General features: G+C 41.1%; 1 protein-coding gene across 1 annotated transcript; it reads left to right on the forward strand.

Moving 5' to 3' along the window:
- The first annotated feature begins 6758 nt into the window (after positions 1 to 6758).
- Positions 6759 to 48157, forward strand: LOC142095416 (protein-glutamine gamma-glutamyltransferase E-like). Its single transcript, XM_075178363.1, has 6 exons — positions 6759 to 6906; positions 7214 to 7329; positions 31749 to 32022; positions 40085 to 40245; positions 43873 to 44006; positions 46461 to 48157. Exons 1-6 carry the CDS (start codon positions 6759 to 6761, stop codon positions 46606 to 46608), a joined length of 981 nt encoding a protein of 326 aa, XP_075034464.1. The 3' UTR covers positions 46609 to 48157.
- The last annotated feature ends 10324 nt before the right edge of the window (positions 48158 to 58481 follow it).

Here is a 58481-nt window from a genome sequence, read left to right on the forward strand (position 1 = left end):
TAATATCACCGATAGCAATGGGACACAGTGGAAGAGTAAGCCCCTATAGTCACAGGCCATAATGCTGTAATTCTGCCACCTGTAGAACTTGTATAGTCTGTTAAGACTCAGTTACTCATGAATCAGATGATCAGCCCAGTTTCTTTTCAACAAAACAGTTGAACCCAAACCTAAAAATAATATAATCCAAAGACAAGGCTTACGCTCTAGCTTGCATAATACTAAACTGTTAGTAAAGTGGTCGTTTGCCAAAGTATAGGAGCAACTGAATTCTTATCAATATAAAGTAATATAGCAGGTGTAGTTAAACATTTCCATTTTTTATATTATTATTATTATTATTATTATTATTATTATTATTATTCTTGGTTGGCTATGTTTACACTTTATCACAGCAGCTGGCTGGTAAAAGAAGATTTTGCCTTCTTGCTTTATAAGTCACTTAATCAAGTGGATCAGATAGGTAGGTAATAATGTCCAACGTCCGCAACCATATAAACAAACTGTGTTGCACTGTTTCCATGGTAACTGTTGTTGCTATGAAATAGTTATTTTCTATTTTTCTAATGATCTTTATTAGTTTTCATAGTAAGATAAGATTATTAACAGCAATATATATTAGTATATATGTTATATAAAGCATATCTTGTATCTAACAGTTAATAGCCGGGCCGGGCCCCCCAAAGGTTTAGGGATTTTGATAGAGTGAAATTAATTTTAGATGCATTTTAAAACTCTATAGTGTAATATAAAACATATTAAATGGTGCAGGCTATCTGTCCTGTGTCTCCTACCTCTCCTGTGTCCAATTACCTTTCCTCTGTATCCCTCCACCTCTCCCTTTTGTGTACTTACATTTTTCCTCATTTCTCTATAATATTATAATTAAACTTTCCCTTATATCTTCCATGTTAACCTTTACCTTTCTCTTATCTATTTCCTTTCTCTGTTCCTATGTGCCCCTATCTTCATTACAGGTATCCCCCTCTCTCCCTCCCAACCTGCTCTCCCCTGTGCCTCACATTCTGCTTCTTTTACTCCTCCCTTACTCCTTGATCCTCTCTATCTATCCCTGTTCCTGCTGCTTTTATTCCTTCTCACTAGTGAATTCACACTTTTGCCCATCGATCATCACAATGCCCCCTCCTCCATCTACTGTGCCTCCTCCTTCATCCACTGTGCCCCTCCATATCACGGTGTGCCCTTCTTCATCACCCTGTGCCCCTCAATCACAATGTGCCCTCCTTCATCACCATGTTTCGCATGCTGTCTCCCTCCTTTTCTACTTACCTTTTTATGAATCTTTTTCTTCTGTCTTCTCTTATTCCTTTCTTATCTTTCTTCTCTCTTCTGTCTCCACTCTGCATCGCTCCTCACTGATCGTGTCGGGCGTGATGATGTCACGCCCCACACCGCCAGTGAGAATGGACCAGAGAGGAGCAGGAAGCTGCCGCCGGATGTAACTCCCATGGACAAGTGTCCACAAAGGCAGGCAGAGCGGAGCACCTTGCCGGATTGGCGCATCCCCACCTTGCTTTCCCCATTAACCGCCGGCCCTGGATGCTCATGAAGTAGGGCAGAGAAGTACCTGTATGTCATACCAGCACATACAGCCCTACTTCCAGCACTGCCTTGTCATATAAAAATACTCAAAATAACTTGGATAGAGTATAAAAAGCAGGAGGAAGGAGAACATAAGGAGAGAGAGGGAAAGCATGGAGTTAAGCTTATTGTAATTGTATAATTGTATACTGAGGGTACTTAAAGTAACAAAGTAGGGTAACGACCATAGCACCTGGTAAAAATCGTTATATGATACATAAGCCAGATCTTTTCAGTTATTTGCAACCTACCTGCCAAATGGCAACACTCACTACTGAGTTGCAAACTGCCTCCATGAAGCTCCCGACAAACAGTTCCTTTGCTGACATTGCTTCCAGATACAGTGTGGAACTCAGATGTGAGTGTTGCAAACAAGGACAGACTATTTGTACCTCTATGTGCTTCAGCGCTCGGCTGTCCAGTTCTGTGAGCTTGTGTGTCATCATCATCATCATCACCATTTATTTATATAGCGCCACTAATTCTGCAGCGCTGTACAGAGAACTCACTCACATCAATCCCTGCCCCATTGGGGCTTACAGTCTAAATTCCCTAACACACAGACACACAGTCAATTTGTTAGCAGCCAATTAACCTACCAGTATGTTTTTGGAATGTGGGAGGAAACCGGAGCACCCACAGGAAACCCACGCAAACACGGGGAGAAAATACAAACTCCTCACAGATAAGGCCATAGTCAGGAATTGAACTCATGACCCCTGTTCTGTAAGGCAGAAGTGCTAACCACTAAGCCACCGTGTGTCCAGCCACTGTGGGGTTGAGCTGTTGTTGCTCCTAAACATTTCCCCTTCACAATAAAAGCCCTTACAGATAACTGTACCAGCTGTAGCGGGGCAGATATTTGACAACCTGGCATGTTGGAAATGTGGCATCTTATGACAGTGCCATGTTGAAAGTCACAGAGTTCTTCAGTACAACCCATTCCACTACTAACTATAAGGGGTGTCCACATACTGTTTGCCATGTAGTATATTTCAGTAAGCTGTGGTATCCAAGATAATCATTTTTAGTTGATTTCCCCTTTTAGGACATAGTCTATTCTTTCACTTTTCTTTTTAGAAGTCTCCATATCAGTCTCACTTGGACTTGACATGTGTTATGTCTACTTCTAACAACACAAAACACATACTCTTGTTTATGTTTATGAATACTGTATAATCAAGAAACAGAAGTGCTGTTGTTGTTCAACAAAAGAAACTTACACCCAGATATCAAGATCTCACATTGGCATTTGTTTTTTTTGCATTGGTTTTCATATGTACTGTTAATTACAGGGTACATGATAAATATATTTGGTATGAAGAACAATTTACATAAACACTGATGACATATAATTTTGAAGACAACGTAATTTATAAACCGTGCTTTACAAGGTGAAAATTATTTTTACAAGTTGTTTGTCATCCTAGAGCACTTACATGTATGTTTCCCTGGTTTCTTGGTGCTTGACTTGTGTGACCTTATTGAGTAAGCCTAGTTCAAGAAAACATCTCTAAACTTGTAATGAAAATTGTTCCAAAAGGCAGGTGAGGAAAAGTTTTACCTACAGCAACCAATCAAATGATTTGTTTTCATGTTCTAAACTGTACAAAAAAAAAAAAAAAATGATAGAATTGGATCGGTTGCTCTAGGTTTGCAATTATATGTGAACAGTTTTCATAAATGTCCCTCATCTTCAAAGCAATGTAATTTATAGATCACAAAATTTAACTTACAATATCAAAACAGATGTCTGCAATGTCTACAAAACTAAACATGTTATTGTGTCGGTACAGTCAGATATAATAGCATACAATATAGGTGTTATTCTTTTTAACAGATTATTTCGAAAAAGTGGGACCAAAAATTTTATTTATTTTAGTTGTTTACACGTTCCTATGATACACAAATTGGGCCTGATTCATTAAGGAGAGCAAAGAAGAAAAAAAAAAGAGTAACTTTGCACCTGGGCAAAACCATGTTGCATTGGTGAGGGAGCTAAATTTAAAATGTGTGGGCAGATTTATAGCTGGGGTAGGGCATGTCCTAGACCAAGTTTAAATTTCAGGGTAATCTATTCCCTATCAAGTATTTGTGTGCTGCATAAAAAACAGGCAGTATTTAACTTATATACAAAATAATAAATTAATTTTGCACCCCTTGCATTGTAACATGGTTTTGTCCAGCAGAAAACTTACTCCTTTTTTTACTTACTTTCCTTAATGACTCAAGCCCATTATGCCTAAGTACCCTGTTTCTCCAGACACATTAATTCATACACAGAACACCAGTATGATGGGCTGCTGCTTGCACCCATCTGCGAGCACCTTTCCACAGATGGTCATGACCAGATAGCTGCTTTTTATAGGGGCCTCTACCTAGGCCCATCTCATTATAGCAAAGGGTGCATTTGGGTGCACAGCCGTGACACCACTCACTTATCTAATCCTGCTCTGTATGTCATCCATGCGCCTGAGCAACAGGTGTTAGTGCATTGTTCTGTACATCGTCTCTTACTGTGTACAATCCCAGCTCGTTCTGACATTGTTTGTCTGCCTGTGACCCTGACCTCTGCCTCCTTTATACTTTATAAACACATGCTGTCTGCCCCTGATCTACCTGAGTTTCTGACTTTGACACTGTTCTGCCAGCCCCTAATTTGACCTGTTTCTGACCATTCTATTGCTTAGTCAGCTGCTATCTAGCAAAGTGAGCCTGTGAGCAGCAGCCTGTTGGCTCTCTGCAGCAAAGTTCATTTACTTGCTGGGGTCCCTGGTGAATACCGGGGTCACCATTAGACGCCACCCCCACAGGTAAGCCAGGGAAAATGAATAAAGGCATAGTGGGTCCATATCTGAACCAGAGAACTTGGTCTTCATAAGGATGTGGAAGAGTTTGTGTCAGTCTATTCTGCAAATGCTCAATATAAAACATCAGTCACTTATTGGTCCTTTGCAGGCTCTTCTGTGCCCAATAACCCATGCACTCATATTTCAATGTATTTCTTTAATATCTTCTTTAAAAGCTTTACTACCATCTCAGTAGCAGCCACTGTCCTCCTGTCAAAGATCTCCTTGAGCAATATATTAATCAAAGTAATAACTCATCCTAAACACCTTCTTCTGAGAGTTTTTTGCTGCAGATTCTGCTGCCATTTATCACCAGCTGTAAGAGAAGGTAAGTGTGTCCCTCCAGTAGTGCCCATACGTATTCAGAGCCTTGCATCCTGCTCAAGCACTTCTACGCGCATCTCTTTTTAGTCGCGCACCTGGACAAATGCTTCATTTAGACGCGTCACAACCTGCACACACATTGTGATGTGGGAGCGTGAGTTTTGAACCTGTGCTGCCTGATCACTGGAGAGTTATTGACTTTGACATTGTCCTGTCAGCCCCAACTTTGACCCACAGAAAAGTCCACTGTGATCGCTGATGATTGTTGGGGTAGCTTATATAACCGCAATATCCAAGCATACCATAACAAGGTTAACTCTGTCTGTGCTCAGAAATTAGCAGCAGATGCTGAGAAAAAAGCTTAATTTTCCATTTTACTGACCTGCGATATTCACTGTGAGCTGCTGAAGCTGGACAGCATTGTAAAAGTTATTAAACATGTCCATTATATCAAATTGATAATAATATAGGACTATTATTATGGACCACTTGTCCATTACACAGAAATCACCTGGGAGTCACAGCTGCCACTTCCAGGGTCCCATTTACAATTCATTCAATCAGGTTGTGAGGCTGGTAAGCTTAAATGGGAGAGTCTTTTCCTCAGAACTCCTAGGGGTACATTTACTCAACTGCGGGTTTGAAAAGGTGGAGATGTTGGCTATAGCAGCCAATCAGATTCTAGTTATCATTTATTTACTACATTCTACAAAATGACAACTAGAATCTGATTGGTTGCTATAGGCAACATCTCCACTTTTTCAAACCCACAGTTTAGTAAATATACCCCCTAGTGTTCGAACATGTCTGACATCCAAGGTCATTATATTGCATGCTAGCACATGCTATACTAAAAAAAAAGATTATATTTTTTCTTTTATAAAACAACAAAAATTAAATTTAGAAAATGAGAAAAATTAGACATAAACATATTACAAATACATTTTATTCTTGACCAAAACATACACCAAATATCCAATAAAGTACCTAGTTTTGTCTCTGTAAACACTAGAAGCTGCAAAATACAATGACTGGTTAACTAGCCCGGACAGGCTCCCAAACTTATACGGGCACCCAAACTTACCACAGGTTGTCCCTCACCTCTGTCAATAGTGTTTCCTCAAAGCCCATACATTCCCAGCCGCCCCTCCCTCACAACTAACAAATTAAGAGAAGAATAGGCCCTTACATCCCAAGTTACCCCAGGTAGATGATGTTTTTATTCACATATACTGTATGTGTAAATGAGTACATGCTGTGCACGGGGTCCTCCATGGTGGAGGTGGTGGACTGGGACTACTGCCATTATATGGACACTAATACCTACACAGGTACTTCTTACCATAATCAAAAATTAATTAAAAAAATACATTTTAAATGATTCAGACCTCCCTCAACTTTATTTTAGTCTCCTTGAAATGAACAAATTCAGACATTAATCTATTCCATATAACTATTCCATCTCAATAGGGGCCTCATGTAGAGTTGGACCTATATATGTTTTATTTTCACAATATATTCATTTCTCTACTAGGCATGTGTACCAAATAAGCATGCTGATATATGTCCATATACAGATTCCCTCGCATCTTACACTTACCACTTAGTACGCTTAGAGAGGCGGAACTGGGGAGGAAAGGGGCAGGAGAGCATATGCCAAGTACAATAATGCCGTGTTCTTGCAAATCGAGGTAGACCTAGACGCATACATTCCTGTGTCCTATGTCTTGCAGGTGTTCAGCCTAGTGCAAAGAACAGCACAGATCTTTGAAACGTAAAAAAGGAAATAAACATTGTGTCCCCTGACCTCAAAACTAAACCAAGAGCCTGGGCTAGTAATCACTAGTGCTGAGGGATGAGTACTGGGGGGCTGGAATGTGGGGGCATGTTGTGTCATGTGTGGGTCTGAGGGCATGAGGGTGCAAAGGCAATTTGGGATGTCTTTGCATTTTAGAAAAAAAATATTTTTGTAGATGGCTAGATATGCAGAGGGGAGAGGGAGGAAGCGCAGGAACTGGTCCGCGGCGCAAGCGCAGGGACTGGTCCACGGCGCAAGCGCAGGGACTGGACCGCGGCACAAGCGCAGGGACTGGTACATTGAGCAGGACAAGAGCAGAGAAGCACTCTCCAGGTATGTCAGAAATGCATTGACAAATATATGTTTTTTAAACGCTATATTAAAGATACTATAGGGGGGAGCCGGGCACATAGTACAGAGTGGTGTCTCTTTCAATATTAAATTAAATGTGTTGTTTTAATTCATTACAATTAAAAATAACATGCGTCCCTTGGAGGGCCCATCACTGATGAAAAGTAACTATTCCTATACAATGCACAACCCTATGGACTAAGGGTAAAATGTAAAATACATATTGTGATTTTGCAGCATGCCAGAACAAGCAATGTGACTCACAGATTTTTTTTGTTTTTATTTTCAGTTGCTTTGGTGATATTTCACAAGGCGTTTCCACCAAATACAATAGGAGCATTCAAGACAAGAAAAAGCAAAAATCTGATTCAGCGGGTGACAGACCTACGGCATGAAGGCAGGGAGGTGAGTGCTGGGCTTAACACATAACATTGATTGACACAATATTAAAGATGTCAAAGGACTTTAATGAAGTCAGGGAACTATATTTGAATGATAGATAAATTAAAAATTCAAGCTCTGCCCTTTGTATTGCTGCTCAATATATACAATATGCACACTAGCTATGTGACATTCCTTCAGAAGACACAAAAGAATAATTAAATATAACTAAAATGTGGTAGGGTTGTACTTCATAGATTTTCAAGTTCCATTGTGATGTGAACAGGTGTTTTCACAATAGGCATCAATGTGTCATGATGTGAAGAACGTGCAGTCACCGTTACTACACCTGTGCTGTTGGCCGAGTCAAGAGTCTATTCCCAGAAAGAAAACGCTATCTGAGTATCATTTTCCAATGGTTACACCTTGCACTGTCCAGGAAAAATGTGACACATTATTCTCATTATCATTACAAAGGAGGCTGCTTTCATCCGTTCGTAAAGCCTATTTTTTCCAGTCCTGATTAGCTGTAGGGCACTTTTCAATCACTTCTCCATTCAACTGCTTCTCCCCTAAAAACCTCATAACCATGAATTGTGGTTGACTCCTACGTTGAATTTTCCCTGGACAGTCTTGTTTTGTGATGTCTATCCACTTTTCAGAAAAAAACATGAGTTTCATCGATGTTTAAATCATGAAACATGATACAGTCTAAATAACAGTGAAATTATCTGCAAATCAAAACAGAGGTAAGGGATTAATATTAAAGCAGAGTCGACTGAATCCTAAGTAATTGGCCAAATTGAACAGGAGCTTAATATGACTGAGAAGCACAACTATTCTCAGTGTCCTGTTCCGTTGACAACTCTAGCTAAAGGAAGAAAGTAGACGAGAATGTCTCCTTTGGGGTTCCAGAACAAAGGCCCTGATGCTTGTGGTTTCATTAAATAGAAAGTTGTGCAACAATGTTCCTTAGGGTGGCCTATAGCCCAAAGCTCCACTTTTGTAAACTGTAAACATACTGTATGTAAGATCAATAATTACCTTTGCCACCCTAATAGTATATTCATATGTCAATGTGTCATTATTTTAGAACCCTAAAAGAAGTTTCCAAAATCATATTTAGACCCTGTAAATTATAACTAATGATGATGTTACTAAGTGATTCATTAAAAGGATAATTCCACCCAAAGCAGAAAATTCACTTTTGGGTTGGTTATCATTAAGTAAACACAGTCCACATAGCTTGGGGGTCAGGGCCACTTTCTGATTCACCACTGTAACCCATACCAAAAGTCTCCTTTAACTACTGAGACCTAGGGCTAGATTTACTAAGCTGCGGGTTTGAAAAAGTGGGGATGTTGCCTAGAGCAACCAATCAGATTCTAGCTTTCATTTATTTAGTACCTTCTACAAAATGACAGCTAGAATTTGGTTGGTTGCTATAGGCAACATCCCCACTTTTTCAAACCCGCAGCTTAGTAAATCTAGCCCCTAATCTCTTAGTACCTCAAGCAAATCACAGTGAACGAGGAATACTTAACATACTAACAGACTGTTTTATGCATGAAGCGGGGGGACGGTCACATTCAGGGGAGATAGAAAACCCAAGAGTAGGGATTAGTTGAGAGCCGTTTATTTGATTGCTATTCATCAGAAGTAGGAGTTAACATTTTAAAAAGGGGCAAATTTGAGGCATAATGAGCACTGCTCATTATTGTGGTGGGTTTGAAATTCAGTAAGAAAAAAGTGAAAAATATTGACTATTTCTATGCAATTAGTAAAACATGAAGAAGACTTAATATGTTTTAATAACAATTTATATGATCAAAATATTATTATAATTGATTTGTGAGGAATCACAGTGGGGGAGAAGGCTAAGCACCAATAAAGAGATGGGTTTATAGAATGCATTTAAAGATTTGAAAGCTGCAGGAGAGTGTGATTGAGCATGGTAGGGAATTCCATAAGTGGGTAGCGGCACATAAGAAGTCTTGTGGGTGGCAGTTAGAGGTGGTTACCAGAGATGAGGCAAAGAGCAGGTCAGAGGTAGATCTAAGAGGATCAGAGTGAGAATATTTTCAGATGCGATTTGAGATGTATTAACGGGTGGAGTTGTTGAGGGGCTTGAAGTTAAGGGTGAGTTATTTGAATTGGATTCTGGTGGAAGGATTTTCAAAATTCTGTGGACCAGTCAGAGAGGAAGATTATGGCATTTCATATGGATTGAAGCAGAGATATATGGGTGAGGTCAATGCCAGTTAGAAGGAGATTGCAGTAATCGAGGTTTGGAGATGAGAGAGTGAATAAGAGCTTCCTGGATAAGAAAAAGGAGTATTCTGGCAATATTTTTAAGCCGGAGTTGACAATACTGGCAGAGCAACTGGATGTGAGGAATACAGGAGAAGGCAGTGTCAAGTGTGACACCAAGGCAGCGGACATGTGACAGGATATTGTGGTGCTATTGATGGTGATGGAGATTTGAGTCATAATCAGGAAGGAGAGTTCATGGAGTTTATGAGAGTACTTTGAGTTTATAACCCAGAAAACTGCAGTCCCACAGCTTAAATGCTCTTTTGGCAAATGCACCACTTTATATGGAAGTACATGGTTTTGAGGGCAAAATTTGCACCTGTTGATGGGACAAGGTTGGCAAGTCACAGAAGCTCTTTGCAGATTATGGATTAGGTGGATGAATATGCCTTTATTTGCACCAAGACACACAAACTAAATTTTAATTTTGCAGGACAGGATTATTTCATAATATATATATTACTACAAGTATTATCTACAGTAAATTATTGACATCACATTAAACTTAAAGTGGGAATATGTCAGACAGAATTAATATGTCATAGCCAACTGGCTCTCCCCAAGATTGCTTATGAAGCCATAATAAACTCTCTTCTTAATAAAGCCCAGCGGGTGGGCGGTTGACCAATTATCGCATCCCAACATTGATCACTAGGCATCGCAGATTTAGTTTATTTTAACAACTTACAGACCTCTAATTAATAGCAATGATCAGTAACGTGCTTAGTATTGACTGTACTTATGGATAAGTAACATAGAATAGCCAGAAATAGCAGCAGCTCTGGCAAGAAATATGAACTTAGCTTTGTATACAGTCCAGCTTGGTGCACTAGGCACATGGAGGTAACACACATGGCTGCTTTCTGGTACATTTATGGCAAAAAAATGGTTCCATAAACTGCTTGGGGGGCTTATGTGGCCCCACCTGATGTGGCGTTGGGCCCATGTTGTAAAAAACTAGTGGTATAGTATGTAGCCAGACTGATACAAGAACTAGCCTTGCTGCAGGTTCATCTTATGAAAGGTGTGGTGGTAATAGGGATATGTCTAACTGCCCTTCTGATGGGCTGAGGACAGCAGGAAGATATCTTTCTGCTCTGTGTGCTTGGTGGGGAGTGGATGATAATAAATGCCCTATACTGGCATAGTAGCTGACAATACTATGGCTCCCAACTTCATGTTAGATGTCTGAATATGCCTCACATAGGGCAAATACAATGAGACAGCCCACAGCTAGGCCCTAAGGGCTCCCCGGCTCCTTGGCTATAGTGGGCATTGGGTATCTACTGTTAGCAGACATCCAGAGTATTCACCCTCTCCCATATCAAACTGAGACCTCTGTTCAGGATACATCTATAACAAATGAACTTAAAGACCAAAAGACATACTCCCCCTTGACAAAATATTTTTAGATCCCTGGATACTTACAAACCTGATTTGTAAGTATACAGTTTAAAAACGTAAAAATTATTTATTTTTACATGATATGCTTAAATAGCATTGATTTTTTATTTGAAAGAGATGTGGCATAGCGTTTTCTGTGCACGCACAACAGGGCAACGGATGTTGGACAGAACTAAAGGATTTAATTGACAAGAAAAGGAAGTTTGGGTCTATATAAAATTGTACCTACCCAATATGACATGATTACTGGACACAATTATAATTCAGTGTCCTGTGTCTGTGTAGAGTACAATAGAATGTTATTATGATGCTCTACAATGGGAATGTCATGTTGGGTAGATGTCATGTGCGTCTGTATAGTGTGTAATAGAATTTATTATGATCATGTCAGGTAGCTATGTCATGTTGGGTAACTGTAGTGTCCTATGTCTCTACAGATTGTAATACAATTTTATTATGATTATGTCCAGCGGTCAGGTCATGTTATGTAGGTGTTAGCGTGTTATGTCTGGTCTTATATTTTGCATTATGGTCATGTGCAATGGTTATCATGTTGAGTAAATATCATCAAAAGCAAAAAGACAACAGTGTTGTAATAGGAGCCGTCTGTAGTCCGATAGTTGAACACAGAACTTGCTGCACTGTGACGGCAATGCGGCTGATGACTGGTATTAGAAGTAGGGATGTGCAACGGCCACTTTTGGTGTCTCGTGTTTTGTGTTTTGGATTCGGATTTCCTTGAGGTTTTGGGTTTGGATTTGTTTCGCAAAACACCTGACGAAAGGTTTTGGTTCGGATTTAAAGGTTTTGGATTCGGATTAATTTTGAAAAAAACATAAAAAGTGTTAAAATCAAGTTTTTTGGTTTATTTTCACTCCTACGCTATTATTAACCTCAATAACATTCAATAACAATCATTTCCACTAATTCCCAGTCTATTCTAAACACCTCACACCTCATAATATTGTTTTTAGTCCAAAACAGGCTCTACTGAGGCAAGATGTCATCCTCATCCTCAACCTCTGATTCCTCTCCCCCTACAGTGTGTACTTCCTCCTCCTCACACATTATCAATTTGTCCCCGCTGGACTCCACAACCACAGGTCCCTCTGTACTATCTGGAGGGCAGTGCTGTACTTGATTGAGGAATTGATAATTCATTTTTATGAACATCATTTTTTCAACGTTGTGAGGAAGCAACCTCTTTCGCCGCTCACTGACCAGGTTCCCCGCTGCACTAAAAACTCTTTCCGAGTACACACTGGAGGGGGGACAACTCAGGTAGAATAGAGCCAGTTTGTACAGGGGCTTCCAAACTGCCTTTTTTTCCTGCAAGTAACAATATGGACTGTCTGACATGTCTATTTGGATGGTGTCAGCAAAATAATCCTCCACCATTTTTTCTATTGTGACAGCATCCAATGCAGCAACAGTAGACATGTCTGCAATGATTGGCAGGACCTTCAGTCCGGGCCAGATGTTATCAGCATCCCCGCCAGCGGGTCTTTTAGGAAAACTGAGCTTTTTCCTCGCAGCTTTATCCTCCAAATTTTTGTTTTCCATTATATGTAGCACAAGAGAACGTAGCCCTAAGCCACACACACTCGGCAAAGCCTTTAAAAATTATATGCGGCACAGGAGAGTACCACTGGACTTCTACTGCAGAATCAGTGAACTTTGTAATATTGCAGTACCACTGGTGGACTTATACTGCAGAATCAGTGAACTTTGTAATATTGCAGTACCAATGGACTTATACTGCAGGATTGTTTTTGGATATTTTTTTTTTAAATTTCTTTTTTTTATAATTATTTTTTTTTTATTTTTTTTATAACTTTTTTGTCAATTTTTTATAACTTGGGAATAATGGGGAAATAACAATGCCCTTAGAAGGACAGAGCACAGGACACAGCACCACTGGACTGAACAGGACACAGCACAGGACCCAGCAGCACCACTGAACTCAGAAGGACAGAGCACAGGACACAGCACCACTGGACTGAGCACAGCACAGCACAGAATATAGCAGGGCAGAGGACCACCTAACACAACCTCCCTCTACCCTAATCAATGCCTGAGTGAAGATGGAGGCGGCCAGCGGGGAATTTATAGAATCCGAGTATCACGAGATCCGACAACGGGATTATGACTCGGAGCCTCGCTTTCAGTTTTGCAATTGGAGGTAATACCCGGATCTGTCTCGGATCCGGCTCGGATCGGCAAGGTTCGGGTGGGCTCGGATTTCAGATATCCGAGCCCGGTCATCCCTAATTAGAAGACAGTCTCCAAATATCGGCTTAGAGATAGTGTCACGGGCACTAGGAGTCTTTACCCAGAGATCACCAGGTGATAGGCTTACCAGAGCAGTATAGGTGGTAATATGGTACTCTGGTAGCAGGGTGATCACGGAACAGGAAATAGCAGATGATGAGATGCACAGAAAAGTCTATGACTAGCAGCACTGGTAATATGGAGGTAATAATACACGAGGAACTGTATGGACAAGGACACGTGAAGGTAGTCAGTGGTCTGCGATAGCAAGTTGTACCACTGCTATAGTGAGGAGGAATGTCCAACAGAAACGAGGAGGTGATGAGAGTCAGCGGACTGCGGATAGCAAGTTGTACCGCTGTCTGAGTGAAGGAATGGAATCCAAGTGGAGGTATCCGGGGAGTCAGTGGTCTGCGTTAGCAAGTTGTACCACTGCTATGTGAGAGGATACTGGAACAGGTGAAACTGTAAACAGGAGTCAGTGGTCTGCCACTAGCAAGTTGTACCACTGAATATATATGTGAGGAGGTGCACGGGGAGAGACTGCAACACAATATATACACGGGCACCTTGACTTTGATCCACAGTAATATGCACAATATAAATGTATAAATGACTGAACAACACTGCCAATATAGAAAGTCTCTTGAAGTAATCCAGCATGAGATAACACAGTCAATGATGGCAGTAGAGTCAGCAGATAGTACACTCCAGAGGAGAACCAACACAGTCCAGCAAGGTATGCAATACACAGCACAGTCAATGGGAAGTATGCATACCGTGGTTCAGGAGAAGGCAGTCAGACAGGAGTGCAGAGATACCTGAAGGGCAGGAGGCCAGCAGGATACAAGTCCCTGGATGGGTGAAGCGGGGGTCTAGCAGGTGCAGCGCACAGGTAGGTAGACCAGCAGGGAGCACAGGAAGGCGTGGAGAGCGGATCAGCAGTAGATGGATGAGTAGCGCTGAGAAGTAACAGCAGCGGGTCTCTGCGGGAACACGGAGGTAACCAATAGCAACCAGCAGGTGCAGTAACGATGGGACCCCGGAGCAGAGTTGAACTGGAACAGTTGATCACGGAGAATAGCGGGTAGCAATAGTGGAGGCAGACTCAAGGAAACACGGTAGAGTTGACAAGGACTGAAGACTGAAGCGCACAGAGGCAGCGGATAGGAATCAGCTAGCAGTCACGATGATGAAACACAGACGAGTTGCAGGTTGAAGACTGTAGTGCACGGAGGCAGCGGATAGGAATCAGCCAAACAGTCACGGTGATGAAACACAGACGAGTTGCAGGTTCAAGCCTGTAGTGCACGGAGGCAGCGGATAGGAATCAGCTGGCAGTCACAATCATGAACAGGTGAGTGGATGTGGTTGAAGCCTGTAGTGCACGGAGGCAGCGGATAGGCATCAGCTAACAGTCCCAATGATAAATGGTAGAGTTGAAGTGATTAGAAGACTGTAGTGCACGGAGGCAGCGGATAGGAATCAGCTCACAGTCACGATGATACAGTAGATGGTAGAAGTGGTATGGGAACCACAGTAGTAGAAGTGGTTTGGAAACCACAGGAATCAGCTGGGCTGAATAAACAAGGAAACACAGGAACACCTTCAGAGACTCATGGGGAATGAGACTCCAAGATCAGGCAATGTGGTGATGACCACAGGTGCTTAATATAGGGAGGTTGCCTGATCTGCCAATTAAGTTAAAGGAACATACACTGGAGGTATAGAAAGGGCTGCGCATGCGCAGTCCCTCAGGATGGAGGACGGCCACGGTTCCTAAATGTCCGGGAAGAAGCACTCACAGTCCGGTGAGTGACAGATAGAGTGTGCCTGTAGTCACTATGTCCTAACGCGTTTCATCACCAAATGGTGATTTCATCAGAGGAAATCAACCACTATAAACTTTGGTGGAGCCAGTTCAGTTTCAAATAGAGACTTTATTTTATATACACCATATCACGATCGGAATAAGTGTTACTTTTTGAATAACAGAATTTACCTCATAATTGATCTGTCTGTTTCTATTAGAGATGGTCACTGACCCCCGTGTTTTGGTTTTGGATTCGGTTTTGGATCTGGATTACCGTCGTGTTTTGGTTTTGGTTTTGGTTTTGCAAAACCTCCATTGCGTGTTTTGGTTTTGGTTTTGGTTTTGTTTGGTTTTGTTTTGCTATTTTTTGGGAAAATCCATGTTTTTGGGCCTAAATTAACCCAATTTAGTGCTCCAACTGTTTTAGAGACAAGTAATCTAATTGTTGAGGTAATAAATCATCCCAAAAAACAGTTTAATTCTTCGTTGGTAGGCCTATTCTACACACAAAACAGATTGTCTTCCTCTCCATCTATGCATATTGGCAATGCAGCCATCGTCTTTGAATGTATATTACACCCTACACTTATAGTTAAATATGTAAAGAAATGGAAAAAGCCAGTTTGGTTTCTGTCTCTCAAGGCCCCCCTCCACTTGTATAAAATACCAAAAAATTCAGCCATTATAGACTGTACAATATTAATTGACATGGAGAAAGCCAGTTTGGTTTCTGTCTCTCAAGGCCCCCCTCCACTTGTATAAAATACCCAAAAATTCAGCCATTATAGACTGTACAATATTAATTGACATGGAGAAAGCCAGTTTGGTTTCTGTCTCTCTAGGCCCCCCTCCACTTGTATAAAATACCCAAAAATTCAGCCATTATAGACTGTACAATATTAATTGACATGGAGAAAGCCAGTTTGGTTTCTGTCTCTCTAGGCCCCCCTCCACTTGTATAAAATACTAAAAAATTCAGCCATTATAGACTGTACAATATTAATTGACATGGAGAAAGCCAGTTTGGTTTCTGTCTCTCTAGGCCCCCCTCCACTTGTATAAAATACTAAAAAATTCAGCCATTATAGACTGTACAATATTATGAAAAATGGACAAAGCCAGTTTAGGGTCACTCTGTCTATGACACCCTACCCTTAAGGATAAATTGCCCTAACAGCAGCCTTTCAAGATGGTATGTGATATGGAAATGCCACAAGTCCCTTTCCTCTTTGGGGGTAGATTGCACCCTACACTTACATAGAAAGTTTTAAAAAGATGTTATCGGCATCATCTTCAGCTTCATCCTCACCCTCATCAGTGTTATCGTCATCATCACAGACTATCAATTCATCGCCGCTTGAATCCGCCATTAGAGAACAGTCAGTGCTTGCATGTCTTGGATGGTGAAGGCCTTCCTCGTGGAAGATGTAGTTCATTTTTATAAACATCATTTTCTCCACATTTTTGGGAAGTAACCTTCTACGGCGATCACTGACTAAGTTCCCTGCTGTGCTGAACACTCGTTCAGAGTACACACTGGAGGGTGGGCAGCTTAGGTATTGCAAAGCAAGTTTGTACATGGGTTTCCAAATAGCTTGCTTTTCTTCCCAGTAAGGAAAGGGACTGTCTGACATTTCCATATCAACTACCTCTTGAAAGTAATCCTCCACCATCCTTTGCATGTTTATACTCATATTGGATGGACTTATGGGCAAAGTGACACTTTTTTTTGAAAAATCCTTCAAACCAGCCCAGATGTTAAATTGTTCTCGTCTGCCCCCTGTGTCTTCCCTGCTTCTTTTTTGGAAATTTAATTTTTTACGAGCAACAGCTTGAGAAAGTGAAGGAGGACACGTCGTCAAGCCGAGGCCCAGTTCAGCGGCCAACTTGCTGAGCAATAGCTCCTTGCAAAAGTTCACATCTCGCTCATTTACAAGTAAAGACTCAATGTAGGTTTTAAACCTTGGATCAAGCACAGTGGCCAAAACGTACTGATCCGAGTTCAAGATCTTAATAACTCGAGGATCATTGTGAAGCGAATTAAGTACTTGATCGACAAGGCCAACATACTTTGCTGAATTGCTTGCTTTCAGCTCCTCCTTCATTTTCTCAAGCTGCTTTTCCAATAGTCTAATTAAAGGAATGACTTGGCTCAAACTAGCAGAGTCTGCACTGACCTCACATGTCACAACTTCAAATGGTTTCAGCACCTTGCACAGCACTGAAAGGATTCCCCACTGTGCAAGAGTGAAATACATCCCCCCTCCTTTCCCAATGTCATGACTTGTGCAATATGCTTGGATGGCTTTGCGCTGTTCCTCCATCCTCTGAAGCATGTACAGGGTGGAATTCCACCGAGTTACCACCTCTTGCTTAAGTTGGTGGCAGGGCAAGTTAAACTGCTCTTGGAGCTGCTGTAATCTCCTACATGCTGTGGCTGAATGCCTGAAATGGCCTGAAATTTTACGGGCCACCGAAAGCATCTCCTGCACCTCACGGTTGTTTCGTAGGAAGCTCTGCACCACCAAGTTGATGGTGTGAGCAAAACAGGGAATATGTTGGAAATCACCCAGCTGTAATGCTCGCACTATATTGTTGGCGTTATCTGAAATGACATACCCTGGGGAGAGTCCGAGTGGTATAAGCCATGCATCAATCACATCTCTCAGTTTGCGTAACAAATTGTCAGCCGTATGCCTGTTAGTGAAGCCGGTGATACAAAGAGTGGCCTGCCTGTGACAAATGTTACGTAGTGGTGTACATGCTGCTGCTGTTCCTGCTGGTGAAGGTGAATGACCAACCCAGTGGGCTGTCACAGTCATATAGTCTTTGGTTTGGCCACTTCCACTTGTCCACATATCTGTGGTTAAGTGAACAGTGGGCAGAATGGCATTTTTCAGCGCAATCTCTACATTTTTACACACTTTTTGGTATAGTTGTGGAATAGCTTTACGGGAGAAATGGTGTCGCGATGGAATTCTGTAACGCGGACACAAAACCTCAATTAACTGTGAAAAACCAGCTGCGTTTATGGTGGAGATTGGACGCAGATCTAACACTAACATTGCAGCCATGGCGTCTGTGATTCGCTTGGCGACTGGGTGACTGCTGTCATATTTGCTTCCCCTCGCAAAGGATTGTTTCACAGTTAATTGCTGAAATGTAGGACTGCTCATTTTATTCACCTGCCTCTGGGATGACGATTCACCCCCAGCAGCAGCAACAGCAGCAGCAGGACTAACGCTTTCTTCAGAGGAATCAATAATAGTGCCGGAGTCATCCAGCCTTAAGTGGGATGCCGGGCTAACTCTGAGCGCTACTGAGGATATTGATGAGGATGGTGTGGTGGGTGTATTTTGTGGCCGTCGGTATGTCGGTGAGCGGAGGGTCTTAGCTGATGAGGGAGTGCTTGTATTCTTTTGGGAAGAACTTTCAGCTTTTCCCAACACTTTGCCATGAACTCTCGTTAAATGGCGTAACATAGACGAGGTTCCAAGATGGTTAAGGTCCCTCCCTCGACTGACTGTGGCTTCACATACACTACAAATGGCTATACAATTGTTGTCTGGATTTGGGTAGAAATAATTCCACACATAAGAAGTGGATTTTTTTGTTTTATGCCCAGGCATGACAATGGCCTTTTTCTTGTCACGTGCCAGAACTGCTGCCACTGGTGCAGGACTTACACAAACAACCTCATCCTCATCAACATCCTCATTAGCGCCCTCGTCGCCTACACAAATCTCCCCCTCATCCTCTTCTAATTCCAAAGTGGCATCCTCAATTTGGGTATCACCGGCTACACTCGGGCTATTAAGGCACACATCAGCAGAATGCTCACGATTAGACATCCCACTGTTGGATGGACTCTCCACAGGGATTGTTGTCATTTGTGAATCAGAGCAAATATTCTCCTGTAATGCCTCACTGGTATCTTGCAGCTCAGCTTTGACGCGTAACAGTAGTTGTGCACCAATTGTAGGCTGGGTAACTTTTTGGGATCTGCCACTAATAGCCAAAGGTGAAGGCCTCATTCTCTCTTTGCCACTGCGTGTGTAGAATGGCATGCTTGCAATTTTTTTTTTATCGTCACTTAACTTTTGCTCAGTTACACTTCGTTTTCGCTTCAATACAGTAAATTTTTTTTTGGTTTTTGTTTTTTGCACTAATTTGAAAACACTCTGTTGTTTGACATCGCCTTGGCCAGATGACGTACTGGGAACACTAACATCAGGACTGGTGACAGAACCTGGTTGCTCATTTAGATCATATGTGGACTGCTTTGAATCCATTGCGTAGATACTGCTGACAGATATGACTTTTGACAGCCAGAAATATTAATGCACAATTAGGGAGGACACCCCAAAAACACTGAGGAGTGCTAAAATTTATTGAGTAGATACTGCTGACAGATATGACTTTTGACAGCCAGAAATATTAATGCACAATTAGGGAGGACACCCCAAAAACACAGAGGAGTGCTAAAATTTATTGAGTAGATACTGCTGACAGATATGACTTTTGACAGCCAGAAATATTAATGCACAATTAGAGAGGACACCCCAAAAACACTGAGGAGTGCTTAAAATTATTGAGTAGATACTGCTGACAGATATGACTTTTGACAGCCAGAAATATTAATGCACAATTAGAGAGGACACCCCAAAAACACTGAGGAGTGCTTAAAATTATTGAGTAGATACTGCTGACAGATATGACTTTTGACAGCCAGAAATATTAATGCACAATTAGAGAGGACACCCCAAAAACACTGAGGAGTGCTAACATTTATTGAGTAGATACTGCTGACAGATATGACTTTTGACAGCCAGAAATATTAATGCACAATTAGGGAGGACACCCCAAAAACACAGAGGAGTGCTAAAATTTATTGAGTAGATACTGCTGACAGATATGACTTTTGACAGCCAGAAATATTAATGCACAATTAGAGAGGACACCCCAAAAACACTGAGGAGTGCTAACATTTATTGAGTAGATACTGCTGACAGATATGACTTTTGACAGCCAGAAATATTAATGCACAATTAGAGAGGACACCCCAAAAACACTGAGGAGTGCTAACATTTATTGAGTAGATACTGCTGACAGATATGACTTTTGACAGCCAGAAATATTAATGCACAATTAGGGAGGACACCCCAAAAACACAGAGGAGTGCTAAAATTTATTGAGTAGATACTGCTGACAGATATGACTTTTGACAGCCAGAAATATTAATGCACAATTAGAGAGGACACCCCAAAAACACTGAGGAGTGCTAAAATTTATTGAGTAGATACTGCTGACAGATATGACTTTTGACAGCCAGAAATATTAATGCACAATTAGAGAGGACACCCCAAAAACACTGAGGAGTGCTAACATTTATTGAGTAGATACTGCTGACAGATATGACTTTTGACAGCCAGAAATATTAATGCACAATTATGGGGGACAACCCAAAAGCGCTGGGGAGTGCCAAATATGAAGAAAAAATAATAAACCTCTATCCTCCTCTCTGCACTAGCGATTTTGGTTAGAGCAATTGCAAGAACAATATTGTATTCTTTCTCTGTCCCTGCTCTAATTAGCCTATGACTACACCCTGCTCTCTCCCTCTGTCAAATGGCGATGGATTGCTGTGGAGGCGTGTATTTATAAAGTTGAAGTATCGCGAGAACCGAGTCCCGAGATCCGACGACGTCACAATGACGTTCGGCCTCGATTTGGATTCGGAATTGGCGGGAGAGTACCGAGCTGCTCAGCTCGGTACTCGGATACCCAAAGTTCGGGTGGGTTCGGTTCTCGGAGAACCGGACCCGCCCATCTCTAGTTTCTATATACGGATCGTGTTGTTTTTAACAGTTTGTTTATACAATCTCTATTTGTTTTGAGTTATCAACTCACAAGATACATTTTTATATCAGGCTTACTTAGAGTGTGCCCTTTGTGTGTTTTTTATGGGATTTACGGATATATGTATTACTATATGTTTTATTAATAAATTTATTTTTACACAACCTTACAGTTTATGGTTAGTGGTATAAGTGTTTTCAGTGTCCAGCGCTGTTGTCTTTTTGCTTTTATTGTATATCTAATCAGACCTCCCAGGTCTTCTTTCAGCTGCAGGTACTGAGACGCTTAGTACCCTCTTTTTTGATTTATTACCATAATTCCTTTGCACCAGGTTTTTCTGTGTTTTGTTTCGAGTAAGTATCATGCTCTCTTTTTTGCATAGGAGTATGGGAAAATATATACAACTAAATATCATGCTACATAATTTTAAGAATATTATTGACACTTGCATTTCACCTATGCGTTCTTCTTTTACATCCTAAAAGGGTATTTTCTTCAACTTGACTTTACATTCTGATATTCGTTCGGCTATAAAACAAAGGGAAAAGAAAAAAAAGTTCTAAATGTTAACATTGACAGAGCAATATATGTCATTAAGGGGTTAACTGTTCCTGAGCACAAGTTCATGATCATCTTTTGAGTACTGAAGTTTATTCACTTTAGTCACTTGTGTTGCCTATTGCACATGTAGTGTCAATTTATGTAACAACTGCTTGCAATGCTTACTCATGACGTAATGATCTGTTTTGATTTAGCAATCAATACTGTAAGGATCCCAAGAATATTTATTTACAATGCAAATATTAGAAAAGTCACATGACACACAACACAGCAAAAAAAAAAAAAAAAAAAAAAACACAAAGGGATGGAATTAAAACCTAAAACGATGATCAAGATGTTGATTTGATCGAGTCACGTACTAGAGTTTCAAGTTAAACAGGGTGTGTTTGTTCTCCACAAAAAGATGCCCAGCACTGACTAACATTTATTATTAATTGGTCGCTGATTGAGATGAGAACACCAGCAGAGACAGAGATCTGATTCAGCTGAGATTTCACGCTTTTATCTTTCATCATTCCCCAAAAGCCAACATCCTGATTCGCCTGAGGAAAGGTAATGCAGGAGAGCTAAGCGATTCCATCAGGAACCAGCTAAAGCACAAAAGGTAAAAACAAACTGTAAAACAGTTATGTGGTTACGAATGTCTGTCTAAGGGTATGAGAAGGAGCAGCATTTATTGTTCTGTTGTTATTCAATGTATTTTAGGTCATGAAAGTTATTTATGACGTTGTGTAGGTTTTTGATAAGTAACCTCACATTTCTGTAGGAATGCAACTTTTCTTCATATCACACTGAAATATCTCCCCCTAATTTGTGCATACCATTAATATTTTATATACTTATTATTTGCTTTATTTTGTATGAAGAGATAATAAGTTAAATAAATAGACCGCTGCACCAAACATATACAAAAATGCATTATTTACAAAATAAAGATGGTATAATTGATTAAGGACCACCAAGTGTAAGGAGTTAGTGGACATTAGACCCAGATGGACCATATCTTGGGAAACTAGTCTGGGCTTATCCAGCTTTCATTAATTTGATGAACAGTAATACACTAACTCTTTTTTAAGCACGGGTGGATTGGGCCCCAAGCTAACTAACTAGCACAAGCTTTGTTTTTCCATAGACGAGAAATTGAAGCAGCTGATTTTAAGCCTTGTGGGTAAAATATAGTCAACTAAACTCAAAAGGTTAAGGTTAGGGGTCAAGCAATGGGGGTACCCCCAGCAATCTGGAAACCAAATATGCAATCTGCTTTTACTTAGACCAGAGCAAGCCCTACATAAATGGGGAAAAAAAGAATCCCGTCACAAAGTGGCATCTGGGACTGACTGAACGTGGTAAAGTAGACCCTATGTAGGTATCTCCGCTGTACCAAGTCCTGAGGAGTGATTTGCTCTCCCAGTAGGGAGCATAGGACAAGTAATAGTGAAGGGACACTTGTAATAGGGATCATTGGTCCCTAGAGAGAACAGCTCCACCACATACATAATGAATGGATGCTGGACAATGAATAAATAAAAATAGTAGAAACTGCATCCATGGTCTATCATCTGTCCTTTACCTGGGAGAACACAGTGAGAGGTAGGCAGTCACAAGGTACATGAGAGTTACAAGACTGAAGGGCTAGATTTACTAAACTGCGGGTTTGAAAAAGTGGAGATGTTGCCTATAGCAACCAATCAGATTCTAGCTTTCATTTTGTAGAAGATACTAAATAAATGATAACTAGAATCTGATTGGTTGCTATAGGCAACATCTCCACTTTTTCAAACCCGCAGTTTAGTAAATATACCCTTGAAGAGTTTAAATTGCAAACATCTAAGTAATTTTACACAAAAGTGCCTCCACCCTGCCTTACCTACAGCAAATACCGACTTTCACATTTTCTAGTATTTACTTTAATTTACATTATCACAGATCAAATAGCATCAGCAGGATTCAGATTCTAGCTTTATCCATTTTAAATATATAATAAGATTAGCACTCAGCCAATATACCTCTTGTGCTCATAAGAGATCTACATTCAGATAACAAAGTTCTCAGTAATCCTGGTATACTAAAATGTTTCTACTCTTACAAATAAAAGCCCATAAAGGATACTGCATCGGCTAGCAACAATATATCTTGTTAAATAGTGATATTAACATCGGTTTGCAAACATTTTTTATAAGGGAATTTACTAAGATTAAAATCTTCATCTATGGATTTGCCCCTAGCAAAACATTTCATAGTTTCTTTATATAACTACTACTTCTTTGTGAACCATAATCTTATTAATCATTGCAATTATCTAATTACATATAATTATCTATAGGATTATATTAAGGTGAAGTTATATAGGGGCTGGCTGGCAAATTTTAGCCTGGGGGGGGTCGAGACTTGCTCAGCAACCTATTAGGAACAGTTTAAAGGAAGAAAATGCAGGTAGCCCAGTAGTCCGGTTTAAGGTAGCCCACTATGGGACCCCCACTGCCCCCAGCACAGCCAGTCCCTGAAGTTATAGCATAAACTAACCAGGTGAACTATTTACAATGCTGTTAAAATTTAACAATGTTTATTGTTGGTCCAATTTACACAAGGAAATTGCTTAAATGTGATCTGTAGGTATATTTGTGTGTTTTACTTTGACTGTTTTCCTAAATACATTATGTGGACTAAATTGATCACTTGTAAATAGAAAAAACAGAAAGCAGATACCCAGACAATGGATTTAAAGTAAACCTGTCCTGCCTAAAATCTAACAATAGTGTAGCATGTGTAAAAACTTAATTCCAGTGTACAGCTATTTACATGCATGCCAATATTGAGAAAATCTGATTTAAAATGATGCCCCTTCCTCTCTGTCTAGTAGTTACTACTACAATGCCTCAGACATTAAATTAAGATCCTGTGACCATGATCACAAGTGATCGTTCATAGTCACGCAGCTGAAAGCTTACATACTTCTAACAGGTTCACCGTACACACATTGTATAATGCATTCTAAAACGTGTGCGTACTATATGAGATGGTCAGTGAGCGAAACATGAAACTTGGTACGGACATACAGCACTGAAACATACGATTAGTAGTCAATGACTGGGCTGAACAAACTACTGGGATTAATTGAACGGATTGTTAATAAAAGCATAGAATATTTGACTCAAATAAAAAAAAAAAAAAGTATAACAGCTTATTTAAGCCACTCCAGGATTATTCTCAGTTGATCTACATAGCTACCCCATAGTTACATCTGTATTCCTGATAGTTATCTTTGAAATCATTAGTCTGTGACACAGGGCTAACATTACAAATCTAAAGGAACAAGTCTAGAGGTGAGGAATGGATAAAGGAAAGAGTAAATGAGTGCAGCATTGGATCAACAGCAATAGTAAAATATACCCGGTCAATTAGTTTGTCTGAAAAATAATTGCATTAATCATATCTCTTAAATAGACCTTAAAGTCAGATCTAACACTATGGGGGGTATTCAATTGTTAGTTTTAACGCGCTAAAACACAAAAAAACGAGTGCTCGAAAAAAACTTCATATTATACGGTAATTTTGCGCACGTAAACAGTTAATACGGTACTTACTCGCTGCCAGCGGGCTGAATTTGAGCTCGCAGCTCCCGAAATTCCGCGAGTAATTACCATATTAACGGTAAGATTTTTCGAGCGCTCAATTGTTAGCGTTAACGCTAACACTTGAATACCCCCCTAACAATTGAATACCCCCGTATGTACTACTCAGAAAATGGGTGGATCTTTTTTCCATACTGGTCATCCAGTATGGGACTATGCAGCTAAACTTTACACAGAAACCTTTACAATAAATTGATTTTCTTTTTTAAATAATTTTCATAATGAACTAGCTCATGCTAGATGTGGATCATAAACACAGCCCTCTTTGTTTGTCTTACACGTTATAGATTATCTTCAAATATGTTATTTTACATACTTCATTCACAATATGTAAAATTTTCATTTTGTAAACTTAATTGAGCCCTGAACTCCTTTGATAAAACAAAAGTTCATTAAATAGTCCACAGGGGGGTCTATACCCGAGTAGCCAATCAGAGCAGTTTTCTCATGTTCCAGCCAATCAGCGGCTCCGATTGGCTATTCATGGACAGGCCCCTTCCTATTAATTAATGCTGAGGCTCTGCTAGGTGCAAGTCCTAGGTCTTTTTTCAGAGATTTTTAACACTTTCAGGGCAAAAGAAAATACGATCCCAAACGATTTAAGAGTACAATCAATATGTTAAAGAGGGATTTTTATGACTGTATTTTTGTATGGTGTGCACGGTCTGTTACTTTACTATTTGGAACTAATGGTCCCAGCAGGCTCTGCCATGCAGGACATGCTGGCACTTGTAGTTCTTCAACCACCAACATGCTCTGGCCGCCATGGGTATACTGACAATTTTAGTTGTACAAGCAATTAATGGCTGCCAGTGCTTGCTGGAACTTGTATTCTCAAATAATAAAAAAAAAAAAGTTTAAAGTATTACCCCCAACACCCACTGGACAAAGGTTGGGAAGAACCACAGTGGATGGTTTTCCTTGGGCGGAGCACATATTTTTATTTTATTTTTTTGTGTGAACCCAATCTCCTTTAGCAACTCAGCCGCAAGTTGACCAGCCTGAGGCTGGTTCCCAATATAACAGCTGGACTCTAAGCTCCGCTCTCCCTGTTTTAGTGTGACCAGACCAGCCTGATGCTTGATGTGACTTTTGCCTTTGTCTCTTCTCATTAGTGGTAACCAGCCCAGGCTATGAACGCTTAGGCTGGTTTAAATTTTTAGTGGAAGTTTGCAATTTTAATTTTATTAAAGGAACAAAACACACCAAAAATTCCCCCAGCACACTGCTATAGCCAGCAAAAGACCTGCTAGTTCTACTGTAGATAAAAATGCAAAAGTCTTAGTTGCACACATTTGCAAATGTATGTTAAAGCCACCCGCCACTCCACTGCGCTTTTGCTAATAGGGTGGTCCTAACTCTAAACAGTGAGTCCCATATATTTGAGCCATACATATGTGTTTTTAAATTGAGAGCTAATTTACCAATGAGGTAACCCAGAAGCCTCCAAACACTAATTCAGCGCCAGTACTCCCCCTCAGCTACTGACACTAATGTGTACAACTAAGACTTTTGCATTTTTATCTACAGTAGAAATGGCAGATCTTTTGCTGGCTATAGCAGTGTGCTGGGGGAATTTTCTGTGTGTCCCTTTTAGGATAACCCCACTCTTTCAAGCACCTGCTAGGAGCCTATTAATTGAACTTCCACTTCTGTATTTGTCTGAGAGGCATGTTGCTGTCAGTAACTGAGGGGGGAGTATGGGTGCTGTATTGCTGTTGGAGGCTTCTGGGGTACCTCTTTGGTAAGTTAGCTCTCAATTTAAAAACACATCTATGGCCCAAATATATGGGACTCACTGTGTAGAGTTAGGACCACCCTATTAGCAAAAGCGCTGTGGAGTTGCGGGTGACTTCAACATACATTTGCAAATGTGTGCAACCAAGACTTTTGCATTTTTATCTACAGTAGGAATCGCAGGTCTTTTGCTGGCTATAGCAGTGTGCTGGGGGATTTTTTTTGTGTGTTCCTTTTAGGATAACCCCACTCTTTCAAGCACCTGCTATGAGCCTATAAATTGAGCAATTTCCACTTCTGTATAATTTTAATTTTATTCAAGTATATGATGACGACGGCTGGCATATCTAGTATGCGGCTGCATCGAGATATGCTTAAAGTGTTTTAATCATCCCTTGATGCGGCTGCATTCTTACACAGTATTTTGTCATACTTGCCAACTCTCCCGGAAAATCTGGGAGACTCCCGAAATTTGGGTCAGTCTCCCGGACTCCAGAGCGAGCTGGCATTTCTCCCGCATCCCAGGTTTCACAGAGAATCGCATAATTTGACGCGATTCTTGGTGATTCACACCATTTTGGAGGGCGGGAGGGTGCGGGGCAAGGCCAATCGAGTCATTTTGGCCCCACCCCCATGACGGGTCACAGGGGCGGGCCCAAAATGACGCGATTGGCCTCTCCCTGCCCCCTCCCACCCTCCAATCACGCCCCCTCTCCCGGAAACAAGTTGGCAAGTATGAATTTTGTCCTGCGCAAATATAAACTCATACTACACGTTAGGCCATAATTTTGCAGCAATATTTTTACTTGCAAGACACAAAATTGCAGTCTACTCTACTCTGCCCTATAGGAGCATAATTGTTTCACATTTCAAGAATAGAACAGAATATACTGCAGGATCCTTAGTGCTGTTTGTTTGTCGCCAAGGTATTAGGAGACTTGTGGCAGAGGCTGACTAAGCAGAGACAAAAACCAGGTGTAAAAGGTTGAGAGGTGACATCGCCATGTTCTAATCTGATTTCATCCTAAGATTTAGATTGGAGATTTCTTTACACAATTTAATTCATTATGTGGTATATGTATACTGCTTCCCACAAGAACATTAAGTAACATTTTAATTTTTGAAAGAAAAACACAAGTGTCAAGTTATCTGCTTTTCTCAGTCTTATTCAACAAATAACTAACTAATGGGCACTCTAGTGGAATATGTACATATTCTATGCAAAAAGAAGGTTATGCAAGCTTAATCCTTTTTATTTCTAATCTTATGCAGTACTACTTACAAAATAGTTTTATTGACTTCTGGTGATTAATCCCTATAAAGGTGTGTGCATTATGTACTACTTTGTAGCTATGAAAAATAGATGTGTGTGGAAAGTAACATCCAAGACTCTTGCTGAATGCAAATAAAAGATCAAATTAGGAGACAGCTCAATATATTACATATACCATCATAGGGAGAATTTGACATGCACACATTACTTAAACTTTGTCTAGAGAAGCAAGATTAGTTCTCCCCATACATAGTAACAAACCATGCACACTGCACTAAATTATCAAAACACATAAGATACCTTTCATTAACCCCTTACACATCTACTTTACCCTGAGTATAGCTGCCCCCCATCCCCATTAACACACACAAAGACATTATTTCATACTTTCCTGTGGAAAGACATGGCGAGTACACAATTACACACACACATAATTGGACACATGCCATGCACAATCAATATGAATGAGATTCTTGCACACAAGCAAAAATGAGCAACTTCATTTTTTTATGTTAGTTTTAACTTTTATGATAACAGTATCTCACCATACAATGCTAGGGTCACGCTTGAGGATTTGTCTGTACCCGGGCTGGGTTGTGACTCTGGAACAGGATTTGTGATTACATGCAAGAAGCTGGGTGGCTTGATTAGGTTTCTTAGCATGGGAGAGAATGAACTGATACAGGTGGTGGTGGTGGCTGCTGAGAGTTCAGGAGGTTACTGAATATGAATGACATTGGAGACTTTAAATAAGTCAGGAACACCAATATGGTGATCAGATTTAGAAGTGGAGACCAGACTGGAACCAGATTGCAGACTGCGCTGTCTGGGCAGAAACAACTGAGTACTCTATAGATTGCTAAAAAGCAGGTTGACACCTGAGGAATCAATGATGCACTGGGTTAGAGGTCCAAGAAGTCCTTTTATAGGGACTGCTTCCCCTGATTGGAGGCTGCGGTCAGCTGAGCTAATGCAGCACTCTGACTTGCTGAAAGGGAGCAGGTGACTGAATCCAAGATGGCGGTGACCAGGCATTGTTTTTAGAGGGAACTCTGAGGTGGAGACAGACTGGGCAGCACCCTGCAGGAAGACCTGAGACCAGTAAAGCCTGTGGACTGTAGGGAAAGCTTAGAAAAACAGCTGAGGGGTAAATAACCTGAAAGCCTGATGCATGACAGCTTGTCTACTTTTGTTGTTTTCTATAGTGTATGTCTGTTTCACTAAGGACAGGACACCTTTTTGTTGTTGATCTATATCTTGTTAGCCACATATAATCAGTTTTGCACTGGGCAAGGATGGAACAACCTGTAGCTAATCAGCTAATAATGAGTATAGCAGTACCTGTGATCAGTATTGTGATTTTGTGGGAGGCAGTGTACTGTCCACACGTGTGATTGTGGGCAAGACTCTGTGTGACAAAGGCAGTGCTATGATTTCAGGTTAGAAACGGAGGCAACTGGAAGTCACAGACACAGTTTGATGGTGGAAAGAGCAGGGTCCCCCGACAGCACAGAGCACCGTTGAGTGGCTCCTATTAAACTGACCCAGTAAGATTATGGAGTTAATTGCACCTACAAAGCAAGAGTCATAAATCCAACTTATTTATTCTGTCATAGAAATAAACGGTACATTTTTGTGTCCAATTGTTTTATGCTTTATTTCTAAAGTTCCAACATATTCCACATCTCTGTACAATAGAGAAATATAGAAAACATACATTGACAGTAGCATAAGTAACATGTAGAAGAATGGATCTGCCAATGAGCTGATTTATGGCCATGTATAGCAATGACGTACCTAGAAGAGAAGATGTCTCCAGGAGTAGGTAAATAAGACAGTGAAGGGGCCACTAGACGAAATAGCACTATGACCAGTGAATATGATTAGCATCCGGAAGAGACTACTTACAGTTTTGATGGTCGTGGGACAGACTGAGAACAAGGAGAGTATTACAGAGCAGATGTTCTATAGAGAAACAGTTTGCATATGTGAACTGGAGGTGGTAATAAAGAGTGTAGTAAATCCTTAGCTGATCTGGGAGCTCTATTTTTTACCCATGAGATATAAATAAACTAAGGGAAGGAAGCATTTAAAAAAAAAAAAAAAGAAGGAATTTGAAGGTAGCAGAATGAAACAATACTGTAAGTATAGGAAGGACTTTTTTACATATACTGTAAGCCAAAAGAATACCTAATCCAATTAGGAAAAGTTAATTTTGTGCTTCCGCAACGGAATCGTTTCCAACTCTACTCCGGTCCTGATGACATTGTGCCGTAGCAGCGGCGTTAACGGCAAGTGTACCCGTCGCCACTGCTATTAGTAGACTCTGGCGGGGCATCTTCAGAAGCATTGCTGGATTCATTTTGTTTTAAAATTATTCCTTTGATAAATAGCTCAATTTAGCCAGAATTAACCCAATATAGGACCTTGTGCATCTCTAATATATATGTAAAAATTATTAAACCTTCACAGAACTGAAAGATTAATTTAATCGTTAAAACAATACCAGTTATAACGCTTATATTTGCCTAAGAAATGTTTCTGTTTATTTGTATTATTGTGACCCCAGAAATACCTTTTTGTAGGAGTTTCTATGAATTTCCATATCTGTGTTTAATGATTGTGAAAGAAAAATACATCTTACATCCATTCCTATAGTAGATTTGTAAGGTGCCACAGTGCTCCGCAGCACCAGAGCATTACATGACATGTATTACAGCAGTACTACTGCTCCACCGTCTAGCTAGTGTTTGAATCCTAACACTGCACAATACACAGCTAGCAGTTGCAGAGAAGGTAACACAAAATTATGTTTCAACTGATGAGGGTGTAGGCCAGACAGTTAAAAGTTCTAGCATAAAAGCCATTATTTTTGTAGTGGTACAAAGTTCCGGTGATACAATCTTCATTATCCAATTTTGCTTCGCCATTCCGCAGAATGACATTCTGCTCTGTAATAGTGAACATGCATTCCTCATTTTACAGAGCTTATAGTCTATTAATAGCGGAGGGAAGATGACGGTGTTTATTTTATTCAGCTCAGTGGTTGGGTGTAATAAGGTAGATGTCCAGGCAAAGCAAAAATAAATGGGGAAATACCTGCTAAACAGTTATGGCCAAATTCCACTGATAAAACATACAAAATTATTTAGCCAAATTCAAAGTGAGGTGAATATTCTTTACTCTACAGGGTGCCAGTCAACGATGCACCTTATAAAGTAAAACTCAGATGTTACTACTATGTTGCATTGGCTAATATGTATGATTGTTGGGTTAAATAGATTTAATAGAAGCCAATTGTTTGAAAGTAGACATGTTATTTAGGAGGTTGGCGCTCTGTTGTCATTTCTCAGTCATTTCCAGCCAAGAGATCTTGCAGTGCCCATCGATGTACATTTATATATAAAAGTTTTAGAAGCCTTTTTGTGTAAGGCAACATCTATTTTAGGTTGAGTTGTCTTGTATATCATATATACTGATATTTCTTTACCATCCAGCTTTATAGCTTCAAAGGTTTGTTTGTTACATATGCTCTACTATTGCAGTATGAGTCTCATATTTGTTTTGTGCCTTTCTGCAGGTATTTCTGCGAAGTCTACAGCTAACCATGGCAGAAATGATGAGCCAAGTGTGTAAATCTCCCGATATTGATAACGAGATACTGGCAGAGTTTAAGGTGATCAATGTATATGCTGTTGGCAAAGACGTGAGTCTTAGTCTATCAATCACAAACCTGACAAAAAATGCAAAGACTATTAACGTCGACATCCGGGCATGCTCCGTCCTATACACCAAGAAGGAAATGCATGAACTCTTGAAGGAGAGCAGGAAAATTAATCTCAAAAGCCTTGAAGGTAAATAACCAAATATTTTTGGATATTTTTTTTAAAAAAAAAACATGGTTATTGTCATCAATGAGCAGACCACCTCTGCGGTATGAATGAGTTCATATGGGATAGACTTCTGTTTTAGGTTTCGTGGATATTTAAGATGTTTGAAATTATATTCAATTCCTATTTTATTCCCTGAGAAAAGATTAGCAAAAACTGTATAAGTTTGTGAAGTACTTCCTCTATGGTTTTGTGTAACATGTTGGGTTCTACACATACATGCTTGCTCTCCCGGAATTTTCTGAAATCCCCCGAATTTTGGAGAGTTCTCACGTTGGAGCAGGTCACCCTCCTTCATCCATGGGCTTGATTACATGATTTGATGTGAATTGCATCGCCATAACCAAGCCGCCAGTTGGGGCCATAATGACGCCCCCGCACTTATCACTTGGACCTCCCCTCTTGAGATCTGCCAGAGAGGAGGTCTAAAAAGTAGACAAGTATGGTAGCAGCTGTAGACTGAGATTTCCCCCTTAGCAAGCTTGATACACTTTACAAATCAATCTGCTGTTTTGTCTATCTGTGTAATTACAAATCGCACCATAGGCTACCTGTCCCTGGAGTCCAGTTGTAGCGTACACTTTGCCTGTTTATCCTTCATCTTCATTAATTTATAAGCCACCACAAAACTCTGCCGCACTGGGCAGCCAGACTTACAAACCATACAAAACACAATGGCATAAAAAAACAGAACAAGACAAGATTCACAAGAGGGTGCAGACATGAGACAAAGAGTAGAGAGGGTCCAGCTTGGAAGAGCTTACAGTCTAGAGAGAGAGAGCACCACTAAGACAATTGGAGCTAGTGATACTCGGAGTGGACTTGGGACCGGAGCTGGTAGAACATGCAGGGTGAGTAGTATCAGGTGGGGGAAGGATAAGCTTTAGTGAAGATTTGGGCTTTGAGAGTGAGTTTGAAAGGTTGAAAATTGGGGAGAACCTGCTCAAGCAGAGTAAGTGGAGGGAAGCACTGGAAAAGTCTTGGAGGCGAGAGTAACAGATGGTTATCAGAGGACGAGAGGCATACTTCAGAAGTAAATCAAAGAGTGAGTGTATCTCCCAACTAGGTCAACAGTTAATAAGGGGAGGAGTTGGGGAGGGCTTTGAAGGTGTGGGTGAGTAGCTTGAATTTAATTCTGGAGGAAGTAGGGAGCCATTGTAGGGATTTTCAGAGGATTGCATTATATGTGGAGTGGTGAGAGATATAAAGTTCAGTTGCGCAGTAGTATTTATATATGTTGAAGAAAGAAAGAGAAGAACTGTGTTTAAGGGGCACTCACAGTCGAATTTAATACTTATTGATTTACATTAAAATGTCTCAGCGTTTCACGATTTGTCTTTTTCAAGGCAACCAAGTCTTTTTCAAGGTAGCCTTTAAAAAAGACAAATAGCGAAACGCGCATCGGCGATGTAGCACGCCGCTCTCTTGCTAATTATCAAATATTATTTATATCATTATATCCTCCTTGCTTTTTATGGGCTTAATCGTTAGAATAGGAAGTCACAAATATTGACAATTCCCAGATAGGGAGCACTATGGGGATAGCTTAGTTTATACATAGGACAGAGATTTCATGTTTATATTGAACTAGGAAGGGTTCAATTATACAGGCTTATCCCAGCGAGCATGTGAGAGCTGTTAATAAAACATCAGCCTTTTCATCATTTAGATAAGATCTGGTTAAATCCTAATAGAATTAACACTTGGGGGTAAATGTATCATACTCCGGTTTCTTCAACTCGCGGGAGTTTGGCGAGATAACAGCTAAAATTTAAAGTGGCTCTGCCTTGTAAAGGGAAACTTGCCTTTACAAGGCAGCGCCACTTTAAATTTTAGCTGTTATCTCGCCGAACTCCCGCGAGTTGAAGAAACCGGAGTATGATACATTTATTTACCCCCAGGTCTGGATATAGCAAACATATAGCAGTTTGTGTTTGAGGACACATCTTTGTAAGGAGGCTAATTATATCTCTATATACGTATTTAGCAGCGCACTATGGTAGTGGTTAACTACCTATTTTAAGAGGAATTTTTGTTAACTCATCATATTACCTTTTTCATCTTTTAAATATTTTGCTATTTCATTGTTATTTTAACAAGAAGTTTTCTCTTACACTGAGACATTTTAATGTATATCAATAAAGATTTATAAGTATTAAACTAGACTGTGAGTGCCCCTTAAACACAGTTCTTCTCTTTCTTTCTTCAACATATATAGTTCAATTATATGTGTGTGTGCACCTGTCCTCTAAGTCTCGTTATAAATATAAGTTGATAGAATTATCATATAAATTTGGAAAAATGAGTAAGTAAAGAGGAGTTGTCTACCCGGTGCGATATATATCTTGTTATAGCAGTAGCATTTATGACAGATTTTATAGAGCAAAGATGGGTGAGAGGAAGGTCATCTAGAAGGAGGTTGCAATAATCAAGGTGTATTCTGGCAACGTTTTGAAGGAGGAGGCGATGAAACAATGGACTGGATGTGCTGGGGATGGAGTCGAGAATGACTCCAAGGCAGCGAGGTTGGGGAACAGGTGATGGTATGAAGTAGTCAACCAAAAGGGATACTATAGGAGGGGTTGTGACACTAGAAGGGAGGAAGATAATGAGCTCTGTTTTGGACATATTGAGCTGTAAGTAGCATTGGGACATTCAGATGAAGATGGCAGATAGGGAGAGTTGGGCATGCAGGATAAAAAAAGTAGTAGTATTCAATTTGTGTGTCGTCTGCATAGAGGTGGCACTACAGGCTAAAGAAGGCATATGAGTTCACAGAGAATGGAGGTATAAAGAGAAAAAAAAACAAAGGGCTGAGAACAGAGCCTTGAGGAACCTCAACAGATAGAGAAAGAAAGGATATGTTCCTATTAGAAACAATGAAGGAGCATTCAAAACGATTGGAGGTGACCCAGGAGAGACGAGTACTGTTAAGGTCAATGGAATGAAGGGTTGGGATCAGAAGATGGTGGTTGAATGTGTGGGGAAAGTGATAGGGAGATCAAAGAGGATAAGATAGGAGGTGACTCGTTGACCTAGTTTTCAGTAGATCGTTGGTCTCTTCAGTGAGGGCAGTTTCAGTAAAGTGTAGACCAAGGAAACTTGATTCTAGCGGAAAGAGAAGACAGTGAGCAGAGAGAAAGTGGGTCAGGTGGTTGTACACAAGCAAACAATTACAATATACTGTAGGTGTAAAAATCCAGGCACAAATACTCAAAAGCATAGTGAGAATATATATCATATACTATAACAATTCCTCAAAATGAGTCTTTAGTAGACACTTATCTCAGTCAATAAATCAATGTTCTTTTCCAGGTAAGTAGTTCTTAAATGATTTATCAGAAGGACTCCAGAGGATATCACAAATATGAAAATAAAATGAGAAAGAGGTCTAATATTGTGTAGTATTTTAAAATATGTATGAGTCCATACACCATAAATATCCTCCTATAAACTTAAGTTGAAGGGATGAATTAATAAAACTTTTTCATTACCAATACATGTTGTGCTTTTTTGGTAATACTTCTATGCATCACCTGCCCCTCCTGTGATTGCACTTACTTTATACAGATAGGGCTATTCACTTCAATGTAACCCAATACGTTCAGCTGTAGCCCCTTTCCTCCTTCAAATAGCTGTTCTCTTGTAAGCATTTACTTGGTAATTCTCGATATACATAGAAGACAAAGCAAAAAACAAATCTGGCATAATACCCTTAAAAACTATGTAATAAACCTTACATAAAACCACACTCACACTAAAAATTGAATGCATAATAAACATGGTATTGAATCCTCATAAGATAGAAGCAAATCCACTCCTACCATAGTCTATTGAAAATGTCAGCGTCTTGATGTTAAATCACCATCCCTGGATAAACAGCTGGCATGCAATTTTCTTCCAGATGGGTAGTTTGCTTATACTTCTGTCCACTGCCAACATGTTTCGGCCCTCTAGTTGGCATCTTTTTCAAGGCATGTTGGATGTTTGAACCGGCTGTACTTTTATATAGCGACCAGCCAATCACCTAACGTTTACAATGTCTTCCATACAATACACATAAAAGTCATTATATAGAATATAAATATAAACACAATGAAGTTATAAATATAATACAATTCATCATTATAAAATTTGTGCCAGAAAAGTAGTTTATATACAAAGTTGTTTATGTTTGAGGGACTGAGCTAAACAGGCTCTGTCACTCTCTTTGTCATAGGATTCCAACTTTAACAAACCAGATGGAAGTAATAGTGCCAGTGGAGAGGGACAGGTTGAATAGGTGAGCTAGGTGAAGGCAAGCATTGAGGGGAAGCTGAAGAGCAGTTGGAATGGTACGGGGTCAAGGGAATAGGTTGTGTGAAGACCTCCTCTTCGGTAAAAAGAGAGACAGAACTGAGGGTGTCTAGTTTAGTGGAGGCGAAGGTGGGTGATTGATCTGGGGAGAGTAGATTTCTTGACAGATGGTGTCATTTTTGCCTTTGAAGGAGGTGGTGAAGTCATGAACAGTGAGGAACAGAGAAGGCATTGGAGTGGGCAGAGAAGCGAATTGACAATGGCAAAGAGGGGATAGGGATTGGTAGACTGGATAGATATTAGGGATCTAAAATAAGTTTGCTTGGCGAGAGAGGTGGCAGTGTACTTATCAAGAAAATTTGTAATGGAGGACGCGATGGAGTGAGATTTTCTCAATTGCCACTCGGCTGCATGGGAGCACTGGAGTACCAGGGATGGGATTTAGAATGACAGTATGATGTGCAGTGGCTGGAGTTGCCATATCTAGAGCTAAGGTGAGTATTGTGTTCTACAATGAGACTACAGCATTAGGAAGGACAGGATAAATATAGGCGAGAGGTGCGGTCACGTTAATTTAGGTGTTGCTGGTGGGGGTGCAGGAGGCAAGACGAGGTAGAAGGAAAGGAGGTTGTGGCCAAAGAGCAGAAATGACAAGTTTGAGAAGCTGGAGATGGCACAGAAATGGGAGAACACTAGGTCCAGGGAGTGTCTATCATGATGGATGAGAGAAGACGTACCCTGGGAAAGACCAAAGAAGGAAGAAATTGTGAAGAGTTTAGAGGCAACAGTGCCAAGAGGGTTGTCAATGGGGATGTTGAAAACCCCTAGAAAAAGTTTGGATAGGTCTGTGGAAATTAAATAAGGCAGCTAGGTGGAAAAGTTGTCGACAAATTAGGTAACTGGTCCTGGAGGTGATAGATGGGAGCAACACAAGTGTGGAGTAGAGAAAAGAAACATATGGCATGGACTTTGAAGAGGGAGAGTTCAAGGGGGTGATACAGCGATGCAACCAAGGAGAATAGTAGGACTACTTCAATACCTTTATGGTAAACTGGTTCCCCTTGGGAAAGAGTGAGGGGAATGTCAGAGAGTGGGAGTCCGGGTTTGGGGCAACCAGTAGGAACAAGAGGTGAAGGAAATATGTGGGTGAGAAGGAAGTACCAGTTAGTGTAGGATATGCATTGATGAGTGTAAAGGTAGCAGAACATTTGAAGCTACAGGCGGTGGAAGGGAAAGAGAGCTGGGATGTTGGAAAGTGGGGAGAGGGAGGTATATAGGAGAAGGGTGGAAATTGTATGTATGGAGGGGTAATGAGAGAGAAGAAGACATGTGAGATAAGAGGGGCAGCGCCGGTGCTAGGGTTCACGGCGACCCTAGGCAAAATTTCGCCGCCCACGCCCCCCCCTGCGAACACACTAAAAAAAAAGGAGAGTTTACTTACCTTTTCTCTAGCTGGTCCGCGCCTTCATCACGCAGAGGCGGAGTGATGCATTCAGGGAGGGGAGGGGGGGCGCCGGGAAAGAACTTTATTCACACTGTCTGTCTGACAGATGGGACGCCAGGCCTGAAGAGGGGTGATAGTGGAGTAATTTGATAAGAGTAGCTGAATCAGCCAGGACTGGGCAGAGAAGTAGCGGTAGTAATTAAGTAGATTACTAAGCAGTAGTGGCAGAGGGATAAAGTGGTAACAGAGATCATACATGAGAAAATGGAAAGGTCATTAGTAAACCATAGTAAATTAGGAAAATGACATACGTGAGAGGGGATGTAAGGTAATTAGCTAGTAAGGGTTGAAGGTGAGATCACAAACAGCGGCATAATAAAGGAAACAAACATTGTTATAAAGCAGTTTTTGGAACCATGCTCAATAAGGAGTGTCCAGGCTGTGCACAAAGCAGGTGCATGCGTTGGAGTGCAGTGTCAGTGTTTCCAGCTACAGTGTTCTCCTCTTCTTCACCTCCTTTACTCCTTTATGTCCTTGGGTATGCTATATAAATCTATATACACAATTGTAACAAACACACACTAAGGGCGTGACTCAAGTTCTGACGCAAGCTGCATTTAAAAAAAATAGCATAGAACAGGTGTAGTTCCAACCGTATTCAAACCCAAGCGTATCTCAAGATATGCTTCCATTTGAATCTGGGTGCAAGTGCACTCTGGCTAACCAGGAAATGCTGTATCTAGACATAAACAGACTGCGGTATACACACAAGCGAAAGTACAATAAAAGGAAACAACAGAACACATTTTTAAAAAATTGTAATATAAAATAAAAGAACAACTCTTAACAGTATAATCCATTCTAGAAATATTTTTTGAATTTTTTTAAAATAATTTTTATACTAATTACATAAAGATCTGTGCTAGCTAATGTCACGCGTGCATATACTTTTAAAATCAAAGACTTTGTTGTGACAATTATCACTAAAAGTCGGCATTTACACCTGCCCTGTAGTGGGTACAAAGGATAATCCTGAAAACAAGCGTACTTATGAGAAACCCAGGCTTTGAATCGGCTGCATCTGCGTCGGAACGACTGTCCATGGCCTACGTTAGTCCAACCCTCCCCTCTCCCATTCTATCTCTCAAGTAGTAGACAGTCATAAGTGTCATTTGCATTCAGACATGAATTGCATACAATTGCATTCATTAGCTGAAGGCCCGTTTCTGAGCATGCGCACTATGCAAATGGACGTACGTCTGACCATGAATCAGGCCCTAACATGCTAACTATGCTGCCAACACTGTCTTGCGGCCGACACAGACAAAAAGTCTTTAAAAAGTAATATACCCAAATACAAGCTTCTTACAGCTGCAGTTTACTAAACTTTTCAACGACTTCCAGAAGCTGGGCAGTGGTTCCTCATGTTAATCATTTGAGCATGGGTGTTCTGCCTTCTCCTACTAAACTCCCAATTTCTAGAACAACCTTTCTGAGTCACTAAAAACTGACACATGTCTAAGCTATTTAATAACCTCCATCACTCTGTTCTATAAGCTTGTATGTGATTGTAGCACTCTAATACCTTCTGTCTGTGAACACGTCACAATTGTATATGATGTATCCAGGACATACTTGAAAATGAATAGTAACTTACAGGGGCGCACCCCTCCCCCCCCAAAAAAAGAAAGAAAAAAAAGCGAGAGCTGAACATGAGCTCCGTTTTGGCAGCACTGTACTATCCAGCAGCCACGGCGCTGTCAAAGAAGCGGCGGTGCTGTACAATACAGCACCGCCGCGGAAGCTTCTTTGACAGCGCCGTGGCTGCTGGATAGTACAGGTGCACTTCTTGAGGGGAGGGGTTTCTGGAGACCCAGAAACCCCCCCTGCGTGCACCCCCGACTTAAAATGTATATTTTCCTAGTAAAATACTTTTTATGAATAAGTAATATAAATATACAATTTGCCTTACAGCACTGGGGTCATGAGTTCTATTCCCGACCATGGCCTTATCTGTGAGGAGTTTGTATGTTATCCCCGTGGGTTTGCTCTGGGTGCTCCGGTTTCCTCCCACACTCCAAAAACATACTGGTAGGTTAATTGGCTGCTAACAAAATTGACCCTAGTCTGTGTGTCTGTGTGTCTAAGTGTGTGTTAGAGAATTTAGACTGCAAGCCCCAATGGGGCAGGGACTGATGTGAATGAGTTCTCTGTACAGCGCTGCAGTATTAGTGGCGCTATATAAATAAATGATGATGATATTCTACAATATATTCTTCTATTCAGTGAAGGAAGAGCCAGTGATCATAACCTATGCGCAGTATGAGGATCTACTCACCCCAGATAACGCAATCGAGGTGACAGCCGCGTGTACCTCTGAACCATCCAACGGAATAGTGATTGTCCAAGCAAGTGTTGTCCTTAAAAATCCGAAATTTGAAATTAAGGTATGATTTATAATATTTACCCTCAAGTCGAAAAAGGAGTTAATCTAGACACACTAACACTATTTTCTTTTCTCATAAGTTTTAAAGCAATTGTGCCTTAAATTGACTCTAACGTGTGATTCTTTTTTTTTATTGTATTACTTTTAAAGATTACAATAAAATTAATGTTTGCCTATCAAAGAATTCTACTCTTTTTTTGCTATTTTTACTTCTCTGTATATTTAAAGTTAGTTTTGCAGTTGCCATAATTTAATAAAAGAATGTGTATTACATTAAATATACAAAAAATGTATTTAAATCTCGAGGTTCAACTACTTCTATATAATTGTATATGATTTATGCCACAATAAGCATGGTACAATAATTGTAAGACATATTGCTACTCACATATGACTGTATCAAAAGATCACATGCAAAGAGCAAGTAAAGTAACCACTACTTGCTGCAGAGTATGATTATAATTCAATTCTGGCACCAGTAGTCCCATTTCACAGCTCAAGAGTCCTTAAGTCAACATCTGATGTGTGAATCCTTCCCCTCTCCCAATAAATACAAAACTCAGCACTTAGTGGTATAGTGGGGAACGAAGGTGACATTATGAAGTCTTGTGTTGTGCTCTATGGGAGTGTAAGGGAAGTCCAGATCAGATCGCTCCCTCGCAATAACACTATTACATATCTCATCTTTCCTGAATGAAAATTCTGAGATTATTAAGGATCACCTCCAGTCCACACAGATGATGTTAATCCATCCAGACCATGCTCATGTACCATGAGGCGACCAACCATTTCTCATAGTAGTCTGTGCCACTTATGTCTGCCAGGAAACTGGTAGCTTCCTAAGAAAATCAGGGCGGCTGACAAGTTGCTATTAGTTCTAGCATAAAATAGCATTTTACAAGTTACCGTTAGATCTAGAAGTGTTAATGTAGATGGAGATCCAGCAGACCCAACTCTTAATTTACTATTAACATAGAGCGAACTGATAGGCTCTATTCTCAGAAATATTGTTGCTGCCCATAAAGTGGCTGCTTCCACTGTAGGTTCATCATCATTATCATCATCACCACCATTTATTTATATAGTGCCACTGATTCCGCAGCGCTGTACAGAGAACTCACTCACATCAGTCCCTGCCCCATTGGGGCTTACAGTCTAAATTCCCTAACATACATACACACACTCAGACAGAGAGAGACTAGGGTCAATTTTGATTGCAGCCAATTAACCTACTTGTATGGTTTTTGGAGTGTGTGAGGAAACCAGAGCACCCGGAGGAAACCCACGCAAACACAGGGAGAACATACAAACTCCACACAGATAAGGCCATGGTCGGAAATTGAACTCATGACCCCACCACTGTGAGGCAGAAGTGCTAACCACTTAGCCATTACTACCTAAGTAAATATTGTCTTAATATGGCCCATCCCCCTCCAGGGGCCGTTTCATGCAAACATTTTCCCCAGGACTCCTGGCCAAAAGGGGTTAGGGGAGGTTGTGAGCTGGAGGACCAATCAAGTGATTGTGACTTGTGATTGATCTTTCTACTCACATGATATAACATCATTTCTTGAGAAAATATTTTCCTTTGTGATCATGCAGCGTTAATTATTATTATTATTAATATTTATTTATAAGGCGCCACAAGGCATCCGCAGCGCCGTACAGAGACAAACAAAATCACAATACAATGGGAGACAGCACAGTACAGTAAACACAGCAACTCAGTACGCTCAATGCACAGCTAGAGAGGGCGGGGAAGGGGGAGGGAGGATCCGCAAATGACGGGGCCCAAGAAGGAGGGCGCGGAAGACAGGGAGACCCCCAGGGGGGAGGAGGGAGCGAGAGTGGACGTGGGGTGGAGGACCCTCGAGGAGGAGGGCTAAGTAGCTGGAGAGCAGAGTTAGAAGTGGTGGAAACAGGAGGAGAGATGGCCCTGCTCAGAGGAGCGTACAATCTAAGGGGAGGGGTGGACAGACAGAGAGACGCAGGGGAGAGAGGGAGAGTAGGGGGACAGAGGCAGAAGATAAGGTAGGAAGTTAAGTGGGAGACAGAAAGGCTTTAAGAAAAAGGTGGGTTTTTACGGCCCATTTGAAACTGGACAGATTAGGGGAAGATCTGATGGAGGGAGGGAGCTTGTTCCAGTGGAGGGGGGCAGCGCGGGCGAAGTTTTGGATACGCGCGTGGGAGGAGGTTATAAGGGGGGAAGAGAGGCGACGGTCAGAGGCAGAACGGAGAGGGCGGGATGGAGCATGAATAGAGAGGAGGGTGGAGATGTAGGGCGCAGTGGAGTTGGCGAGGGCCTTGTAGGTGAGTGTGAGGAGCTTAAAGAGGATTCTGAAGGGGAATGGGAGCCAGTGAAGGGCTAGGTAGAGGGGGGAGACAAAAGAGGAGCGGCGAGAGAGGAAAATAAGCCTAGCTGCAGCGTTAAGGACGGATCGAAGGGGATCGAGATGAGAGTGGGGGAGGCCAGTGAGGAGGAGGTTGCAGTAGTCCAGGCGGGAGATGATCAGAGAGTGGATAAGGCATTTGGTGGCATCTTGGGAGAGGAAGGGCCGGATGCGAGCGATGTCGCGCAGCTGGAAGCGGCAGGATTTAGCAAGAGAGAGGATGTGGGGGCCAAAGGAGAGAGAGGAGTCGAGGATGACACCAAGGCAGCGAAGTTGGGGGACAGGGGAGATAGAGGTGTTGTCGACAGTGATGGAGAGGTCAGAAGGGGATGAGGGAGGAAAAACTCTGAGCTCAGTTTTGGCAAGGTTAAGTTTGAGGAATCGAGAGGACATCCAGGAGGAGATGGCAGAGAGGCAGGCGGACACCCTAGAGAGGAGGGAGGGAGAAAGATCAGGAGAGGAGAGGTATAGTTGAGTGTCGTCAGCGTAAAGGTGGTAGCTGAAGCCGAAGGAGCTGATGAGTTCACCCAGGGAGGAGGTGTATAGAGAGAAGAGTAAGGGTCCCAGAACAGAGCCCTGAGGGACCCCGACTGGAAGGGTGGATGGGGGGGAGAGAGACCCAGAGGTGGTGACAGAGAAGGAACGGTTAGTAAGGTAAGAGGTGAACCAGGACAGGACTGGGCCGGAGAGGCAGAAAGACTGGAGGGTGTGAAGGAGGAGGGGGTGGTAAACGGTGTCAAAGGCTGCAGAGAGGTCAAGGAGGATGAGAAGGGAGAAGTGGCCCCTGGCTTTTGCAGAGAGGAGGTCATTGGTGACTTTAGCCAGGGCAGTTTCAGTGGAGTGGAGAATATTTAATAACTCACATAGCATTATTAATATAACTCACAGTGAATATACATTACTGTTAGAATGGCAGCAGTCACTGAAACACACATTATAACTATAGGCTGTCATGATAGTGGTGTTCTAGAATACATGCAGCATTCATACAGTTGAAATTCTCTGAAGCACTTCCTGTATGACATGGATGTCGCTACAGGATCATCAAAATGCTGCACTTTTCTGCCTAGTGACGCCCATGTGAGATTAGGCTTATTAATTGCAAAAAGTAATGTACAGATATTTTGGTAGAGAGATGTGCTTTAAAGCTAAACATGGACTTTGCCAGCAGATGTTTGTGTGATATCCATGTCCTGTTTCACCACTTTGGAATCATTTCGTCCCATGATTATTTACAGATAAAGGGAAAGGCCTACTTGAACAAACCTGTTGCTGCTGAAATAGTATTTACAAACCCTCTGGACAAAGACGTCACTGATATTGTGGTGACGGCAGAAGGCAGCGGTCTGCTCAAAGATCCAGCAACCGTAAGGTAAGCTTACAAGACTCTCTTTACCTAACCATCAGCTGTAATTACTGGACTTTCACTGCCACTAGCATCTATCATGCAGCCTCTAGAACAGAGGTCGACAATGGCAGTATGCCAGCTTGCTTTTCCAGCCTGGTGCTCTGGCTGACTATACATGCTGGCACTTATAGTGTGAACATGCCCAGACTTCTAGCTCCCCAACAGTTGGAGAGCCACAGGTTGCCTGCACTCTTTTCAGAATAGAACTTCACAGCAATGTGAAAAGTCAGTTGGATCAGTATGATTTGGCAAATCTGTAGCAGAAAATTTCCATATATTGCTGGCCCCAAGCCACCATACTATCGCTATGCTTTATGGCTGAGATCAGGTTCTTTTGTTGTAATGCATGTATCTCATTTAGTTTCAAGCATTTCACTTTCAGCTATTCTCTCCAAGGAGCATTGTCCCAGTTCTGGATCGACCCATGGTCATTGGTTCCAGAATATTTGTTTCCAATTCTACAGTAACATAAATAATTTTTAAATAAATATCATTGTAAAATTGGCTACAATGTAAACGTTCCAAAACAGAGTGCGAGCGAAGTAATAAAGATGACACGAAGCGAAAGTGAGTGTTTGTTATTTTATACACAGTCCTCCATGGATAGTTGTGACAGAAGCATGAGGAAAGGGCTGAATGGCAGAGTTATATGTCCCAGGCTTTCTGCCTTGTGTACATTAAAACTCCAGGGAGATTGTTTGTGTGTGTGGGAAAAGCTTCCCAGAGTGTGCTTTTCAGCTGTAGGAAAAAGTGGTAAGGGTACCTGGGGGGTGTCTCTCACATTTGGGGAGGAGGTTGGATGCCTTCTGAGAGACACTGCAAATGGTGACCAGTAAGTCTTGTATTTTGTATGTGTGTGGGACACAAGGTCCCTCACTTGACAGAGGGTGGTTCTGTATGTTTACTTCGTATCGGACAGACAAGGATCTTGTTTCTGTTAGTTTATTTTTTTGACTGGAAAATAAAACTAGCTGTGGCTAGTCAGCCCAAAACAATTGACTGCTGTGATATTCTTGGCTGGTCTGTCTGAAGTGCAGCCGTCTACCCCAGAAGACGGTAACACCGGTCCAATTAGCTCACATAGTGCAATCGTACAAGCTAAAATACTATTGTTTAGAACTGTTGAAATTTGTTGAAAATGTTATCTTCTTTCTCAAAACATTTCACTGTTTTGTAACTTTGTGTTTTCTATACGATAAAATTGATCCTCTTATTGATGGACTTTTTTCCTTTTACTAACAATATACTTGTGTTTACAAAAAGTAATGTATTTGGAGAGGAAATTCTCTGTTTTGGTCATATCTGGTCGTATCTGTAGCCCATAATGGTGCTTGGAGTGCATGGAAGAAATTTAATTGTGCATATTAGCTGCCAAGACACATGGCACATCTATCCAGAGCTTCTTAACTTATTGATGGCCTTCACTAAACCATAGAATAGTCATTTTGAAGAGCAGTACTTTACTTTAGAAACGCCTTTTAGTAGTAGTTTCATAACATTTCCAGCTACATGAGCATCAGCAACTCCTTGTACTGAAATCTTCAGAAAGCTATTTCTTTGGTGCATGATTTGCTTTTACATCCCTGTATCATGAAGAGCAGAGTCTGATGGTAACAACCAAAGTTTGTGTTTTTCAAAACAAATTAGACCCTCAAAATCACACATAATCATAACTTCACTGATGGCATCTTAATAGAACATATTATATTAAAGTTTATATATGTTATGATATTATTTTTGCAAAACTATTGGCAATTAATGTACTAGTTACGAAATCCTATTTTAATTTTCTCTGGATTTATCCCTAACTGTACATGAGGCACATAATCTTGGTATTGCACAAGAAATACTGTAGACCTGTAAGTCTGAATAATATGACATCCCACATTTGTTGGAAAAGCTAACAATAATTTCAATATTTGAAAGTCTATGCATTAATAAGATGTGGTGCAACTAAATATGCATCACTGCACATAGTAGTGATGCATATTTAATTATGCAACGCTTGAATGCACCATGCCCGGGCTACTCTGGGAGCCCCGGTGAAGTCGAGCACTGCCGGTAAACAGGGTGTGCACATGCGCACAGCACTTCCTCTGTAATGGACTCTGCAAAGTCGAATAGGCTTCAGCAGAATCCCAGAAGAAGCGAGATGGCGTTACCTGTCTGTGCAATGCAAAGCTTATCAAAGCTTGATGCATTGCCGAACATCGCAGTCCTAATATTAATTTATGGCAATTGCAGTGCTGCACGGTATTTGCCTAAACGGAGGAGATTTCTGTGAAGTTAATGCATAGCAAATATACTTAAACAGTAGTTTCTGCATCTTTTAAATGTCAAATACGCTTGATGCATAGACTCGTTGGTGCTGTGTTGTATGTAAATGTAATAATGTTATTATGTGTTTTTTGTCTGTAGGGGATGCACAGTGAAGCCGAATGAGACCATCACAATTCCCCTATCAATAACCCCATATAAGTCTGGCAACAAACAATTGCTGATTGATTTCACAACTAACAAGTTCCAGAATGCAAAAGGATATCTGGACATAGAAGTTCATGAATAATTTATTGATATCACTGGCATGTATAGCACCGCAAGTTAATTTATAATTTAGTTCTGTATTTCAGCAGGTTTCAGCATGTTATGTAGGACACAGTCACAGCCCAGTCGAGCAGTGTTTTATCAGTCTTAGCTCTGTACACTTGTGATACTTGACAGCATTACAATTCCCAGGATGCTCTTTTACATAAAGTTTCTTCTTCTTTGCTAAAACCACTGTGGGCATGTTTTATAGATGGCCATATTTAAACCATAGTCCCGCAATGCTGTCTTATGTAAACAAGTCCACCTACTTCTACACCTAGCTCATCTTAAAGTGTGCGCCCACTTTGTGGTTCTTAAAATTGTCCCCAGAACTTTCCACCATGTGGGTTTTGCAGGGAAACCTGAAAATGTGCATGGAGGAAAGAGCCACGTCACGTAAAAGTCCCGCCTACCACCTCTTTAGTCCTGTCACCTTTATTTAACCCTTTATTTTGCAATGTTGCTCTCAAGCAACATGGATTTTGCATTACTTTTATATAATCATGTTTGTATTTTTATCCTTTTGCTTGCAGAGGTGCTCTCAAGCAACATCTAAATGTGTGTTTACTTTACAGTAGTCAGTTGTTTCAGAACTTCCAAAATTGATCACTAGATGGCGAATGATTTTAATGCTTGCAAAACAATTGTTAAACATATTTTTTTTTCTCTTAAAATACTTCTTCGTTTAGCTTCATTTATGTGTAAGGGAGACACCGTTGCCGTCTTTATTACATGTGTCACTTTTGTGTATAGGTTTTCATAATGTTGGTTGAAGGGCTCGTAGAAATGCTTTTTCCTGCAAATTTGCAACTGGGTGGTATAAAATCTGGCTCATAAGTATAGGGGGCAAAATAAATTCAGTTCGTTACTCAGGGAGAATAGGGCTGTGCATCCTACCACAAAGCAGGGAACACTCTTGTCCACTCTGAATGTTTGGTGGATTCTGGAATTCCAGGTAGGTCTTCAGGACATCCTGGTGATCAGACCACTCTCCCTCATCCTTCTCCTTTCTAGTGAAGTGGACATGCCCCCCCCCCCCTCCCTCCACAGTAAAAAGACATGATAGCAGGGCCCGGTCAAAATGATGTGAGTCTCTGTGCTACACCCTCATCTGCAGCTGCCATTGCAGTCCCCCACGTATGGGAAGCATCCCTTTATATGCACTCTCTCCACTCATTTATTTAAATAATCCTATCCTGTAAAATGAGATCTCAATTCTGCATGTGGTGCACGTATGCACATAATCTGCACAAGAGTAACACCCTCATCCGGAAAATAACTAGATAGGATAATTTTACCCCCATGCGGACACAACATGGGCTGCAAATCCATCCACTTCTCCATAAAATGGCTACAGTTATACAAAAGTAGGTACGTACGTCACAAGGGCATTTGCGCTACCATTTTCCACTCTTATGGTTCATAAATAACCTATAATATGTCCATTTAGATAACATACATTATTGTAATTTGGGTAATGTACATTACTGTGTTCAATTGTCAAATAAAATCTGCATGAATTCTCATGATTTAAGCTTGCTGTCTTCCTTCTATATATGTGGTCTATACAGTATATGTCGGGCTGAAAGATGTAAACCAAAGGTTTTAAATGAGACACCTTGAATATACATGTGTTTCACAGGCTTAGGGATTCCCCTACAGGAGATGCATTGTATATTGTGCACAAAATTCTCCTTTATGTATATGCTGAGACGTAGTGATTTATACATTGCTTTTGAGCGCCGGACAACATTTGTCTTTTGTTTGCACATACACATTGGTCTCAGTTGTCCTTGGTGGCCGTCTCAAATCATTTAATTCACTTGTACACATTTCACTAATTTTAAAGAAGCGCACCTGCTTCTCTTTCACTAAATGAAAGATACAAACGTGTGGCCCAGATGTGTCTTCACACACATCTATATCAATTTACTAATATATAAGAATAGAGCTCAGACAGCGAGTAGCAGAGGTCTCAAATGGGTATTAGTGAATCTTACAGTTGTTCCAAAACAACAATAAACCACAAAAGGACAATAAACATCCCAAAGTGCAAAACACCAGCAATAACACAATAAATAATCTATGATGGTTGCACACAGGGGCTACAGCAGTCACTGGAGGGCTCGCCAATACATGTCCATCCAGGGGAGGGCTGGCAAATTTTAGCCCAGGGGGCAAGACTCGACTCAGCAGCCTATTGGGAACATTTTAAAGTGGAAAAAAATGCAGGTGGCCCAGCCCAAGGTAGCCAACTATGGGACCATCCCGGAGGGCAGAGGCCCCCCAGCCCAGCCTGCCCCTGTGTCCATCCCATACTGCACCTCTGTTGTTGGGGAGATACAGGTGGGTGCACTCACATTGGGATATTTTTCCATATGGGGCTGTTTTGAGATGAGAGAACAAAATGGTGCACCTGTAGGTACTGATAAAATTTAGTTTTGGGGGGGGGGAAAAGTGTCTCTCTGAATAAATTTGGAGTATATTCCCCGAATATGAGCAGCACGGTGGCTAAATGGTTAGCACTTCTGCCTTACAGCACTGGTAAGGCAGAAGATAAAGAGGAGGGATGATGGTCATGAGTTCAATTCCCCACCATGGCCTTATCTGTGAAGAGTTTGTATGTTCTCCCCGTGTTTGCGTGGGTTTCCTCCGGGTGCTCCTGTTTACTCCCACAATCTAAAAAAAACATACTGGTAGGTTTATTGGCTACTAACAAATTGACCCTAGTCTGTGTGTGTGTGTGTGTGTGTGTGTGTGTATGTTAGGGAATTTAGACTGTAAGCCCCAATGGGGCAGGGACTGATGTGAGTGAGTTCTTTGTACAGTACTGCGGAATTAGTGGCGCTATATAAATAAATGGTAATAATAATAATATGTGATGCAAACAGGTTATACCAACAGATTTCCAGGAATAAGGGGAGCACCTTTCCCCCTGTTATAGGCACCCTGAACAGGATTGATTTCCTTAATCGTGGTTTTGAAACAATGATTTTTTTTATTTCAGCCGTATGTAACTTAACACTTTTTTACTGTATTTCAGGAATGGAAATTTTCAAAACCTGGTCAGATTTGCAGTTACTGCCAGTAGATGGCAGCACAGTCATAAAATTGTTCCTATCAAGTAAATAAATGTAGTAATGTCATTAGGTCCTTATATTGTTTTTTAATGGATGAAAGTTTTTTTAAATATTTTTTGAATTTTTTAAGAAACATAATATATATCTAAAAATACCACATTATTAGAACTGAAAGCCCAAATCTGTTTTTTACCGTTCCACTGGGCATGAATGTATTGTATTTAATACTTTAACAAAATAATGTTAAACTAATTCCTTGTTAATGTAAAATATTTCCGTTTTATAATTCTCACACTCCTAAATAATGGCCAACGAAAATGTCAAAATCACAATAGACAGAGGATGGATATTAAAGTAACACTACTCATTCCTTAGGAATCTATTTAGAATTTATAAGAGATTCGATGCCAGTTATTCACGTGCAGTGCGCTGTCTTCTCTAAAAGCCTGTGTTGTGGAGGAAACAGGATTCCGCCATGGCCTGTTAGAAGACAGGGCCATGTGCTGCAGTAATAGGCTGCACTGTCCCTACCTTTACAAAAGTGGGAGAAAGAGCAGGGATGATAGAAGCCGCCCATCACCTGTTGCCCAGCATCAGCATTCTGCGGAGTTGCCAATAGCAGGTTGTGATTCAAACACACGGAGGTCTTTCTGGGAAGTAGCTGCCTGCGTCATATCTGACATTTAAAGGCTTCAGTAAAAGATTCAAATTCAACAGTGGTAATGCAGCGAATGCAAATAGCAAAGCAGGTTGTGACCAGCAGTGGAAAAAATCAGGATCACAATGCAGCTGTATTTGGGGAGAGACCTACCACCCACACACTCACTAGCATATAGGATATAGGGGCAAAGAATGTTGATATAGCAGGTGAAGGCAGGGACGGATTTACAGCTACGCAACCTAGGCACTTGCCTAGGGTCCAGCAGGGTTCCCAGGGGGCAAGGCAGGGTGGTGGGTTATGCGTTTGAGGGAGATAAAAAAAAATCACAGGATTGCAATGGCCCCTGGCATCCTCCTCCCCTCCTCCCTGCGCCGTTGCATTCCACTGAAGGTCGGGCATGCTTCACGCAGTGTGATGTCTTCAGGCCTGACATCATATTCAGAGAAGACTCACCGTGGAGAGGAGAGGAGCAGCACGCCCGATGGGGCAAGAAAGAAGACAAAACAGAACAGAATATGAGAAAACATAAAGAAGAAAACAGAGGAGAAGAAAGTAATAGAAAGGCAAGCAAACTAACGCAGGCACAATGGCACATATAAAAGGGGAAACAAGTTGTTTCAAACACATTTATGAAGGGGCACAGAGGTGATGTGAAGGGGCACATGTGTTATTGGGAAGGGGCACAGTGTGATGATAGAGGGACAAAGGGGACATCCTTGAGTTTATGCGTATTATTTTTGCAAACAACTTAATAAGTATTTCTGTCCTGACTTAAATACTTATTAAGTTGTTTTGACCCAACTACTTAAAAAACGGGACTGATCAGTAATTATTTAGGGGTGTCTTTTTCTGTAGTAGGGTGGCCTAGCTCTTTTCACATGTTAGGTACGCCCCCAACGATGCAAGCCATGCCCCCAATGGTATGGCAACACCTCCTTTTGGTGCCGCGTTGGCACATAGCTTCACTTCTTCTCAACTATAGGGGTATATGGTAGGCTGCAAATATATAGTACTATGGATTGTTTCAGGGAGGGGGTCCCCAAACCAGTATCTTGCCTTAGGACCCATGAGGTCTAAATCCGGCTCTGGGTGAAGCTATTAACCTAAATGGGAAGCATTATATATGGTTATACTCTCAACTATGTTGCCCCAAAGCTAATTTTCATAACCATCATCATCATCATCAGTTATTTTATATATCATCTCAGTGTCATTCACATTTACTCACATCGGAAGGGTGAATCATATAGGGCATAATTGGTAAAAATTATCACACGCACGTCCGCAATCTTATTAATTTCCACTTGGGTCAATATTTGCTGTGGCCTGTTAGAGGGGGATGCCGCATGCACAAATATGTTGATGGGCCACAGTCAGTCCCACACTTACATGGGCAACACAAGTTAAAATGCAGAGAAGGGCAAGGTTACACCTGACACACACCCTACTGCCATTCCCCATAGTACTACTTGCCCAACAGACATAAATACCAATATGACGGTGGATGGCAGAGTTGCAGCTATCAACACCAGAAACTTTGTGACTCACATCATGGAAAAATGCAACAGGTTTGCACATGTTCTTGGTCATGTCCATCAAGATGTGCCAGCAAAGTCTATAGCCAACAACACGGCCATGAAAAGGAATCTGCTTCCAATACAAGTGCAGAGAGGAACATCATGGCAAGTAGATTGGTGAGTACAATTATAACAATAATGTAGAGAATAGTAATGTTCGTGATTGTTTAGGCAATAGCGCAGACTTAGACAGAGGGCAAACCGATTTACAAGGTTTCGAAGGAGCATCTATTATATTGAGGGCTAATAGAAACAGGAGTTTGTTGCCTGCACTAAACAGTTGGCTTTAGGTTCATTTCCCCAAGCATATTTGGAAGAGGAAACTTTGTAGACATATCTACGTTAACCAACACAGCCCTGAAAGATGAGCAGAAGGCTAGTGAGAGGGGGTTGATGCAGGAATATAAAACAATTGATTAAGTCTGATGTTTGTTTATACCAAATATTAGACAGAGACATACCCGAAGATGGCGGGGAGCATGCAAAGGTGCACTTATTTTATAAATCCAAAGGCCAGACTTGGAGACACAAGGAAGCTTTCAGGCTGATGTCACAGGATCATAAGTCCATAGAGTTTGGGATAAGAGATGTTGGTTTATGGATGAAGGAGGCCTAGTTGCTGTCCACGGGGATGGGTTCAAGATTTTGGCTATTAAGAGCATTCCTTTAAATTAAATGGGGGGGGTATTGAATTGTCTTGGGGGGGGTAGGTGATGAAATGGCTGGGGTAATGGGGGATGAAATGGTTGGGGGGTCATAAATTAACTGCTGGTGGTTGATGAAATGGCTGAGGGGGTGGTGAAATGTTTGGAGGGATGGGTGATTAAATGGCTTGGTGGGGGTAATGATTTGGCCACTAGTGGTTGCTGGAATGGCTGGGAGGGTGATGAAATGGCTGTGCGGGGTCATGAATTGGCTGGGGGTGATAAAATAGTTTGTTGAGTGAGAGCATGATTTCTGTATTATGTGGCATTCATAAGGATACTCTCTGTTTTGTGTAGAGGTCACAGGGATGCTCTCTGTGGTCTCAGCAGTAACTAGAATGCTAACAACTAGACAGATTGGGTTGGTAGATGTTTGGATTTGATTATAGTTTTTTGACAACAATTTTTCAGATATAGACAATAAATGTAAAAATGCCTGTGCTAGGGGGAAGTTTTATCTGGTTAGAATAGAGTGTTATGTTTCAAATAAAGAGCCTCATCGTTCAGAATTTGTTAACATTGTGCCTTCTAATAGAATTTTTGCAGATTTTCAAAACAGGACTTCCAGATTTCCATAAACAAAGAATTTGACTGCAGATAAGAACCTCTTGGCCCATCTTATCTCCCATATTTTAACCTATGGTAACCTCAAACCTTATTTGATCCTTAGTTCTTTGTAAGGGTATTCTTATGTCTATCCGAAGCATGTTTAAATTGTTCTACTGGAGTAGCCTCTACCACTTGTGATGGGAGGCTATTCCAGTTATCCACTACACTTCTGTGAAGTAATTTTTCGTTAAATTTCCTCTGAGCCTACCTCCCTCCAGTAGCCAGCCAACCACCAACAATTCTGCAAGAACAAGTAAACGGTCCTTGATCAAGTGGCTCCAGCGACACTACATACTACACGTCGACTTCAATGTCAACCGTGGCACACTAAAGCAACACGAATTCTTCAAAAACTTTCCCATAAAGCAGAACGTCACTGGCGTAAATCTCGAACCCCTGATGACTTCTTCACATATACTTCTGTCTACCGCTCCTATCGAAATGCTCTGGACACTGCAAAAGAAACATACTTCCAATCTCTTATCTATGCTCAGGCTTCTAACCCCAAATGCCTTTCCATTACATTTAAATCTCTTCTCAATCCTCCCACCCCGAACCATCCATCTACTATCAATGCCCAGGATCTTGCTTCCTACTTCAAGGATAAGATTGATAAGATCAGACTAGAAATGGTATCCGCTTCCTCGACAAGCAATCAGCTCAATTCCTTCCCACTACCCTCTGACACCCTCTCTTCATTTAACCCTACAAATGAAGAGGAAATTTCTACTCTCTTTTTATCTTCCTACTCTACCTCCTGTCCTCTTGATCCTATTCCCTCGCAAATTGGTAGATCCCTGTCTCCTGTGCTCATTTCACCTCTAACTAAAATCTGTAATCTCTCACTCGCTACTGGCATCTTTCCATCACTATACAAGCACGCAGTGATTACTCCTATTCTAAAAAAACAAGATTCCGACCCAAACTCTCTCTCAAATTACCGTCCCATCTCTCAGCTGCCATGCCCCTCCAAGCTTCTGGAGAGACTTGCCTACACTCGCCTCACACGCTTTCTTTCCGCAAACAACCTGTTGGATTCTCTTCAGTCTGGCTTTCGTTCTCAACACTCTACAGAGACTGCGTTGACTAAGGTTGTCAATGATCTGATCACTGCTAAAACTAAACGCCATTACTCTCTCCTAATTCTCCTGGATCTCTCGGCTGTATTCGACACTGTTGACCACTCTCTTCTCATACAAATGCTGCAATCCCTAGGGCTTCAAGATACTGTTCTATCCTGGTTCTCATGCTACCTTTCTAATCGCTCTTTCACTGTTAATTTCTCTGGGGCCACCTCTGCTCTGCTTTCTTTATCAGTTGGAGTACCACAAGGCTCAGTGTTTGGTCCTCTGCTGTTCTCTATCTATGCCGCTTCTCTTGGCAATCTAATAAGTTCCTTTGGATTTCAGTATCTTCTCTATGCGGATGATACCCAAATTTATCTATCCTCTCCTGATATCTCGACATCTCTGTTGTCCCGTGTAACTGACTGTCTTTCTGCCATATCATCTTGGATGTCCTCTCGCCAACTCAAACTTAATCTTTCTAAAACAGAGTTAATAATATTCCCACCCACCAACAAGAGCATACCTGACATTTCCATCTCTGTTGATAACATGACCATAAATCTCACCCCACAAGCTCGCTGCCTAGGTGTAATCCTTGACCTATCCTTTGTTCCCCATATTGACTCTGTATCTAAATCATGTTATATAAATCTAAAGAACATTTCCAGAATTCGCACATATCGCACGCAAGACACTGCAAAAACCTTAATTCATGCACTTATCTCCCGCATTGACTATTGCAATTCCCTCCTTACTGGTCTGCCCCAAAACAGACTCAAACCCCTACAATCTATTTTGCACACTGCGGCAAGTCCTTGCAAATCGTTATTCCTCTGTTGAATTACTCTGTATGTCTCTACACTGGCTGCCTGTTTTCTACCGAATCCAATATAAAATACTATTACTAACCTACAAGGCCATCAACAAAGCTGCACCTACATACATCTCCTCACTTGTCTCAAAATATCTCCCAACTCGATCTGCATCTCTCATCCACCCTCATTACATCCTCCCATTCCCGGTTACAGGACTTTTTTCAGGCTGCACCCACTTTATGGAATTCTCTCCCTCGCACAATCTCGCAGACTCTCCTCTGGTCTACAAACTTTCAAGCGTTCTCTGAAAACCTACTTCTTCAGACAAAGCTTATAATATTCCTCAACCACCCTCTTAACCTCACTACCTTACCCTATTACCACCCGTTACACAATTTCACACAAGACAACTACCCCCTGACCAACATTGTTGTGACAGGATCATTTAGCCTATGAGTCACTTTTACCTTTGCAGCCTGGCTGGGCCGAAATGCAAAATGTAGACTTAGCCTTAGCCTCATGTGTCAAACTCCCATTGTCCCATAGATTGTAAGCTTGCAAGCAGGGCCTTCTCCACTCTTTGTCTTTTTTACCCAGTTTGTTTATTAGTTTACTATGTTTGTCCCCAATTGTAAAGCGCTACAGAATATGTTGGCGCTATGTAAATGGATGATGATGATAATGATATATATATGTATAAAAACACAACCACAGAGCCATAAGTGTATGGATTCATTATTGCACCTACATAAAAATTAGCTCTAAATAAGGCCCTCTGAGTGCAAAATGTATTCCTCCTGATGGGTTGCATGTATCCTCAAGCAAAAATAATATTAAGATATACGAACATTGAATTTGGTGCAAAAAATGCACTGAACCACAGCAATTAATCAGCAATTAGCTTTTATTTAGCTAGTGCTAGTTTTAAAATGAAACATAGTGTATGATTGGTTGCCATGGCTTAGTACATATTTTGCACCTAAGTGCAATTTCAGTAAATGAGACCTCTTGTTTTGCGGAATGAGAGACTCAAATTCTTTTTGAAGGTAGGGAATGTGTATTTTTCAGTGTTCCCAGTTTTTTTCCCATTTAAATCCAAGATGACTAAACAAGTCCACAACTCTTGGAAGTAAATGATGATACAGTGAAATATTACACAATAGCTTGTCCACACACAGAGCAGAGTCACAGAAACAATCATTGAACATGTTGAAACAGAAAGAGTCCTTTCCCTGGAGGGATTTGGTGGGGACGCAAGCAACATGTTACTGAAAGTAAACCAGGAAAATATTATCATGCAAACAATGTATAAGAGATCTCTTACACCCAGTGTACAACCAACTCTGACTGCATTTAAAGATAAACTACAAGCACAACATGTCTTAAGAGAACACCTGTCTCTCCGTATGAAATGTATTGTTATCAACAGGCTCTTCAGTGTCCTCAATCACTCCACTGGCCACCCAAAATCAACCAGCTGCACTAGTGTTATACTCTGCTAGCAGTTCCGAACAGCCATATACAACTTTTAAAAGATACATAAAATCTGTACACTAAAAATAAATTTGCACTGTATCCTTTTGTATGGCTTCCAAAGTTCACTTGCTTTTAGTCAACTTCTGCAGAGAAGTCTAAGGTGTATATTTACTAACTGCTGGTTTGAAAAGGTGGAGATTTTGCCTATAGCAACCAATCAGATTCTAGCTTTCATTTATTTAGTGCATTCTGCAAAATAACAGCTAGAATCTGATTGACTGCTATAGGCAACATCTCCAATTTTTCAAACCTGCAGTTTAGTAAATTATTTTTACTATTATTATTATTTATTTATAAGGCGCCACAGATTCCGTAGCACCGGATACAGAAACAAGTAACAAATAGATGAGGTAATACATGTCAGTAGCACAGATGAGTGTGAGTAGTGGTATGGGGACTCACACAGAGTGCAGCAAAAGACGTAACAGGACATACAAGAGACAGGAGACAGATGTAGGACAATAGGTAGAGAGGACCCTGCCCGCGAAGGCTTACATTCTAAAGGGAGGTGTGGTGAGAGACAGTAGGACCAACTGGGAGAAAAATTTAGATGGCAGATGAGGAAGAAGAGGTGATGGATAGAATGGTTAGGAGGTGTTAGGATAGGCAAGCTTGAAAAGGTGAGTTTTGAGTGAGCGTTTGAAGGACTGAAGGTTGGAGGAGAGTCGAGTGAGACGGGGTATGGAGTTCCAAAGATTCGGGGCAGCACAGCAGAAGTCTTGGAGGTGAGCAGGGAAGGAGGTAATGAGAGATGAATTGAGGAGGAGTTCAGAGGCGGAGCGGAGTGGCCGGGTAGGTATGTACCTCGAGACAAGGTCAGAGATATAAGGAGGAGAAATGTTGGTAAGAGTTTTGTAAGTGAGGGTTAGGAGCTTGAACGGCATTCTGGAACAAACTGGGAGCCAATAAAGAAATTTACACAGAGCAGAAGCAGAAGAGATGCGGTGGGAGAGGAAGATGAGCCTAGCCGTAGCATTCTGTATGGATTGAAGGTCAGAAGTACAAGAGCGAGGGAGACCATTGAGAAGGAGGTTGCAATAGATGAGATGAGAAATGATGAGTGAATGGACCAGGATTTGGTTGCTTCCTGAGAGAGGAAGGGACAGATTTTCATAATGTTATGGAGGCAGAAGTGCCAGGATTTGGTGAGGGACTGAATGTGTGAGATAAAACTGAGGGCTGAGTCAAGGGTGACTCCAAGGCAGCGAGCTTAAGTGAAAGGAGAAAGAGTGATGTTGTCAACCAAGAGGGAGATATTGGGAGGGATACCAACATTGGCAGGAGGAGAGATAATGAGCTCAGATTTGGAGATGCTGAGTTTCAGGAAGCGCTGTGACATCCAGGTAGTTACAGCAGAGAGACAGCTAAATACCTGGGTTAGGACAGCGGGAGAGAGGGGAGGAACAATAAATTGTTATTAAATAATTATTAATTTGTGTGTTAAGGACCAACTAATAATTACATAATTATATGTGTCCCTGCTTGCAAAGCATATCTCCAATTCAATTTTGTATCTTGAGAGTTAGCAGCCCTAAGTTAGGCTGGGTACACACTATAGTGTTTTCAGCCGATTATCCGGTCAATCAAACGATAAACGACCGTTCGGCTCGATATCGCATTAGCGTGTACGCTGCAACGATGAACAATTGTAGTTCCAAAGCACATCATATCGTTTCATTTGATTTTTAAACTGGATTAAAAATGTTGTTCAATGATGGAAAAATTAGACTATGGATTCTACAATGTATACCAGCTGATAAGTAACAGCCTCTGATTGTAACATTGGCCATCATGAAATCAGCTC

This window comes from Mixophyes fleayi, chromosome 6 (genome assembly GCF_038048845.1).
Source record: "Mixophyes fleayi isolate aMixFle1 chromosome 6, aMixFle1.hap1, whole genome shotgun sequence".
NCBI lineage: Eukaryota > Metazoa > Chordata > Amphibia > Anura > Limnodynastidae > Mixophyes > Mixophyes fleayi.

What these genes read in the sequence shown, in the direction of transcription:
- LOC142095416 (XM_075178363.1), top strand. Translation starts at nt 6,759, where the DNA reads ATGCAGAGGGGAGAGGGAGGAAGCGCAGGAACTGGTCCGCGGCGCAAG. An exon ending in AGCAGAGAAGCACTCTCCAG is followed by an intron (nt 6,907 to 7,213) that starts GTATGTCAGAAA and finishes TTTTATTTTCAG; the next exon opens with TTGCTTTGGTGATATTTCAC. An exon ending in AAAGATCCAGCAACCGTAAG is followed by an intron (nt 44,007 to 46,460) that starts GTAAGCTTACAA and finishes TTTTGTCTGTAG; the next exon opens with GGGATGCACAGTGAAGCCGA.